Source organism: Phaseolus vulgaris, chromosome 10, assembly GCF_051622355.1.
Source record: "Phaseolus vulgaris cultivar YP4 chromosome 10, ASM5162235v1, whole genome shotgun sequence".
Lineage (NCBI taxonomy): Eukaryota > Viridiplantae > Streptophyta > Magnoliopsida > Fabales > Fabaceae > Phaseolus > Phaseolus vulgaris.
The window spans coordinates 33,993,853-34,065,941 of record NC_143507.1 but is presented as its reverse complement, the minus strand read 5'-3'; the positions used below and the strand labels follow the sequence as shown (position 1 = coordinate 34,065,941).

General features: G+C 37.3%; 2 protein-coding genes and 2 pseudogenes across 2 annotated transcripts; 3 read left to right on the top strand and 1 right to left on the bottom strand.

The window, feature by feature from the left end:
- Positions 1 to 36,023: 36,023 nt before the first annotated feature.
- Positions 36,024 to 38,934, bottom strand: LOC137819066 (4-hydroxy-tetrahydrodipicolinate synthase, chloroplastic). The gene is made up of 3 exons (XM_068622797.2): positions 38,612 to 38,934; positions 37,609 to 37,701; positions 36,024 to 37,100 (listed from the first exon to the last, which is right to left on the bottom strand). Exons 1-3 carry the CDS (start codon positions 38,698 to 38,700, stop codon positions 36,173 to 36,175), a joined length of 1,110 nt encoding a protein of 369 aa, XP_068478898.1. The 5' UTR covers positions 38,701 to 38,934; the 3' UTR covers positions 36,024 to 36,172.
- Positions 38,935 to 46,362: 7,428 nt separating this feature from the next.
- On the top strand, positions 46,363 to 49,011 carry LOC150024746 (uncharacterized; annotated as a pseudogene).
- Positions 49,012 to 51,958: 2,947 nt separating this feature from the next.
- Positions 51,959 to 54,353, top strand: LOC150024745 (uncharacterized; annotated as a pseudogene).
- LOC137817248 (uncharacterized) lies at positions 54,288 to 55,129 on the top strand. The gene is made up of 2 exons (XM_090296748.1): positions 54,288 to 54,670; positions 54,749 to 55,129. The coding sequence occupies exons 1-2, from the start codon at positions 54,419 to 54,421 to the stop codon at positions 55,127 to 55,129; spliced, it is 633 nt and encodes a 210-aa protein (XP_090152874.1). The 5' UTR covers positions 54,288 to 54,418.
- Positions 55,130 to 72,089: the final 16,960 nt, after the last annotated feature.

The following is a 72,089-nucleotide window of genomic DNA, read 5'->3' as shown; positions in this document are numbered from 1 at the left end:
TATTTCGGTATGTTTGCCTGTAGCTTCCATGTACCAATCCAAATAGATCGAGTTGTTTTTCCAAAGCATACAAATCCCTTACGCCATGAAGTCTAATAAACCTAAAACGTTTTTTTTTCTGGCATTTAGCTTTCTAGATATGAAGACATCTAGAACCCTTCCCCAACGCTGAAATACTCTCCATAAATCATTCTCTTGAAACTCATTTGGAAAATTAGTAAAAAAGAAAGAAGCATTTGTCATATGCGAATTGCAAAACTGCTGCACCCTACTCCAAACACTCCTTCATGAACAATCTTTAATCACCTTCGAAAACCCTTTGTAAAAGCTGAAATCACTATCGTTCACTTTCCATAATTTCTACCTTAATGCTTTGACATTGTTTCTATATGTCAAACTCGTAGTACATGATTAAAAAAGTTGAGTGAAAAAAGAAGGTGCTTGGTGTGGTGGTGGTAGTGTAGTGCTTCTTGAGGTGGTGTGTTGTGGTGGTAGTGGCGGTGGTAACGATCGTGCTGGTGCCGACAGTGTCACAATTGGTTGGCTCGTCATTCTCATTCTCTGATAAGTTCTTGTGCCGTAAATACTCATTTCTCAATTAGTTAATCAGCTAGATCAACAAATCTCACGATCCGGTGCCTTACACAGGAAACTTAAGTGTTCTGGATTAGATAATCTGTGTGTATATCGGATCTGGAACGTTCCAAACTCACACTTCTGGATTGTGTATTACGGTACTAATTAAATAAACTATGGATTACGCAATCCGGAAGTCATTTTAGAACTTCAAATATTTTTTACGGATTACACAATCCAGAATTCATTTTTTTGTTAAAATTTGACTTCCGGATTACGCAATTTGGAAGTAATTTTAGAACTTCAAATATGACTTACGGATTACATAATCCATAATTCATTTTGCTGTTAAAATTTCACTTACGGATTACGTGATTTGGAAGTCATTTTAGAACTTCAAATATGACTTACAGATTACACAATCTAGAATTCATTTTGCTGTTAAAATTTGACTTACGGATTACGAAATCCGGAAGTCATTTTTAAGTTGTCAAATGCTTTATGGATTACCCAATCCAAAAGGGATTTTTGTAGTTACTAAATGAGTTATGGATTACACAATCCGGAATGGAAACTAAATGCAGATTTTATTTTGCATACTTGTGTGAATATATGAAAATTAGAATAAAATGAAAATTTATGTTTTATGAATGAAGGTGTAAGTATGAACGTGGAGGTTGGATTGATTACAAAAAGATCCAATGAAGTAGAAATGATATGTAGTATGGAAGACTTAATGAATTTTATGCATCAACATGAATTGGTTGAAGGGGACTAAGGTACCCATTTTAAAACAGATGGGATGAATAAAATTTCATTTCGTTCCTGTTTATTGCATTATAATTTGAAGAAGTTATTTTGTAATATTGTTAGAATAACTTTGTGTAGGTGTTTCCTTCGCGAGAAGACTTACTTAAATGGGTCCATAGGGTTGGTTATGGACTTGGTTTTGTTATTGTCATTATTAGGTGTGACTTAGCAAATGGAAAGCGAAGGAGAAAGACATATGTCTTGTTAGGCTATGAAAGGGGGGTAGTTACAAAAAGTACAAGGATTGTTTGGAGGCTAGTTAACTGGTATTGAAAAATGTCAATGTCCCTTTAAATTGCGAGGTAAACCTGTTGGAAAGGGTCAAGGTTGGGTACTTAAGGAAATATGTGGTACTCATAATCATGATTTGTATGATATACTAGTTGGTCATCCATATGCAAGCAGATTAAAAGAGAATGAACATTGAATGCTTGTTGATATAACTAAAAGCATGGTACGTACTTTGAAGGAGAATAATAAGGATAAGATGACAACAATAAAGCAAGTATACAATGCAAGATACTCGTACACAAGATCAGTTAGAGGATCAAGAACTGAACTAGTGTCGCATAACTACCTAACTGCTTTGTGTTAAAATAGGATGCATCCCCCAACTTCTCATATAGATGTGTATGTGTTGTTGCTCCTGGTGCGTATCCACGATACATCTCAGAGCCAACTCAATCATACGTGGACGCCTCGACAGTGCCTCATCTCAACCTTCCCATGAGCCTCACCCACCCCTAGTAACTCAGCTAAAGTTGTCACAACTCCGTTGTACTCTAAGGGCATATATGTAGGGAATTGGCCCAAAATGGGGAGGTGTAAAAGAGATGACACATCATCAAGTGTGATGATCATCTCACTTACGGGAAGGTGGAAGGAGTTCGTCTCCCCATGCCACCTTTTGAAAAAGGCTGAAATCTACCACTTGTCCCCAACCTCATAACTTATATTGCACAAACTAAACAATTCAGAATTTTTTACAAGAAGCTCAATATTAGCATGAGGCATCCCAAAATTTACGTAATTTCCTACTGTGGGATACCAATTTAAGTTTTCCCCGATCCTAATATAAAATTTGTATATCTTTAATATAATTAAGTAAATTTAAACAATAATTAACAAAGACAATTTAGTTGAAGGTTTTTTCATTCTTACCTCACCCTCCCAAAGCTTAACAACAACATGGTCAATAAAATTTACCATTAAAGACATATAAGAAGGTCCTCTAGGAAACCCTTTTCCCTAGTCTACTTGGTCATCATCCCGTAATCCTTGTTTATTGTCATTATCAATATGAACACCATCACCAATCTTTTCCTCGACATCACCTCGGTCTCTTCTACGGACGGATGTCGTCGGTCTTCTGTGATCATGACCTTGAGATCCAACACCTCTTGTTTTAGCCATATCTGTCCACAACACAATGTGAATTTCAATTATTTACAAAAAATTAATAATATAATCATCAAATTGTGTATATAATATAAAATATAAAAAATGTTTTACCGAAGTGGGTTGGAACCTCAAACACAAATGTCAACGCTACGGATTACATAATCCATAACACAAAAATTGCAACTTTTGGATTACGTAATCCAGAACCTAATTGGACAAACTTATCGGATTACATAATCCAGAACCCTAACTAAACAATTGCCAATATCGGATTATGTAATCCAAAACTTATTGCAACCCTAAACCATACCAAATTACGTAATCTAGAACTTCTTGAAACCCTAAACCCTATCGGATTATGTAATCCAGAACCCAACTAAAAACCCACCGGATTATGTAATCTTGTACCTATTTGTGCGAAGAAACCTTACAGACTACCCTATGCCCTTTCAAATACTTCCACTAGATTACACTTAAATATGAAAACCAGTGAAATTACTAACCTGTGACTGAAGAGGACAGTGGTGAATGATGGAAAAGGAGAGGTTTATGAGGGATGAGAGATTTGAGAGAAGGAGAGGGGAGAAAGCTTTGAGAGAAGGAGAGGGGAGAAAGCTTTGAAGGAGGTGGGAGAGGGATGGGAGCTACACGGTGCTGGGAGAGTGAAAGGCAACGTGAGAAAGAGAAAGTAGAAGTAGGTTAAAGTTATATTTTATTTTTTTTAATATTTTTTACTGAAGGGTATAATAGTAAATGCGCTTTTAGTATGAGGGTGACGGAAGAAGTCATGGAGGTGTAGGAAGAAGCTGTCTTTCCATTATCTTCTTTAACAAAATACTACGAGTGGTAAGTCTGGTCCATTTAGGTTCAATCTGCTGCTGGAGCGGGCTGGATTAACCTGTATAAGTTATATGGGTTAAAATTGACAATTCCTTCTATGGATTGACAGGTTAGCAGACTGACTTGTCATTTTGATATATTTTGTTTTATATTTTTTTTTGTCTTGAATCTATTTATTTTGTTATAGTCATTGATATCATTTTTTGGACAATAAAGATGTAAATGAGAGCAATCAAAGTGAATCAAACCTTAATATTCTAATAAACAGTGCTTAATGTCTAACAAAATAAAGTAAATATAAACATTACTAGAATGAATAAAATGATTTATAAAGATATTGACAATCACCAATTTTGATAACAAATTCTCCCTTCACCTCCATACCTTATGCTTACACCTCCATATTAATTATGAAAACTCGGTTTTAACCTTTTTACATTTTTTAAATAATCCTAAATGAAACATAAACTCACATTTTTAAATAACCTCAAGCACCCCCGCACCTCCATACCTCCCTTCCAGAAGCATCATTTCCATTCTTCTCCAATCGCAACGTTTGAGAGAGTAGTTCCATCATTGACATATTTTAATTTATCCCATAAGATAAACCCACACTTAACTGGGGACTTTAGTCTCTTGTAGTTATAAGTTTTTCCTCAAGCAACATTGCATAAATTTTATCAAGAAAATAACTATTGTTGCACTTGCAATTGTTCCATGAAGTGGATTGTTATTGGAACCTGAAGCAAATTGTGAACCCTCGGAACCAAAATTTTCTTTTAGAGTCTGAAGATAATTTTTTTTAGTTTTGTACTCCATTTTTGCATCTCACTAGTTTTTTTTTTCTAGGTTTTGTGGCTTTCGGATTGTACAATAAGGGAATGAAACCATAACTACCACCATTAAAAACACCACAAACTTACCTCAATCACCAACATTCACCACCAACAACCACAAACAACCACCACCAATTAAAACGAAGAAGAAGGCCTCACACTAAGAAGTGTATTGTTGAAATAAAAAAATATGAAGATGTAGGGGAAGGTGTGGAGGTGCAAAGAGAATTAACCATTTTGATTCTAAAGGCATTATATTCATATTTAATAGTACCAAAAAATAAGGAGGGAACGTTGGTGGACTAACTCGTCTCGCATGTAGTCTCATGAGTTGGTGAATTAGGTGTATCAGTGAGAAGAATATTGACCCACCTTAATGATAACAGGTTGATAGACTATCCCACAAATACCTAGTTTGTCGCTCCAAAAAAAAAAAGACCTTTATCATATATCCTATTATTTATTCATAAAATTTAAGTTATATACAAATGAAATTATTAAATTAATAGTTAGTTAATTAAAAAATAATCAGTAACATTACACTTGAATGATCGATACTACCTATACACATATTATAATTATGTAATATTAAAAAATATTTAATCACAATTAATAATAAACATTTAATTAAAAGTATGAAAAAAAAAGTAAACAATATTGTTCAATGGACTTATATTTGTCAAGCCTAAAAACTTGCGTAGATTAAAACATGTTTATAGTTAGAATGAGAAACAAAAGAAGAAGAAAAAACAGTGGTGTATATATATATTTCCTAAAAAAGAAAAAAAAAAGAGAAACAGTATCCACCATATGCAGATATGCAATAAGTTAGGGAATAGTTATACAAATCAATGTACGGACATATAGTCACAAGTTTGGACTTTGATTAATTGTCAAAAACATGTGATGTCAACACAGTGGAATATCTTTTTTTTCAACATATTTTGCATCAATACGTGAACTTCTTGAATCCTATCAAATGATTTAGTTTACTATTTATTATTTAATTAAACTTATAAGAAAATTATGCAATTGTTACCAACGTTCTTTAATCGACAAATAAACATTTGCATGCTCAACTAACGGCTATACCTATTTTATATGTATAAAAAATTTAATGTTTAAACATGTAAATATATTTTAATATAAATTAATTTTAAAAATAAAATATTATTAGTTATTATATTTACTAAATTAGATATTATTTTAAAAAATAAAAAAAATATTAGTATTTAAATTAGTTTCTATTATTGATAAATAATTTTTAAATTGATATCTAATTTTGTTGGAGATCCCACATCGACTAATGATAAGAATATTTCATTGTATATAAGTGAGTGCAAACCTTACCTCATAAGTTGGTTTTATGGGTTGAGTTAGGCCTAAAGTCCACTCTGTAATAAATTCTCTATATCATTTCTATTTAATAATTTTTTGTGTTTACACTTTTTCAAAACTTGGATTTTATTTTTACAATGTAGTTTTAATTGAATGAAGAAAAGGAATAATCCAAAGTAGTTTATACAATCTGAAAATGAGGTATATATTTTTTACAAATATAAAATTTTGAATTTGTGTGAATGACTAAAGGCTTACTCCTATAAATTTAACCATGGATAATTTTCTTTTTAAAAAAAGTTAATTTGTTTAAATTGCATTTCAACCATGTTGACGTTTCAAAAAGAGTTAGGTACAATATTTCACCAAATCAAGTATTGCCTCTTATAAATATAATAATTTGACGATTTATATGTACACTAAAATAACATTACGGATATAATAATATGGGAGAAGGAAGTCAAAGAAGAAGGAGTATGAATTTGTGATAAGAAGAACAAAAATTTGAATGCAGATGGTTATAATTTCGAGTTTATCAAATATTTATGGGAAGATATAAAAAGAGGAAGTGGTCAAAACTCTTGAATTCTTTTTTACATGTGGTAAGTGGACAAAGGGAACAAATGTCTCTTTTATAACTCATTAAAAAAAATAGAGAATTCTCAATAGTTGGTCCAATATAAACTCATTTGGATGCATCTATAAGATTATGGTCAAAATATTATCATTAAGACTAAAAAAATTGTTAAATAAAATTTTTCATAATAGGAAATAAACTTTTATGGAGGGAAGAGGTTAGATTATGAAAAGGCATATAGTTTCATAAGATGAGATTTATTTACTACATTAGGTTTTTGTGAAAAATGAATTGTGTGGATAAAAGAATGCCTAAACTCCTCAACTATATTCGTTCTAGTTAATTGTGCACATTGGAGTTCAAACTTGAAAGAGAATTAAGGCAGGGTGATCCTCTAACTCCTTTTTTGTATTTAATAGTTGTTGAAGGTTTGGTTAGGGTGGTGAGATAGGTAGTGGATAAAAATTTGTTAGAAAGTGTTCATATTCGCTATAATAATGTTAAAATAAATATGATGGAGTATGCTGATTAGGACAACCTATTTTTTCTGTAAATACATTGTCAATAATGTTTTAGTTCTAAAATCTATTTTGATTGGTTTTGAACTCACATCAGGGTTGAAAAGTGAATTATAACAAGTCTTCAATTGGAGGTAAATGATATTACTATGAAAAGATTTGCATCAATTTTAAATGGTAATATTATGAATACTCCTTTTAAATATTTGAGTTTGTATAAGGGTGGAGATGATAGGAAAGTATGGTTTTGGAAAGAAATAGTCGAGAAAATTAGGAAAAGTTCACGGGATGGAAATGGAGATACTTATATTTTTCATGTAGAATATCCCTTTTCGAAATATTTCATTACATTATTGCTTCTGTTTTACATGTCTTTTTTTCAAAATGCCAAAGGCAATGAGAAAATTAATCAAGAGGATACAAATACAATTTCATTGGGGATGGGGATGGGGAGGGGATGGTAGGAAATAACATGTGTTTGAGATAGGTATGTAAACCAAGAAATAAAGGAGGGTTGAGAGTAATAAATATTAGATCTTTCAACTTTGCACTTTTAAGTAAATGGATATGGAGGTTAGGAGTGGAAAGATGGGGATTATGAAAAGAAATTCAGGAATCTAAGTATGAGGGGTGAAGAAATTTATTAAATTTAGAAGCTAAATCAACAAATTCAATTTGGTGGAGAGATATGAAAATAATTACATAAAAGGAGGAATGAGGTAAGTGTTTTGAGGATAATATACAATGTATTGTAAGAGATGGGAAAAGAATAACATTGTGGGATGATAACTAGTAAAATTAGTTTAAAAGAAACTTTCCCTAGATTATATACCTTATCAAAATGTAAGGAGACAACCATAACTGAGGCCGAAAGTTTGCAAAATAATGTATGGAATTGGGAACTTGAATGGAGGAGAACCCCATTTCAATGGGAATTAGAGCAGATACAAATGTTAGTGGATAATTTAAGTACCAATATACTTAGAATAGATAAGGAAGATAAATTGAAGGAAAGGAAAAATTTCTCAGATATTCATAGTTAAATCTACGTATAGTGTATTAGAAAGGGACGAGGATGTAGAGAACAATAATATTTTGGATAATTTTTTTAGTACAAAGGCACTACCTTCTGCAAGTGATGGAAGAGGGCCAAGCTCAACACCCCAAAAAAGACAAGAGCCAAATCAAGAGCGTCTAGAGCCAAGTGAAGAGCGTCTAGCGCAAGGTGGAGAGCGTCTAGAGGGAGAGCATCTAGAAGGAAGGGGAGAGCGTCTAGGACCTATTACTAGGTCCATGACCAAGCTTATCCATGAAGACTTGGGCCAAGCTACGGATGGGAGAGAAAGCAACTTGTATATGCTACATGAAGGCCCATTAAGGGTAGCTTAGTATTAAGTGTAGTGTAAATAGCATAAACTTGATTCCATGAGACTTGACCTAGATTTGCTAAAGATTTGGTCACATTCTAGAAGGATTCTCCACTAGGCTGACCATGTGCCATGTGATGTAATTTGCATTTCATTTTGTTTAGCATTAGAGTTGCATTATGGTCCTCCTTAGCCTATAAAAAGAGGAGCCAACACCTTGTATTTTCAAGACTATTTTGAGTAATGAAATGCTGCCCAAGTGCCATTCAAATTACTCTTTTGCCAAATTCTCTCTAGAATTAGGTTTTTAGTCTTCAATCTTCACCCTCAAATGGAGATGGCCGAACCACTCCAACCCTCACTACTCCTCATGCACCTTCAAGGCACCCACACTTCCTAAGAAGGCCTTGTTCCACTCTCCTCCACTAAGCTTCCGCAACCATCATCATCAAAATCAAAGAAGAGCTCATAGGAATGCCATCAGCAAGTGTGTTTACTTGGAAAGTTTTATTAGATAAAGTAGCAAGAAAAGATAATTTAGACATAAGAGGTATAAATCTAGATAACTATATGTGTGCTTTGTGCAAAAGGGATGTGGAAATAGCAAACCATTTATTTTTTAGGTGCCTCATTTCATGGGTTGTTTGGAATCTATATTATAAATGGATTGGTGAAATCACAGTTCCACATATCTCCCCTCAATTCTCACAATTTAAATCATTAAGAATATCTAAATCTGAAAACATAGCGTGGGATTGAATGTGGATGAGTCTAGTGAGTGCAATGTGGAGACAAAAAAATAATTTGGTGTTCAAGAAGGCTTCTTAAGACCCAATTGAGATTTTTGCCATGTGTAGCAAAATGTATTACTATCAAATCCTAGAGGAGTAGCAACAAAGCACCTATTGGTTGCACTGATTTGGACTGTAAACACAAAATGCTAAGGACACCTTGCAACTGTATTGGTATTTTTTTTTTACTAGTTGGGCGATTCTCAATGTATTGAGGAGATATGCTACATAGTTTAAAATAACATCTTTTTGTTGCTTTTGTCTATTTATTTTAAAAGGGTTGGAGTAGCCTAGTACTCCCATTAATATTATTCTTTATTACTAATAAAATAAAATAATATGATAATTCTAAAAAGGAAGAATGAGTAGAATAATATATATATATATATATATATATATATATTAAATTTCACAAAACTAATTGAAAATAGATATGGGTAGATGGTCGATCAAATATATACTAGTTAAAAAAATTTAAAGAATGTTTTTGTAAATCTTATAAAAGGATATATAGGATGGATAGTATAAGCATGCAATAAAAATTATAATGATGACATGTTTTATATTGGTTCACTCAATTTAAGTATAAAAAACTATTCTCACTATCTTTTTTTATATTTTCTTGAGATAAACAAAAACACAAGTATTGTTTAATATTAAGTCACTTCTAATTTTCATGAGTATTCTAAAATTGTCACTCGTAACTTACAAATAAAGGTAGGTCCTTGACATAAATAAACTTTATGGTCTTACAAGAGATTATAAAATTTAGGTTCTTCTAAGTTGAGTTAACTTCACCAAGTAAAAAAATTAGAAATATATATCATCCACTAAAGATTGGTGTCTATTAAACAATCTAGTGTAATTTCAAAGAAAGATTGAGAGAATGTTCACTTAAAGTACTTACGTGTAAACTTGATGTATATTTTATTCATTTAACTTTTTTTTCATGGATCACTACAAGTGTTTATATAGGCCTTTAAAAGATGGCTCAATTAAATACCAAAACAATTTTTTCAGCTATCTTATTTCTATTATATGCAGAAGGTAATTTTCTAGCAACATTTTTGTCTTGATACAACATTGAGGATAACAAATGTTACCATATACAATATAAAGAATAATAAGCATTACAATACACACTATCATAAACATAGTGGAGGGGAGGAGAACAAGAGGGGTAAACTGTAAAATCAACATATGGGAGTTTGAATCATGATGAGGAAGAAAATTGTAGTTGCTACCATAGCCTCTGGAATATAGATGTATCTTCGGCAGCTACACACGTGGAATGGAGGTTGCTTAAGAGTACCAATGAAGATAAATTTGGTAAGAAGGGGGGTTCAATTACAACATACACTATCACTACAAAAAAAAAATTGATTTACCTACAGACCAAATCCGTATGTAACAGCAGAAATCCATAGGTAAATCAACATTACCCACAGATTTTTCATGGAAAAAAAATTGTATGTAATGTTGACGCAGGTAATTTACCTACGAAATATAAGTCTGTGGGTAACAACAGTTCGTAGGTAATACCCACGAACACCAGTCCATAGGTAAAATCTATACAAACATTACCCACAAACTGTATTCCATGGGTTAATTCGTAGGTAATGTCTATTCATGAATTTAAATGAATTCTTTTTTTAACACGTGTATAATTAACATATCGAACACATATCCAAGATATACTAATTGAATAATGTATTACCAAACTTCATCCATAATTTAAACACACATTTAATTTCGAATTCAAACATAACATAATTGAAGTCTGATCATATGAAAGATAACATAATACAAAAATTCAAGTTAACTTGAAATATCTATAAAAATCCAAACAAACTTGAAATATAATTAAAGATCCATAATTTAAAAGTCAAGTGAGCTTGTAATATAATATGCAATTTAAAAAACTACAAACATAATCCTATTTGTTAGAATTAAAGGCTTTAAACAAGAGGGAGTGAATTGTTTAATGAAAGATTTTCGAAAATACTGGACAATAATGAAGATTAATGCAGAATCATAGAAGAAGCAATCAGATTAGCCAAGAAACAAAACTATTTTAAATTGATTCCAAAAAATCAATTGATTGTTTGTGCAAATCAACCGATTATTTTTATCAGCACTTTAGAAAAACACAAATCAAACAGTTTTTAACTAGTAAGGGATAAAGAGATTCACACACAATGTTTATACTGTTTCACTCTTAACCTGAGCTACATCCAGTCCTCAGAAATCCCTGGTTTTTTTCACTAGGTAATCAATAACATATTACACAACATAAACACCAAAGAGGTGATCTTGATTCCTTCAAGAACACTCACCTTCGAAACACAAACACTATAAGTCAGAACACCCTCTGACAGTAGACACCAGTACCTTACAGTTTTATAAATATGGATTGAAACACAAGTAAGAACAGGAAAGATCACACCTGATACAAGAAGGATTACGGCAATTCCTATTCCACTCTTAACCATGCAAATCCTAAAGCAATCTTGCAAATCTTTTAATATTTTTGGTAATCTGGTCACTCTCTATTTCAGAGATGTAAAACCAGTTATATAGCCTCAAAAGAAGCCGTTTTAGACTTTCAATCAGGGGCCAAAACATATTTGAATAATGAAAAACAGATTTAACAAACTTAACCAATTCTGTTAAGATTTTTAAAAAATAATCAATTGAAAGCTCGATTCAACCGATTGAATTGGCCTTGACTGTGAGGTCAGCCTATTTCAGCTTTTTCAAATCCTTTCCAAAACCACCAAGTGTAAAAGAACCGATTGAAACGACAAATCAACAGGTTGTTTTTCACTACTTTGAAAAACACTTTTCTTTTGAAAGAACTTGATTGATTCAGGTTTGGATTAAGTAAGAGTGGATTGACAAATTCTAATCTACCCAGAACCCATGCCCACAAGCAACAACCTAGTCTTCAAGCAATCTTCATGGATTTTGAGACATCAAAGCTTCAAGTTGAACACTAATAGTCTGCATAATCAGTATCGTCATCTTGTTGTTGCCTGGGTGGTTCCTTTTGCCTTGGTTGTTCTTGTTGCGACAATACTTGTTCAAGTTATTATTCAAAGGCACTTCGTGCATCAGGAGGAAGGAAAGGAAGAACGATACTAACCAATGATTTCACTTGCTCAATTAGTCTATCATTATGTTGCTTATAATTCGGGACTTTTTCCTCTAACAACAAAAAACATGGTGAATCCTTAGAGGAACTCAAAGGTTCATGATAGTTGAGAGTATGAATAAATTTAAAGTTAGGAGTCAGGTCTCCAACCCCGTAGATTCGACCTTTCTTCTTGCCACTTACAGCAAGAAGCCAACTTCCAGTTCTTATTTTATCTTCCTCTACATAATCTATGGGGGATGTTTTAGATTGTGATCTACAAGATGCAACCTCTGATCTAACTTGAGTAAATCTACTTTGAAATTCTTCTTATTATTCATACATAAAAATAATGTCATATGTACAATATATAACTAAAATAAAGAAAAATAACAACAAAATGTAACTCACGTGTGTTCGTCTCTATATTTCATCAACAAATTCACCATTACTCTTCCATACATGAGTATGCATAAATATCTCATCAATATGTGCAGGATGGCCCAACTCTTTTGTCTATAAACAACAAACATAAATAATATTATTGTTATGCAAAACAATATCATCCAACTTCTTAAATTGGATATAATCCAATGCAATATTATCAAATATGTAACCTTCAAACATTGTAAATTTTTATAAGGAGATACACTTAAAAGATTAAATACTGTAAAGGATTAAATATACTAATAAGAGTAACGAACAACTCGTAAATATTATGTCTTCCTGCTATGGAGATGGGACTTAGAGAACTATTGAGTAGCCTTGTCTTCCTCCTTCCTATCGATCGGTCAGCTTGCACTTCAGTTCACCCCTTTAGTCTTTCTAGAGTAAAGTAATCAATGACGTACCTGGTTTCTTGACAGATGTGTTATTTATATATCTACCATGGGCCTTACCTTATTGGTCCTGGTTAAGGAGTTGGGTCGTGATTAGGGTTGCATTACCTAGCAACTAAAATTGGGTTAACCTTGCTGATCTTACTTGAGCGAAAATGGATTCCTGAGACAGGTTTGGGTCGTAGGGACTCGGTCGACCCTATGATGGGGTCCGAGACGTGTTATCAGTCGTGCAGACCGTACCGGTACACTTGCCCCCCAAGCTCGGGGATGAATAATATGAAGAGTTTGATGACTCGATCGGTTGCCTTGGGGTTTGCGGTGGCGGTTGGATCTTTTGGTTGCATCTGACATGATGGTTGTATTTCCCGATGTTGGTGTGACATTTAAGCAGCGCCAGCGCGCATGACATGACCCTTATTAATGAGGGGTGTTTTTGTTGAACCAGGTGTGTTCAAGCTTTGAAGAATCCAAACCTTTTGAAGGATGATGAAAGGCTGGTTGTGCTTGTTGTTGCTGAGCTGTCCTTTTAGATAGGATCTAGGGTAGATTTAATATGTAATCCACTCTTGATTGAATCCAAAGCATAGGCATTCTCAATCTTTTTAAAAGAAAAGTGTTTTTCAAACTAAGTGAAAAAAAACCTGTTGTTTTGTCGAAACAACCGATTGTTTTATACTTAGGTGTTTTTAGAAAAGGTTGAAAACTGTTTTTATGGTTGACTTGCTGTCAAAACCAAAACAACTGATTGATTCGTGGAAACAACCGATTGTTTGTTTTGGTACCATAACAGAAAACTTTTTGTGTTTTGACTGAGCATTAAATGATTTTCTAACTGTTTACGCTTCAGTTTTAAATGCTTTGACCAATCATTAAATGCAATGAATAGTTTGTTGAGATTATGCAACAAAAAACTTTGTTTTAAATACAGTAAAACAGATTTGGGTTTTACAACAAGTTTTGAGTTTTTGGAAAAGTTAAGATTGCTTAGAGATTGAGTTTGATCAAAGAAGTGTGAGATAGGATTTTCTCTTGTATTGATTTCAGATTCGTTCTGTAACAAGTGGATTTCCTCAGTGGTTTCTGAGAAGACTGGATGTAGCTTTGGGTTTAGAGTGAACCAGTATAAACCTCTGTGTGCATTCTCTCTATCCTTAATCTCTTTAAATTCAGTTTTGATATTTGCAAACTGGTATAAACAACCGATTGTTTCTGCGAAACAACCGATTGTTTTTCTGGTGCTGTGCTTTTTGCTTTGTGTATAGAAAAACTGATTTCTTAATTAAGACATTCTCGAAGTAATTTCATTCAAGGCTTAAAAGTTTTTGAAAACACTCTTTAAACCATTCACCCCCCCCCTCTAGTTTAAAGCCATATATTCTTACATTTGGCATCAAGAGCTTGGTTCTTGAAATTTATTCAAGTGTGATCCTAAAACTGTTTTTTAATGGCTGATAGACTACCTTTTGGGGAAGGTGCTTCAATCAACAGACCACCTTTGTTTTGTGGTTTGAACTACCAATTTTGGAAAGTGAGAATGAAAATCTTTGTGGAATCTCTTGACAAAGGTATTTGGGATGCAATTGAAAATGGTCCTTTTGTCTCAAAGTTTGAAAAAGATGGATCTTCCATTGAAAAGCCTTGGTCTCAATGGACTGATTCTGAAAGCAAGAAGGCCAAATTCGATTGCATTGCTAAAAACATAATAACCTCTGGTTTAAATTCTGATGAGTTTTTCAGGGTCTCTCAATGCAAATCAGCAAAAGAAATGTGGGACACCTTAGAGGTAACTCACGAAGGTACAAATGAGGTAAAGAGAGCTAGGAAGCATACTCTAATCCAAGAGTATGAGATGTTCAGAATGCTCAAAGGTGAAACAATCACTTAAGTGCAAAAAAGATTCACGCACATCATCAATCATCTCATGAGCCTTGACAAGACCTTTGAAAAGGAAGAGCTAAACATCAAGATTTTCAAATGTCTTGATAGAGCATGGCAACCTAAGGTAACTGCTATATCCGAATCTAAAGATCTAACATCCTTGAGTATGGCACATGAGTTAGAGATGAATCGACTCAATGTTCAAGAAAGTGAAGACAAGCACGTAAGGAGTATAACCTTAAAAGCTGTCAAACACAAAGGCAAACAAGAATCCAGCGATGATAGTGATGAACAAAACCTTAGCCTGCTATCCAGAAAGTTTAGCAAATTCTTGAAGAGGAACCGCAACAAGGACAACAACAAAGATAGGTATGGAAACAAGAAATCCAATGATTTTAATTCCAATAACTATACTTGTTTTGGTTGTGGTGAGCAAGGTCACATAAAGGCAGATTGCCCAAACAAAAGCAAGGAGAAAAAGCCTAGCTACAAGGAAAAGAAGGGCAAGACAAAGAGAGCCTACATAGCTTGGGATGAGAATGAGGTATCATCGTCAAGCTCTTCACCAAGTGAAGAAGAGAGAGCAAACATTTGTTTGATTGCTGAAGATGATGATGAATCTTGCAGCTCAAGTGAAGAAATCTAAAGAAATGTGAGGGACTGAGTCAACTGATCAAGTTCTTGGAAGAAAAAGACCAACATTGAAGCTGAATCAGTTTTCTGTATCTGTCCAAAGGATCTCAATAGTTAGATGAGGTTTCTTGATCACAAAGAACATGGCTCATTGAAAGAACATCATAAAGGATAAGACATTCCTTCTCTTTGTTCTTAATTCCCGTTTTAAAAGTTCATTTTCATGTTTGTATAACCTATTTAAAATGTTCAATTTCATCTGCTTTGAATTCTTTATGCTCATGATTAAAAATTCAAAATCAGTTTTGTTGCTGCAGAAAAACAACCGATTGTTTCCTCGAAACAACCGATTGTTTTGTGTCTGACAGCACTGTAAAGAAATCAATTTAATTTCTTTTTTGAATTTCTATCCGTTGCAGATCAAATTAAAGAAAGAATCCTTGGTTAATGAACCTGTGTTGAAAGCTGATCACACTCAGAAAGAAGTTACAACAGTCATAAAGGAATGTACCGACCCATCCTCGGGCGCTGACCAAAGTCAAACATACGATGGGACCCACCAAGGGGCTCCATGGAGGAAAGTTAGTGTGTTGACCGCCTTGGGCGTTGCCAGGTATGGGCGTCGCCAGAGCGTGCTTTGGCGCAGATGGTGCCACCCCCTGATACCCACGGGTAGGGAAGACCGTGGAGGGGGCGGCTGATGGAAGAGGCCCAAGCACAAGCCCACATGCAAGCCCACCAAAGGGTAGATTTGGGCCAACCATAGAGTTATGGCCAAGAGAATCCAAGAAGACGTTCTTTTACATGTTCAAATGCCATAAACTCTAGTGTAGAGTAGACTTTAATTTCTTGTCAAAATTAGCATAGGAACTTTATTTGTAACTTTCTTAGAATTAATTTTGGCACATAAAACACCAACCTAGGTAAACTTAGAGTTTCTAAAAAAACCTCTAAATTTACCAAGGCCGGTCTAGAAAGCCCATGGAGGGGGTGAGCATAAAAACTAGACACACCCCTCCCCATGTGCTCATTTGTGCACCCATGTGCACCCATGTGCTTCACATTTACATTTCATTTGGCTAGCATTAGGGTTGCATTATGGTCCTCCTTAGCCTATAAAAGGAGAAGCCTACACCTTGTATTTTCAAGTTTATTGTGAGTAAAGTTATGCTGCCAATTTGTGCTCAACTTTGCTTCTCCCTAGAATCCTAGGCTCTAAACTTCAATTCCTTCATCTTTTCCCTTGAGCTGGCCGAACCACTCAATACCCATACTTATCATGCACCTACAAGATCAACACCACTCTTAGGAGGATCTTGCTCACTCTCATTCATTGCTTCCGCCCCATACTCTACATTGATTCAAGAAGAACTTCATGAAAATGCCATCATTTGGTATCATGAGCTTTGGTTCTTCAAGATGAGTAGCTCCTTGTCTTTTAAATTTTAGTTCTTCTTTATTTCATATTGTCATTTACTTTCCTTACTTGTCTTGCTGTTTTTTACATTTTAATTTGTTCTTGGTGTGATTTGTGGAAGATCCAACCGAAGCACTCTTGTTCATTTGATCTTGAACAAGTTCTTGTGCAATTTGTGATAGGATTCCATACACCTTTGTGTTGCTATTTTCTTTTAGGCTTTGAGTCTTTATTGCTTTCATTATTTTGGTTCATATTATGCTTTGAGTCTTTAATTTTCTGAATCTATACATGTTTTGTCAAGTCATGTTCATCCATATTGTCAACAATTCATAGTAGTCCTTTTATTTGGCTTAATTGTTTCTTGATTTTGGGTCTCTTTATTTGCTTGAATCTGCTGTTCTTTGCTCCTTTGGTGCCTTTTTAATTTTTAGTTTGAGTTCATATTGTGTTTAGATCATACACAATTCTATTTCACAAATTTCCATTGTGTCTAAACTTTGGTATCTTGCTGTTTTTGTTTCCAGTTTTCAGATTCCCCTGTTTTCACCTTCTCTGTTTTGGCTGTTTTAACCCAGAAAATATTTCCACCCATAGGAAAATTTTGATTCTCTGGAAAATGCAAGTTTAAAGTGTTATAGAAAGGAAAAAAAAAGAATTAGGTCAAAAGAAGCAACAGAAAAAAAATGATAAATCTTTTAAGATCATAGTGCAAATCTGAAGCGCTCCAGCTGGCCTAACCGAACACCAATTTTGCAAAATTTATTAAAAAAAAATGGTGCATCCGTTTTGAGTGAATCCAAAGCCAGATTTTAGATAAGATCCTGAATATCTTGCATAACAAATTTCAGAGCCAAATTCCAAAAATACAGATCAGCATAAATCGGGGAACAAACACGTTTTCTGGCCCACAACATTTTCGAGTGGTGCTGTTTTTTTATTTGGTCATCTAATCTAGTGCTTTTCTTTAGGAATTCTTTTGTGTGCCAACCTTTAATTGAGTACCTTTATTTGTTTGCTTTACTTAATTGACTCTCTTTCTAGTTGTCACAATCTAAATCCTTTTGGTGGTACTGTTTTATTCAATTAAATTTGTTTCTTGCTTTTGTTCTTTGACCTCTAATTTGGGTGCTGGAATTTAATTCTTCTTTGGTGCTTATGTGAATGGGAACTTGATTTGGTTAAGGTTTAGCCCTTTGCTAGGTGCTGGAAATTGGAGGATTAAAGGCCATCATTCTAAGGAGAAGACAAGGCCAAAGCCGAAACAAGCATTCTTGAGAAAACACTACAAACACTTGGAAGATCAACAAGCAAAGACAACAAGGAAGTGCACTAACCAAAAGAGGATCAACAAAGGGAGTTCTCTTATTTCCTTTGCAACTTGGTTTATTGTTAATTACCTTGTTAATTACGTTTAGACGGTGAGTGTGTCTTCAAGGGCTCAAAGTGTCCAAGAAGCCTCACCTAGGGCCGAATAGTATAGCATTCTTGATTAGTAATTGTTACTTGTTTGTAATTGCATTTTCTTTTGCTTAGTTAGTGACGCTTTGCATGGTTATTTTGTTAAGTTTGTGTTAAACCGACTAGCTTTGTTGATTAGTAGCTTGCATTGTTTTCTTTCATTGAAAATTTGATTTCTCAACTTAATTGTGTTCTAAGTGGTTTACTAAGAGAAAGTTTTGTGTGAAGACATTGAGGGATAGTTTTTGGCTAAGGCAAAGGCTTGGTATTTAAGTAGTCCTTTGTGACTCACCTCCCTTACCTGGAAAACTACCTTCTTTGACTTTCCTAAGTTTTCTCAAGGTAAAATACTTGTATACACAAAGCTTTAGCCATGTCTTATTCTTCTCATTCTACAAAGTCTATTGGAAGTGAATTAAAATCTTTAAAAACTCTTTTGAAAGAAGTTTCACAAATTGTGCAATCAATTGCTTATAGACAATTGGAGAGTGAGACTAAACTTAATGTTTTGACTAAAGCAAAGGATGAGAAGTCTCACATTCTAAAAAAATTACCTTCTCATGCATATATCTCTAAAGATCATGATTCTTTTGGGGAGGGAAGCATTAGAGTAAATGATTATTATCAAGCACCCCCTAGAAGACATAGAAGAGATAGAAAAGAACAAGAAAACCCAAGAGGGGTTAGGGTAGACCAACCCCATTTCCATGGAAAAGAAAATATAGAAGCATGCGTAGATTGGGAAATGAGGGTAGAGAAATTGTTTGCTTCCCATAAAGAAAGAAAGGAAAGAAAAACACAAAAGAAGAGAGGGGAAGTCGAAAGGGAAGCTAAAGAAAAAGAAGAAAAAGAAAAGCATGAGAAGACCCTTGAAGAACAAAATGCGTGGGAGAAGAGTGTTCCTTCCCACAAGGTCATTCCACAAGACCAAAGATTTAAAAATACCTTTGAAAATATGTGTCTTGTTGAACAACCTCAAAGCCTTACCTTTTGTAAAGGAACACTTGCAAGCCTAAGTGAAAAAGAAGAGTCTTTAAAAGAAGCTTGCATAGATAAAAATGAAATAGATTATTTCTCATATGTGCTAGGATATCACCAAGTGAATGTCAAGTTTTTTATAAGCATCTACAAAAACAATTTTTTATGTGAAGTAGTGCCTAAAGAAACTTGTCATGTCTTATTGAGACAACCATTGCAAAGTGTACAAATCCTTATAAACAATGGTTGTCACAACGAGACTATCCTTACACATAAGAGAAAAAGTCTTCATGAAGGAGAACTCATGGGACAAATTAGAGTTGATAAAACTCTAGAGCTTTTAAAAGGAAAACTTTTGTCCCCCATGAGAAAAGAAGTTCAAAGACATTACCTTAGGTACAATTCTTGTTTTCAAACTACGCCCAAGGCAATGTCTCATAAACTCTATACTCCTTCACCTTTTGCAAATGATCCTTGGGAAGATATAAATTTCATATTAAAACTCCCTAGGACAACAAAAGGTTGTGATTCAATCTTCATGGTTATGGATAAACTCTTCTCTAGAGAAGTGATACATCTTCATGGTTTATCTTCAAGCATAGTGTTGAATAGAGTTCCAAATTACGCAAACCATGATTTGAGGATTTCCTTTGGAAAACTTGCAACTAAATTGCACACTTTAAATTCTTATCATCCTCAAACGCATGGTAAAAATATATTTGAAAATCTAGCTCTTTCTACTATGCCTAGAATAAACATGAAGTGCACACACAACTCTAGAGGTGAGCAAACATACCATAAAGTAGTTCACAAAACTACTTATATTTCTACTTTTAAAGTTATGTGTGGGTTCAATCATCTTTCTCCTTTTAAGTTGTTACCATCTTCTATAGGATTTATGCCTAAAGAGAAAGTAACCACAAATGAACATTTTAAAATACATAAGATGATTAGAGACCACACACAACCATTAAAAGAGAAACTTTGTCCAAGGTTGCCAAAACCAAAACAAAAACAAAAATGGCAACCTAGTAAAATTAATTTGCAAACTAACACCTATGCCTTATTTGATTATTTCTATAGGTGGACGTTTGATCCAGGAGGACAAGCTTTGGCGAAGCAAAAGGTTGCTATTCGAGATCAAGTCTGTAGATCTGAGGATAGATCTTCTCAAGAAGGAGGAGATGATGGACACCATCCAGCCACATCCATTCCCCTAGCCATGAAGAAGAAGAAGCAATGGATTTGAGGACAAATCCTTTTCAAGAGGGAGGGGATGATGGAAGAGGCCCAAGCACAAGCCCACATGCAAGCCCACCAAAGGGTAGATTTGGGCCAACCATAGAGTTATGGCCAAGAGAATCCAAGAAGACGTTCTTTTACATGTTCAAATGCCATAAACTCTAGTGTAGAGTAGACTTTAATTTCTTGTCAAAATTAGCATAGGAACTTTATTTGTAACTTTCTTAGAATTAATTTTGGCACCTAAAACACCAACCTAGGTAAACTTAGAGTTTCTAAAAAAACCTCTAAATTTACCAAGGCCGGTCTAGAAAGCCCATGGAGGGGGTGAGCATAAAAACTAGACACACCCCTCCCCATGTGCTCATTTGTGCACCCATGTGCCATGTGCACCCATGTGCTTCACATTTACATTTCATTTGGCTAGCATTAGGGTTGCATTATGGTCCTCCTTAGCCTATAAAAGGAGGAGCCTACACCTTGTATTTTCAAGTTTATTGTGAGTAAAGTTATGCTGCCAATTTGTGCTCAACTTTGCTTCTCCCTAGAATCCTAGGCTCTAAACTTCAATTCCTTCATCTTTTCCCTTGAGCTGGCCGAACCACTCAATACCCATACTTATCATGCACCTACAAGATCAACACCACTCTTAGGAGGATCTTGCTCACTCTCATTCATTGCTTCCGCCCCATACTCTACATTGATTCAAGAAGAACTTCATGAAAATGCCATCATTGGCACAGTAAGAGGCCACGGTACGGGCGTGGAGGCCTCAGGCCTCGGTACCTCAGAACAGTAATAAAGAGAAGAGAAAGGTGGCTTCAAGGTCATATTCCCAGTACCAGTAGGGAGTGACCTGACTCGTGAAGTACCCATGCATGAGGTGTAGGGACGTGGCAATCCACGCCACCTTTGGAGAATCACTGGGACAGACACGACCCGAGAGAGGGCCACGTCCCAGGGGTAATCTACGTGCATGGTGCGGGAGGAAGACTGAGATACTCCCAGGGCGAGTGACTAGAAGCTGGGGCGCAAGAGTTGGCACCCAGGTAGTCATCCCCTGTGCCGGATACACTTCGAGGAGGGAAGACTTACGCACTGGGATTTCCCAAAGTTGGGTTACAGCATCGTAAGCCCTTCCACGTGGAGTTGCGCTTAAGTCATAAGTGACACGTGGTAGTAGCACTGAAACCCAAGGTATATAAGCTTTTCTGAAAGCTTAGTGAGGTACGTTCATACGTTTTTTACGCTTTACACACGCTCAAATCATTTGCCAGCTTACACATTGTACGCACGAGTGATTTGAGCACCAGAGAGAAGTTAGTTAGAAAACAGTTACGCACCTTCAGAACACCTGAGTCACGGTGTTCCGATACGGAGGTGCACGGTATTTACTGCCTTACTGACTTGAGCGTCAGAGTGCAAACGGCCGCGAGGGCGCCCTTTGTTCTCTCTGTTTCAGGTACTCACGGCGGCGAAGGGTGGTGATCTGGAACAAAGACGAAGGAGTCCTTGATACGCGAGTCTTAGCTGCGCACGAAGCACGATTTGGTCAACCGGCAGGAACATTTGGCGCCCACCGTGGGGCCCGTTTTAAAACGTTTGTCCCACCGCAGTTTGTTGGAGGTTCAGTAGCGAGTTCTGTAGAGGTTTTTCAAGAATCTCGCAAGATTCACCATTCATCTTAAAGTTTCACGCAGTTTCACCGATTGTTTTCGGTTTCGTTCAGTCTTCACGGTTCATCTGTGAAGTCTTTGTTCAGTTCCACCGTTTGTTCGTGGTTTTGCTCAGTTTCACCGATTGTTTTCATGTTTTGCTCAGTTTCTACCTATGATCTTCGGTCTTGCTCGGTTCTAACCGTTCGTTTCCCAATTTTCCTAAGTTTCTACTGTTCGTTTGCGTTCCCGCTCGGTTTTCACCGAAAGATTTTCCAAGAATCACAGTTACAGTTCGAAGTTCTCCAAGAAATCACGAAGAATGAGGACAACAAGGCAAAGTTCGATGCGCGCTGAGAGTGACGACATGACCATGCAGCAGGTCATGGAGATGATACAAGGCCTACAAGAGGCGATGGCGGCATCAAAGGCTGAGCAAGAGCACATACAAGTGGATCTGGCGGCGTCGCAGGCGAGGAATGAAGAGTTATGTCGTGCGAACGAGGAGTTGCGCCGCGGGTTGCGCAGTCACCCGGGGAGTCATGAAGCAGAAGACCGCGAGTGTTTCACGCCACCTAGGGAGTTTCCCATGCCGTTCTCGCAGTCGATCATGGAGGCGGTAATTCCTCACACGTTCGTAGGTCCGAAGGTGACGTTCACAGGGATGGAAGACCCCGAGGCACACCTCACTGCGTTCCACACACAGATGATGTTAGTTGGCGGCTCTGACGCCGTGAGATGCAAGCTCTTCATGAGCACGTTAACAGGAATGGCAATGGATTGGTTTATCAGCCTTCCAAATGACCACATAACCTCTTTCGCACAGCTTTCACAGCTGTTGCGGGAGCAGTACATAGCGAACCGAGCTCCGCCACCGATGTTGTATGATCTCTTTGATGTGAAGCAGTATCAAGGAGAGACGCTGAAAGAGTATATCAACCGGTTCGAGGCACAGGTGGTGAAGGTTGGCACCACAGAGGAACCGATGATTGTCTATGCGTTCAGGAAAGGGATGTGCCCTGGGCCATTCTACGAATCAATCATCAGAAGCCGCCCGTGAACCTTTGTAGAGATTAGGCGTCGCGCGGTGGAGTACATCGCAACCGAGGGCGAGGTGTGCGAGAAGCGTACGAGTGTTGAACCAACACGCCCAAGAGCGCAGTCGCGTGCCCAGCCCGCCAGGGTGAACGAGGCCACAACTGGGAATAGGGGTTAGAACAGGAGGCGCCCTTACGAGGCGAGGAAGCCCCAGGCGAGGGGGCACGCAGAGGGAAACAAGCCGGTGAGGCATAATTTCGTGGTAGAACTGAAGGATTTAATCGCCGTGCCTAACATTGCATACAGGCTGAGGACCCCAGTATGAACCTCTGTGTGCATTCTCTCTATCCTTAATCTCTTTAAATTCAGTTTTGATATTTGCAAACTGGTATAAACAACCGATTCTTTTTTTGGTGCTGTGCTTTTTGCTTTGTGTTTTGAAAAACTGATTTCTTAATCACGACATTCTCGAAGTAATTTCATTCAAGACTTAAAAGTTTTTGAAAACCCTTTTTAAACCATACATTCTAGTTTAAAGCCATACATTCTAACATTTTTTGGCGCCAATCAACATGGACCGTTAGATCTATTGGTTGTGGTGAATGTGACGCTTCGTATTCTGAGACCCTTAGGGTTATAAATAGGGGTTTGAATGGTGTCAAGTTACTGTTTTTGTGTTTTCTTGCTCCAAAACCCGAGTGATCTCTTTTGTTTTTGACCGCTCTTCCAATCTTCTTCACCGACCGTGATGGCATTTCATGTGTTCTTCTTGAATCAAAGTAGTAAAAGGGATGCGGAAGCAATGGGTGAGTGAAACAAAGCCCTCCTAGGAGTTGTGTTGGCTTTGAAGGTGCATGAGGAGTGTGATGTTTGAGTGGTTCGGCCAGCTCAAGGGGGAAAGGTGAAAGGATTGAAGTTTATAGCCTAGATTTCTAGGAGAAGTAAAGCTAGTGCACAAAATGGGCAGCATAACAATACTCAATTAAACTTGAAAATACAAGGTGTAGGCTCCTCCTTTTATAGGCTAAGGAGGACCATAATGCAACCCTAATGCTAGCCAAATGAAATGTAAATGTGAAGCACATGGGTGCACATGGCACATGGGTGCACATGGGGAGGGGTGTGTCTAGTTTTTATGCTCACCCCCTCCATGGTCTTTCTAGAATGTTTCACACAAATATGCTTTCTACACTACTCTAATTACTAAGCACCCCTAATGGGCCTTTATGTAACAATTACAAAGGTCTTCTCTTCCCAAAACCGTAGCTTTGACCCATGTGTATGTGAAGCTAGACGGTCTAGAAGGAATCCTCATCATGGCCTAGACGCTCCTTATGTAGCCGCTCCTCATCATGGCCTAGACGCTCCTTATGTAGTCGCTCCTCATCATGGCCTAGACGCTCCTCTTCATGGGCTAGACGCTCCTTTTTGAGTCTAGACGCTCCTCATTATAGGCTAGACCGTCTAGTCTTGGAGGCTTGGCTTTCATCGTGTGGTGAGCTTGGACCCTCCTCCATCAGACCGCCCTTTGAGTCATCTAAGAGGTTAGTTATGTTTCTTTGTCTCGTCCCACGTCTTCCTCTTCAACTCCCCCTTCTCCTCTTCCATCTCCTCCGTCTTCGTCGTCTTCTACTTCGTCCAACTCTTCCACGACCAAAGTTTTGTCAGTCGGGGTGATTCAAACATTGCCCCCTGTGGAAGTGGTGGTAAGGGGGGATGACCCAGCTGGTGCTTTTGATCGGTTGGGTTCTCCTGGGCAATCGCCCCGCAGGGGATTGATTGGGTGGATCCAAAGGTAACCTGAATCACCTCCGCCTATGCGAAATGGGATCTGGTTGCTAATTTTTTTGACAAAATTGGTGCTTTGAAACCTGACGTTAGTGTAGACCACCGGTATCGAGCCATGTGAAATAATCGACGTGAAGTGCTTCGCTCGGTCTCCTATCGAGTCTTTCTTTTACATGTATTCTTGTTTGTTCTCTGACCTTCACATCTCTCTCCCTTTCGATAATTTCATTTCATGGTAGGTGTCCTTCGGGCGCTTAACGTGGCCCCACCCAACTGCATCCAAATACCTAGGCGTCCATCTAGGCTTTTCGCCTGGTTTTGTAGCATTCGCTCGTCAGTCAGCCTGGGAACGTGCTTTTTGGTTCCTTATCCTCCTCTTACAAAAATTTTAAGGATAAATTCTTTAGGGTCTTCATTCGTTCGAAGGGGATGAAGTATTTTTTTGATGACGCTGGTCAGTCCAAGTTTCCTTTGTTTTGGACCAGCAAGCCCACTCAATTCAAGGAATGGCCTCGTCCGACCCTAAGTGCTGAGGAGCAAGTGATATACTCTCTTTGATGGGCTCCCTCGAAAACTCCCGACACGGAAGCTGGTGGTTCTGTATACATCAGCCCTATGCTGGGATGCCTTTGAGGGTATGACAGTGTTGCTTGTCTCGGTCGGTCGAGGTATTTCTTGTGTTGTGATGATTTAGGTGAAAGGGTCCTAATATTTTTCTTGTCTTTTTGCAGAAACCATGAGCCTGAGGTGCCTCGGACCAGGAGTCTCGTGAATGCTTTTCGGGAGAAGGCTAGGGGGTAATATCGCAACCACCCTTCGGTCCCCTGGCTCTATGCCAACACCTCCACCCTCATGCCGATCTCCTATCCAAGTGGACTCATCTCCGACCGACATTGTGGAACCCGCCCCACCTGTCGAGCCTTCTTTGGAGGTAGTTGTGGCGGCGCCGAAGTCACCCAGGACCATGCTCGGGGCGGACATACGCTTCTCTAAAGGAGGGAAGGTTGGTGTTGGCTCCTCGACGCGTGCCATGGTGCAGGTTGTCCCGGAGGCGGATCTGCTCGACAATGGCTTAGAGTTGTTTTGCCGAGGTTTCATTCTCAAGCGTCTAGGTGCTGATGCCTATGGTCATCATGTAGAGAAGTTCGCGTGGCTAAAACAGGAGTTGGTTGATGCTTCATATAACTTGAAGTAGGCCAACGATGCCAACTCCTCTTATGGTGATAGGCTGGCTTGGTCGAAGACGAATCGGGAGATTGTTGAGGCCAAGGTGGTCGAACTGAAGAGGAAGGACCAGGAAAGGGCGGCGGAGAACGCCAAGCTGAAGGAGACCCTGGAGAGGTATATCAATCGGGTCTCCATGTTAGAGAAGGAGAACCTAGACCTGTAGTTGAGGAAGGCGGCAATCGAGGTGGAGCTCGACAAGAATATAGATGAGACTTTGGTCATGCTAGGCCAGAGTTTTAATCAGGTCGTCCAACAGGCTTACCTTCTCTATGGCGACCTTCTCCCATCTGGCCGCTTCGACGCTGATATGGATGTGTATAAGGGTCGAATGTCGCCTTCCGAGGAGGCCGTTGTCACTGCTACCGAGGGGGCTGGAGGTGAAGATCTTTAGGCTTTTTAGCTTTACTTTTTTTTTGTAGCCTCAGTCAGGTTGTGGCCTTTTGTCGTTTTTCCTCCGAGGTCGAGGTGTGGCCTCCCCCTTCATCCTATATTAATGAATCAATTTCTTTCCTTAAGTGTTGTAAGTGCTCGGTCGAGCAAGTAATTAATTAAAGAAAAATTAACAAGTTAGATTATCGGTCGGTAACTTATAAGAGCCTTCGAATTAACAAGTTAAATAGGCAGTCGACCTTTGTTCGTAGTTCCTTTAGAGTTTAGGTTTGGTTTTGGTGCAACCGAGGTTATAAAGTGTTGACAAGGTATGTCGGTTAAGGCTTCTTCCAGGCCGAACCGTGTGAGGTATTGGCAGGGTATGCCTGTTAAGGCTTCATCCAAACCAAACCAAGTTGTGCGGTGTCGACAGGGTATGCCGATTAAGGATTTGTCCATACCGACCTGAGCGTATGAGGTATTGGTAGGGTATGCCTGTTAAGGCTTCATCTAGACCAAACCAAGTTGTGCGGTATCGGCAGGGTATACCGATTAAGGCTTCGTCCGGACCGACCCGAGCGTATGAGGTATGGGCAGGGTATGCCTGCTAGGGCTTCATCCAAAGCAAACCAAGTTGTGCGATATTAGCAAGGTATGCCAATTAAGGTTTCGTCCAGACCGAACCAATGTTTGAGATGTGCAAACAAATTACCATTGAAGAGAACCGCTTCATTAAAACCTTCCCGACCGATAACCCTCCTTAGGTAAAAATGGTCAGACGAGGAAAGAGTGCGTAAAACTTTTCTCCTTAGTTGTAGTAAAATTTGAGATGCATGGCATTCAACGTTCTCGGTACAATTTTGCCTGAAAGCCACTCTAAGTGGTATGCCCCCCCAACTGCGACTTCTTGAACTCAAAAGGGTCCTTTCCTGTTGGACGAGAACTTCCATTCACTTCCATTCACTTCCTCTCGCGTCACTTCGCATCCTCCAAACAAGGTCTCCTTTCTGGAAGCTCCTCGGTCGGACCTTGGTGTTGTAGCGTTTTGTCGCCCGAAGCTTGTTGCTGCCTCCCGGATTTTGTTCTTGTCACGAAGTTCGTTTACCAAATCGAGGTTGACCGAGAGGCTTTCCTCATTAAGGGTAAGGTCGAACATCTGTCTTCAGACGGTAGGCTCGCCTACCTCGACCGGGATCATTGCCTCAGTTCCATACGTCATATTGTATGGTGTTTCTTGCATGGTTGTTTGGGGGGTGCATCTGTATACCTATAGTACTTCTATCAACTCTTTTGTCCACCAACCCTTTTCCTTGTCGAGACATTTCTTCAACTCGTTCAGGATGACCTTATTAGCGGCCTCGGCTTGCCCATTGGTCTGGGGGTGTTCGACCGAAGCTATTATAGACTTGATGTTGAGGTCGACATAAAAGAATTGGAGTCCCTGTTAAATGAATTTTCGTCTGTTATCCGTTATTATTGTGTTCGGTATACCGAACCGACACACAATACTTCTCCATACAAAATTTTGCACATTTTTGGCGGAGATGGATGGGAGTGGCTCGGCCTCTATCCGTTTTGTGAAGTAGTCAATCCAACAAGGAGGAACTTTGTTTGTCCCTTTCCTGGTGCGAAGGGGTCGATGATGTCCATTCCCCATATGGAAAATGGTCATGGGGGCGTGAGGCTATGCAGCACTTCTAGCTTGGTATGGTGCAGGGGGCCGAACTCTTGGCATTTGGTGCATTTCTTCACATATTCAGCGCAGTCTCCTTGGACAGTCGGCCAATAGTAGTCGCCTCTGAGGACCTTAGCAGCCATCGTTCGGGCTCCCGAATGGTTGTCGCATACCCCCTCTTGTATCTCCGTGAGGACATACTCGGCCCGTTCTCGAATGATGCACTTGAGTAGGGGGGCCGAGTAGCCTCTTCGGTATAGGTCTTCGTTTAGCATAGTGTATCGAGCACACTATTGCTTCATCATTTTCTCTTCCTCTAGCTTGCACGTGCCGTGCTTAAGGTACTGGATGATAGGGGTCATCCAACTGTCGGTTTCGGCATCGGCAACTGCCAGGCATTCTATTTCTGAGACACTGTGATGTCTTAGCCATATTTGCATGACTGATCTCTGGTGGCTCTTCTTCTTGGTGACCGAGAGCCGAAATAGGGCGTCAGTCCTCTTGTTCTCATGCCTTGAGATGTGTTCCACTAGTGCTTTGTGGAAACGGACAATGTTGTTTCGGGCGACATGGTAGTACCGCAGTAGCAGGGATTCTTTCACCTCAAATTTCCCCTTGATTTGGCCGACCATAACCTGGGAATCGCTTTTGCATTTTACCTCTCGAGCTCCTATGTCATAGGCTAAGTTTAACCCAACAAGTAAGGCCTCTTACTCGGCCTGATTGTTGGTCGCCTTGAATCCAAACTATAGTGCTTGTTCCAGGAGGAGGTCGCCCGGTCCCTCCGGGACAACTCCTGTTCCACATGCTGTCTTGTTGGAAGAGTCATCAACATAGAGCGTTCACCCTGCCGAGAGGTTTGACAATGGTGTGAGCTCGACCGAGAAGTCGGCCAGACATTGGGACTTGATGGCGCCTCTCGATTGGTACCGAATGTCAAATTTCAGAAAGCTCGACCAACCATCCTATCATTCGCCCTGCAAGGTCGGGTTTAGATAAAATTTTAAAGATGGGATAGTCGGTCCTTACTGTGATGGAGTGGTTCTGGAAGTAAGGACGCATTCGTCTTGCTATTAAGACGAGGGCGAGGGTCACCTTCTCGATCATCTGGTATCTCGTCTCGACCGCATGGAGCGTTCGACTGACGAAATATACTGGTCGTTCTTCTCCCTCCACTTCCTGCACTAGTGTGTCACTGACCGCCTTCTTCGAGACCGCTAGGTACACCAAGATAGAGGCTTTTATTAATGGAGGAAGAGGACATCCACCCTCACATTTGAAGTTCTTCCTTCTAGTCTTCTCAAAATTAAAAGAAGAAATAAAATAAAGATGAGGCCCAAGCCCAAAGCCCAAGCCCAAGCCCAAGAAGGCCAAAGCCCAAAGAGCCCAAGTCCATCCCATGAGGGGCAAGGCCAAGCTTTGAAATACTCTTGTATAGTTTTAGGAGGTTTGGTTATTAAATAAAGGTGTGTGAAAATGTAAAATAAAGTCACATTGTCCATGTGACTTAGGAGAGTGGTGTAGGTGTAGTTTTTGGGAGGTGTCATAGTAGAAAAAGGTCACACCTCCCATGTGACTTGTTTTTGGTGGGAATTTCAAATGAGTTTATTTGAAATTTCCCACCTATTTTTCAGCACCTTAGGCTATAAATAGAGGTGCTTCCTTTGTAAAATTCAGATTTGAATTTTATCTAAAGAAACTATACTCAAAATTGGAGTGAGCATTTGGAGAGCTTTGAGCTTCTTCTCTAGTCTTATCTTGAAGGACCATGGTTTCCTCAAGTGGCGGCTTCCACACTCATCTAGGAGCATCCATTCTTCTAGTGGCGTGATCATCCAACCATTCCTCCATCTTCATGAGCATTCTCTTCTCCTTCCTTTCTTCTTCTTCAATTTGTTCTTATTGCCTTGAGTTTTGAGTTGTTTTTGTTTCGGTTCCTTTAATTTTCCAGCACCTATTTTCTGTTTAGTTTTTAAATTCTGTTCGGTTCTTTTGTTTTGAAGTTCAATTCTGTTCGGTTTGTTCTTTTCCTTCTCCTTTGTTGATTCAATTTGACAATATTTGGTTCATCCAAATGAGTTTGGGATTTGGTACTTGTTTTGGTGAGTTCTTGATCTTAGAACTATGATCCAACTTCTAAGAAAGTGCCTCTACATTTTCCAGCTCAAGGTGATTCCTCAAAGTGTCAAGAATCTTGTTCTATGTGGCTATTGGAATCACATCATGTGGTATCATGAGTCTTAGGTTCTTCTTGTTTAATTGTTGAGTTGTGTGCACTTTTATTTCAAGAGCTCTTTAATTTTCTTGCAATTTAAGTTTCTGTTTTAGAATTTTAATTGAGTATTCTTGCTGTTTTTCTTTTGCTCCAAGTGTTTGTGGAAAGGTTTATGGCACTCATAATTCTTATGAGTATGGTTGCTCTTTTGGAATGGCATTATCCTTCCTAGAGTTTACCTTAAGCTTCCTTCCACTTGTTACAATTTGTGTTGTGTCTTTTAATTTTTGAATCTTGTTAAGTTTTGTCTTAGTCATGTTATTCCATATATGTCATTACTTCTAGTAGTACTTTTATTGTTTTGATTGTTTCTTGCTTTGGTGTCATATATTTTTCTGAATTGATGTTGATCCTTTGAGCATTTTCTTTTTAGCATTGAGTTCATACTTGTATTCTAGACCTATACAAGTTCCAATACATCATTTTCTATTATGTCTTTGCTAGTTCATCATCCTGTTTTTTTTATTCCTATTAGGATTCCTCTGTTTCTGAAAAAAGTGCTTACTGTTTTTCCTTATTGCAACTGATTTACGTACTGTAAAATTCTGAAATTCTGGATTTGAGATATTCAAAGTGTTAGAAAAGAATAGAAAAAAGAATCATTCAAAAATATGAAGTACACAAAAAATGATAAATAAAATAAAAAAAGTGTACATTTCTGCCGAAAAAAATACGGTAATCTGGCAGCGATTTTGAAAAATTTATTTCTCTCAATTGGCTTACTGTTTTTAATTGATTCCAGTGCCATTTTTGAGTTAACATCTTGAAGTTTCTGTGGTATAAATTTCATAATCCAGTTCGCTCTACAACGTTCCAGTTAAATCAGTGAATATCAAACACAGTTTGCATTAAAAAAAAATTTCCAGTAGCTAAATTTTTTTGTTTTCTTCATCTACTCTAGTGCTTTTCCTTAGGTATTCTTTTGTGTGCCTACTTTTCTCATTGAGTTCTTTATTTTCTTGATTGTCTTTCATTCTTACTCTTTGAGTTTGTCTTACATATAGTATTCCTTTTGCAATTACCTTTTCCTTGCTTATACCTTTTCTTGTTTGTCTTTATTGTTTCTTTGGTTTTGTGGTGGTTTGCTCTTAAGATTGGTGTGCTTGCTTTGACATATTTCATTTGAGGATTCCAAGGCCTCAAGATCAGATTGGTGCAAGAACATTATTTCTTTGAGAGTGATCTCTTTTTTCAGCCTCATTTCACTTCGGCAGTTTCATTGCCAAGCTCACTGTTTTTGCTAATTTTGTTTCTTAACTTGTTTGCTGTTTTTGTGTGTTTGCTGTTTTTTATTTGCAAAATGGCTGGCTATTCAAGTGGTGCATCTTACAAACAGCATTCTCCTTCCAAAGCTTCAGTCCTTGGTGAAGAAGAACATAGAAGAAGGAGGCATCACCATCATTCTCATGAAGAGAGCTATAACCGTGACCAAAGATATCACCAAGTGTTCAACATTGCTTGTAAAAAAGTCCCTAGTTTTAATGGTGATAGTGATCCTAATGTGTATTTAGAATGGGAGACTAAGGTTGACCATTATTTTCATGTGTATAAGGTCCAAGATGACCAAAAACTTAGAATAGTTTCTTTATCCTTTTTGGGCTATGCCAAAGAATGGTGGCATAAAATTGTAATGGACATTATATATCGCAAGAAACCTCCCGTGGTTTCTTGGAATGCTTTGAAAGAGTGTATGCGCGCGAGGTTTGTTCCTCCTTCTAGGAAGGAACACTTGTTGAAGTTCCAAAGGCTTCCTCAAGGACATAGGATGGTAGAAGAATACATTAAAGATTTTGAAACAACTTTGACTAAAATGAATATGCATGCTAATGAAGAGTCAAAGCTAAAATGGTTTGTACGTGGTTTGAGAAGAGATATTAGAGAAATTGTAGAATTAAATGAGTACTCTTCTTTAAAGAAAGTGTTTCGCCAAGCCATCAAGGTAGAATCCTATCTTTTGAAAACAACTTTCAAAAATACTCATGATTATAATTTCTACAACTCTTCTAGGAAGGATGCCAACAAAATGTCTACTCAAAATTGTCCTTCCAATTTTTCCAAACAAACCATGTTTCCAAACAAAGTTTCTACTACAAATCTTTCTACTCCTAAGTCACCTACCAAAACTTCAAATATCAAATGTTTTAAATGTTTAGGTTTTGGGCACATAGCTCTTCATTGTCCACAAAAGCAAATCTTAAAGATAAACAAGGTAACACAAGACCTAACTCACCCACTTCCCACAAGTCAAAATAAAAAAGACAAAGAAGAACAAGTTGACATGAGTCTTCTCCTTTCACCTCCAAGGTGTTTTCCTTCCTTATCTTTTTCATTACCCAAGGTTTCTATTTCAACACCATCTTGGTTAAAAAGTGTTAGGGATGATTTCATACCTCCTAATGGTTTTCACCATTTAAGATGCCTTTTCCCAAAAGATATCATCATTCCCAAACAAATTTTTCCAACTTGGTCGATTTATAGAACCTCCTTTTCTGAAATCCCATTGTTTACAAAAGATAAGTCATGTTTACATTTTTCTTCCACTTTTAATTGTAAAACTAAACTGACTTTGTTATATGCAGGGATTCAGAATTCGTGGACGAATTCTCTCCAACTCGAGGAGTATGATGAGAATCAAATAAAGGAGGCTTTTATTAATGGAGGAAGAGGACATCCACCCTCACATTTGAAGTTCTTCCTTCTAGTCTTCTCAAAATTAAAAGAAGAAATAAAATAAAGATGAGGCCCAAGCCCAAAGCCCAAGCCCAAGCCCAAGAAGGCCAAAGCCCAAAGAGCCCAAGTCCATCCCATGAGGGGCAAGGCCAAGCTTTGAAATACTCTTGTATAGTTTTAGGAGGTTTGGTTATTAAATAAAGGTGTGTGAAAATGTAAAATAAAGTCACATTGTCCATGTGACTTAGGAGAGTGGTGTAGGTGTAGTTTTTGGGAGGTGTCATAGTAGAAAAAGGTCACACCTCCCATGTGACTTGTTTTTGGTGGGAATTTCAAATGAGTTTATTTGAAATTTCCCACCTATTTTTCAGCACCTTAGGCTATAAATAGAGGTGCTTCCTTTGTAAAATTCAGATTTGAATTTTATCTAAAGAAACTATACTCAAAATTGGAGTGAGCATTTGGAGAGCTTTGAGCTTCTTCTCTAGTCTTATCTTGAAGGACCATGGTTTCCTCAAGTGGCGGCTTCCACACTCATCTAGGAGCATCCATTCTTCTAGTGGCGTGATCATCCAACCATTCCTCCATCTTCATGAGCATTCTCTTCTCCTTCCTTTCTTCTTCTTCAATTTGTTCTTATTGCCTTGAGTTTTGAGTTGTTTTTGTTTCGGTTCCTTTAATTTTCCAGCACCTATTTTCTGTTTAGTTTTTAAATTCTGTTCGGTTCTTTTGTTTTGAAGTTCAATTCTGTTCGGTTTGTTCTTTTCCTTCTCCTTTGTTGATTCAATTTGACAATATTTGGTTCATCCAAATGAGTTTGGGATTTGGTACTTGTTTTGGTGAGTTCTTGATCTTAGAACTATGATCCAACTTCTAAGAAAGTGCCTCTACATTTTCCAGCTCAAGGTGATTCCTCAAAGTGTCAAGAATCTTGTTCTATGTGGCTATTGGAATCACATCAATACACATTCTCCAATTACCGCTCGACTTGGTGACCATAACAACATTGGCCAATCAAGTTGATTACGAGTCTCTTTTACTTTTATATTAATCAATTTTTTTCATTTTTAATTAATGAGACTTTAAACTTATTTAAACTCTTAAAATGGTAGAGCTACTAAAAGGTTCTTACTAAACATGGTGAATAATGATTTATGATATAATTTTATTTGATATTTTCTGAATTAAATAATAAAAAAATTATTCTGAAATGAAATAATGCATATAGATTAGGAATTTTGTAAAATTTGATATAATTGAGTCCTACATGATAATAAGTATAATTTCAGTTTAATATTAAAATTAAAATCATACATGACAAATATAACTTTTTAATTTTAAAATAATTTTTCTTTTACTCATTTCAGAAAAATATCAAATAAAATTACACTATTTAAAAAAAAAGTCAAACAACTTTTCTTATGCATAACAGGTTTCGAGCTGCATGTTCTGGAATATCTTTCAGGCTACATTTGATCAATATCTACCTAAAGACAGATAGAATAATCAAATTAATATAATTATAATATTTGGAAGATTTAATTTGCGCAATTTAATTTTGATAAAACTAATATTAAATTATATTTATTTGAGAGATATGAATGAAGATTTTTTTTTAAAACTAGAAAATAAACATAATAACAAATAAAACTTTATTAAAAAAAATTATCTACCACATTTGTCTGAACGAAATTCTTTTCTAAACGAGATTCGACATGATGTGTTTATTAAATTGACTCCTTAATTTTTTTCAATTAGAAAATACTGAGAAAATAAATTATTTACCAAGTTGTATTAGTTAAAGTGACTCTTTGAAATTCTGTCTTAGCCAAATTCTAGACCTAAATAGAAAACAAACACAAAAGATATAAAAAAATGTCCCCACCAAGTGTTCGACCTATAAAGTGATTATTTTTAAAAGTAAAACATAACAAATTGTTTAATTTAAACCAAATTCCTTAATTTAAATTAGGAAACAAACAAAGTAAATAAAATTTAAAAACAGCCCACCAAATTGTCCCAATTAAAGTCAACATCTAAAAAAAGAAAAAAAAATGACAAATTGACCAAATTAATTTCCTAATCGGATTATAATGAGCATAAAATAAATAAAATTTTATTATAAAAGAAGCTAAATGATAAAAAAAAAAAATATACAATCTGTAAGATGTTCATGCATTATTGTAATAGATTGAAACAACAAGTATACTATGCAGTGGGTAATAAGATTCTTTCTTTAAGGCCACAAATTTCTTCACCATTTATTCATCTTTGCCTTCCAAAACTAATAGCATGGAATTCAACAAATTTTTATCTTATGAAAATATTAATTTCATTATTTGATTTTATTTTCTTTTTAGAAATGCTTAGAGAGAACTCTCTCCAAACAATTCTATAAACTTATTCAACATAAACAAAGCTACATATATATTAGCTTCTATTGTTTTACCACTAACTGATAATATAAATACACAGTTCTATATCTATAATTTTATTAGTTTTTCACTTTCCCATTATATCAAATCACTTTAACATGATAATTTGATTAAGTTAGCAAAATTGTTTTTCTTTTATTCTTAATTGTCATTATATCTTACTTTTAGTAATAAAAGTATAGAATAATTAAATTAAATTTTACTTTCCTATGTTCTGAATTAGATGTTCGTGTTTTAGAATCAAGTAACAATCTCAGTCAATAAATTGATCATTTTCTAATTTGAAGTTTGAAGTGACTCTATGGTACATGATATGGTTTTTGAACAAGACCAAACCTTTAAAAGAATAAGAAGGCCAAAAGTGTGAACTTATATACTAAGACTTGAATATGGTAATCTACATCAATATCGACCAACTATGATGAAGTCATCATCGTCAAGAACTTGAGCATCTTTTTCTCCAACAAAATGCTCTCGACCCATTTGCTTCACCAAATTCACAAACTCTACCCTTTTATCCACACGCAAGGGAACATGGGGTAGCCTGAAAACTGGTTTGATGACTCCAAGTTGAGCAAGAGCAGTGTTCAAAGCAATGGGGCCAGGCTCTTGAGAAAGCCAATCAAACAGAGGAATCAGCTTTGAATTCAGTGTATCATTCTTGTTTTCAAACATGAGTTCTCTCATCAAACCAGTAACAAGGTTGGCAGCAACAGATTGAACTCCAACAGCACCAAAATCCCATCTAGCATCATGGCTTATTTTATCAATTCCTGTCCATACAACAATCCCTTCATCTGTATACTGTTTGATCCTCTCAGTTCCCACACACTCCTTGACACCAACAAAATTAGGACTTTGTGCCAAGGTTTGAACTACACTAGGAGGAATATCTTGATTAGTCCTTGCTGGTATGTTATATATAATGATGGGGCCTATGGAAAGTACACTTGTATAGTGAGCAACCAAACCATCCAAAGAGGTTTTGCCATAGTAAGGGTTTATATGAAGTGCAGCATTCATTCCAACAGCAAAACCCCTCTCAGTGGCCTTAATTGCCTCTGATGTGCAGTTGCTTCCAGCATTACCGACAACCTTAACTTTGTCTCCAAAACAGTTAACTGTGTGTGCAATAAGCATTATTTGCTCACTCCAGGTCATTAGTTGTCCTTCACCAGTTGAGCCTGCAACAAGAATACCTTCACTGCCTTTTGCAATCTGCATATCCACCAAGTTATCATATGCATCAAGATCAATTTGGCCGTTTGGTAGGTATGGGGTTTTAACTGCAGTTATCAATCGCAGACTCCTAATGCCCTCAATCGATGTCCTGCACAAACAGTACATGCAAACTTTATTTCCATGAACAAGTAGTCGCAAAGCTTACTCTGTAAATCTTTAGATGTTTGTGAACATAATTGCAGAATTTGGTTAGCAAGTGTAGCTTTGTCAACAAAAACCAGCCAAGTCATGAAGCTAAAAATGCATAAGCATCTACGTTATTCATTAAAAGTTAAAATGTACATGCCAGTTGCAGATTTGTATCATATAAATTGTTATAAAACTGCGTTGCAGATCAAAGATACAGAACTTGATAGAACGAGCAAGACTTGTATATATATATATCCAAACTAAATCTCAAATCATTGAGTTAAAAAATCAATTCGTGAGGCCTCCAGAATTTGTACCCAGAGAAGAGATTTCAAATGTTCCAAGATAGTACTCATAATACAGAAAATAATTTCTTGTTGGAATACTAACAAATGGAATGTATTCAACAATTTAACAGAAGAAAAAACTCATCGAAGAGAATATATATTCATTATTAAAAAATCCACCTGTTTTTAACCACTGAAGTGCTTATTGGAAGGTGAAAATAATTTATTGCAGATGCTTGTGGAGGCTTCCAGTATGTATTCCTGGGATCTTTTCTGCACAAACACAAAATAGAGATTAAACTCACTAAATTTGGTATCTTGTCTGCATAGGTGGCACCAATAACTGATTTCAGTACATGTTAGAGAAAAGATTAACTTTTCAATACCTCTCATATATGGAACTGACTAAGATAAATGATCATTCTCCAAAATAAACTGAACAAGATATGCACTTCCTAACTTCTAAAGATAACTCCCACTAATCTCATCACTCTTCTACATAATTTCATAAAAAAACTACAAATTATATTATGAATGATAACTGCTCAAATACAGTGACAATTCGTGCGTGGGACAACATATTATGGATAATTCGATAACGACTCAATAGCGGGTGGCACGATAAGCCCAACAAACACTCGTTAGGATAGATTTTAAATGGCTCTGATACTATATTACGAAGTGGACTTTAAGCCTAACTCAACCCCATAAATCCGACTCATGAGATTGAGATTTGCACCTACTTATATACAATGAATTGTCCTCATATCTAGTCACTATGATAACTCCAACACAACCTCACCAACTATCATAATACTTACATTATTTTTAGTAACCTCGATTTCAGATACCAATGAACATAAACCAAAGTCAGAATTAACAAAGTTCAGAAACACATTATCACTGTAAATATTAAGAACTGAACTTTATGGGTGGTCCATAATGGATAGGTGATAAGCCCAAAACACTCTCCATATTATATACTCTAAAGATCTCTCATACCATATTAAATTTAACTTAAATTTGCAAAATCGGAAGTTTGCATCCCTCATATTGCTATACTATAAAATCTCTTTATCTCTTCTCATGTTTAATCTTAAAAAAAAAAAAAAACCATGACATACAAAGTAATCATGTATTTTGATTTAACAAATAATAATATAATACTAGAGTTTACGTTTACCTCTTGCTGCAAGTTCTGGCAACGGAGTGGAAAAACACTGAACCGGGTCCTGTGAACGACATGCTACAACTACAAAGGTTCTTCAACATGGTTACTTGACCCGAACTGAAACTGTACTAAGATCCGACCCGATTAAAGCTCTGAACAACGGTTGCGCTTCGACACAGTTGGAAAACATAAGACAATCGAAAGAGGTTGCAAGCGTTGACAAAGGAATCAGTGTTTACAACGCTTGCCTAAGCCCTCTTTGTGTGAAATGACTCCAACGATGGTTAGAAATCTACAGTGAAAGAAAAGATAAAAAAAAATGAAATTTATCCAACTATAAGAGTCAATTTAACTTGCTCTATTTAAGTGATGACTTTTTTACAACAACACAAACTAATTATTGTTCACACTTTTAAAGTTAGTTTCCTATTCATTCTTTTTCTTCAACACAAAATAGCAATTAATATATTTTTTTATGAACTTGTGTAAATTTTTCATCAATAATAAATTTTATTTGGTTGAAACCATATTTTTTTTTCATAAATAAACTTATTTCAAATTTTCATCCAAATTAGCAAATTAAAATCTCTTTGAACTAATATAAAATGATTTTGGTACAATTATAAGAAATGTGCTAGTAACACTCTTTAAAAATGCAATTGGTTCAAAAAACTGATTGAAAATTACCAAAAAGCATAGGCACTTCTTATTAATCATCTCAAATTTTAATTATTAAAAGTGAATAAGAACTTGTTAGAAAGTATTTGCCCAATACTTCTAATAAATGATTTAGTGTAACCTTTTTTTCCCAGCATTAAAAAATATTTAAGAAAATTTATCTACCTTCATTTTCTTTTTATTTATTTATTTAAACAATCACAAGAACAAAAAATATTAAATAAAAATTAATTTTAGACCAAAATATTTAGTTATTATATTGATTAATTTAGAAACTATTTTATAAATTAAAAAATTATTAGTATCCTAGGTTGCACTCTAATTCGTTGTACCAGGAGCTGCTGATGGTGTGCGAGGTACACTACAAGAAAAGAAGCAATTAGCTTCCAAATTCTTGCGTGGGCCACTTACGGATGTTACTATTGTCGGTCAAAATGGCGAAAATCTCACGCAACAATGGCATTCGACGCAAAACGGACGCACTTAATAATTTTTTTATTTTTAAAAACATCCAGTTTGCGTCGGTCCCGGCCCACACATATGTGTCGGCTTGAGTCGGCCAAGGCCCACGCATATGTGTCGGCTTGCGTTGGCCAAGGCCCACACATATTCGTCGGCACGGCCCACTAATTTTATATTTTAGGATTTTAAAAATATTTATTTAAATTTATTTAATGTATAACAAATATTTTTATATTTAATTCTTTATTGTATTTATTTTAAAATTATTTCTTTAATATTATAGTAAATTATTTAATTTATCAATTTTTAATATAAATTATTTCAATTAAATTTATTAAATTAATTAATTGTTTGATTTAAAATTAATTGAGTAAAAGAAAAGATGTATTTAAATTATTTAAATGTTATATAAAATATTTTATTATTTTAAAGATTATTTATTTTAAATTTATTTTATTTATATTGTCATAAATATTTTATTTTTGAAATTATGATTTAAATTAGTTAAATTAAATTTATTAAATTGATGAAGTGTTTAATTTTGAAATTATTTAAAAGAAGTTATCTTAAAAAGTTTATAAAGATTTGAAAACATGTAGAAAAATAATAATTAATTAAAAAATCGTAAAAAAATGCGTATTTAAATTTTGTAAATATTATATAAAATATACATAAATTTAAGAATATAAATTCAAGATGAAGTAATTAATTAATGCAAATGGTAATAGATGTATTTAAAAATAGAGAATAAATTTTATTTAAAAATGTTTTTTTTGGTTTAAGAAAAAAAAAGTTAGATAAAACTTTTGATTAGTAACTTAAATAAATTTAAATGTTATATGTGTGCAATGGATGAATGAACTAGGATTTTTGTTTTGATATCCATTATAATTTTAAAGATTTTATTTATCATAAATGAAGCATAATATTATCTTAAAGAATTAGCGAAAATATATATGATACAAACATATTAAGACTAAGTGTGAGTAAGTAACTTATTCTTAATTGTTAGATTGATACAATATCCAAAGTGTTCCAAAGTTGACTACATGCTCTATAAATGTCATTGTTATAGTTACTGAGTATGATCTCGAAAAGAAAGTAATGTTTTCCAACTGAAGCACATAATAATGTAGTAAGTTGTAAGTAACGAGATGACACATATGCAATATTCCTTATAAGTGTGTTAATATAGTTTCCCGATGTACTAAATAATAGGTCTTTGACAAAGTAATTTTAGTAGACTTAGTTCTTAATAAATGTAACATAAATAAGTAAGTTTCGACTGGGTGTGATATAAAATGAACTTAAAATCATGGAATACAGCTCATGATTACATTTTGGATTATAAGTTATGTATCGGTATGGGCGAGACCGACACATGGTCTCCCTGACCGAGACCCACCTGATTGTTCGAGACCTGGTGTACCTGACCGAGACCAAAGGGAACCTGGCCGAGACTTGAGAGACTTGACCGAGGCGACCGAGACCTGAGATACTTGGCCGAGACCATGGAAGCTTGTCCAAGACGAGTGGAATCATCACGGCCGACCCATACTACTGTTAATGCTCAAACCAAGGTCAGTGAAGCTAATCCGACATTAAGAATTAGGTAATACAACCCTAAGCGAGATCCACTCCGCTAATCAGGCCCAATAAGGTAAGCCCATTAAAATAATATAAATAGCACACATCCCAAGGAGAAAGGTACGTCATTTATTATTGTTCACCTACTAGAATACTGATCACCCGCTTCACTGACTTGAGCATCGAAGTGCCTTTGCAGGTACCCCCATTCGGTGTTCGCCCGAGATCGAGAGCCGATGGAGAAACACAAAGACGAGAAGGACCCCAGTCAACCACCGCAGTCCCATCTCCCTAACAGGAACAGGTTAATAACCCTAGTCCATTGTCAAGGTAAAAGTTGAACTAAGAAGTGCATTGTAATGGTTAAAAGAGAGTACCATAAGCAATTTGAGAAATATGAGTAATTTCGTGATAGTTATATAATTAACTTAAAATCATGGAATATAGTTGATTATTAGATTTTGGATTATAAGTTAGACGGGATGATGAAGGTATCATGAGTAATTTCAATAAAAGGGTTCATTGATATTTGTGGTAGTAGATGTTATGTCACATAAAAATTATACTTAATTTAGTTTTTGTATAAATTAAATTTGTTTACTGTTCTATAAATTAGATAAAGTTTTTTTTACAATTTAAATTAATTTTATGTTGTAAAAATTAAATTAAATTATTTTATATAAATTAAAGTAAATTTTTATTGTAATAATTAAATTAAATATTTTTGTATAAATGAAATATAAATTAGATAAAGTTTTTGTACAATTTAAATTAATTTTATGTTGTAAAAATTAAATTAAATTATTTTATATAAATTAAAGTAAATTTTTATTGTAATAATTAAATTAAATATTTTTGTATAAATTTAATTAATTTTTATATTGTATAAATTAAATTAAATTGTTTTTTATAAATTAATAAAAGTTTTTGTTATATAATGAAATTAATTTTTTTACATAAAATTAAATTTTTTTGTTATATAAAAAAAGTTTTAATTTATTTTTTAAATTTTGAATTTGATTTTAAATTAAAATAAAATTAAAAATTTTAAAGTATGTGTCGGATGTGGCCGATGCATACTGGGACTATATATTAAGTTATTTTGTCCCCGATTTTCCAACTTTAGAAAACTTAATTTTACTAATTCTTCAGTCCCCAATTTGCATGCAGCTCTCTTCAGTTCCCTCCTTTGCGTCTAGGTTTTCTTCGTGTGCAAATCTCTTTCGCGCGCAGCGCTACACCGCGTTCAATTGTGCCTTCGCGACCGTCATTGCATCTCCGCCTGCATAGCCTCCTCCGAAATAAAATTGAAAATTTCAAAGTATGCGTTGAATGTGGCCGACGTATACTGAAAACTTAATTTTACTAATTCTTCAGTTCCCTCCTCTGCGTGCAACTCTATTCAGTTTCCTTCTCTAGATGTAGCTCTCCCACGCGTTCGGCTCTGCCTCCGCGACCGTCACTATGCATTCGCTGAAGTCACTGCGCCTCTAGCTGCGTAGCCTCTTTCGCTTGCGTAGCATCCTCCACTTGCTTAGCCTTTTCTGCGCGCAGCTCCCTTCTAACTTTTGAACACTTAATTATACTAATTTTTTAGTTATCTCCTTTGCGTGCACCTCTCTTTAGTTCTCTCCTCTGCTTGAATCTCTACCCCACGTAAAGCTCTGCCTCCACGTCCAGCTCTGCCTTCGTGACCGTCGCTGCGCCTCTGCCTGCATAGCCTCTTCTGCCATAAAATTAAAAATTTTAAAGTATACATCGAATCTGGCCAACGTATTCTAGGATTATATATTAAATTTTTTTGTCCCCGGTTTTCCAACTTTTGAAAACTTATTTTTACTAATTCTTCAATTCCCCTCTAAGCGTGCAACTCTCTTCAGTCCCCCCTCTAGGTGTAGCTCTCCCCCGCGTCCAACTCTGCTTCCGCCTCCAGCTCTCCGTCCGCGTTCAACTCTGCCTCCGTGACCATCACTGCGCCTCCGCCTGCTTTGCAACCTCAACTCTCTTCCAATTTTTGAAAACTTAATTTTACTAAATATTCAGTTCCCTCCTCTACGTGCAACTCTCTTCAATTTACTCCACCGCGTGCTGCTCTCCCTCGCCTGTAGCAATGCCTCCGCGTCCAGCTCTGCCTCCGTGGATGTCGCTGCGTCTCTGAACTACATAGCCTTCTCCGCAATAAAATTAAAAATTTTAAAGTATGCGTTAGATGTGGCCGACGCATACTGAAACTTTATATTAATTTTTTTTGTCCCCGATTTTCCTACTTTTGAAAACTTAATTGTACTAATTCTTTAGTTTCCTCATATGCGTGCAACTATCTTCATTTTTATCCTCTGCGTGTAGCTCTCCCTCGTGTGTAGCTATCCTCCGCATCTAGCTCTGCATCCGCGTCCAGCTTTCCGTCCTCGTCCAGCTATGCCTTTGCTGCCATCACTGCGCCTCCGCCTACGTAGTATCCTCTGCTTGCTTAGCCTTTTCTGCGTGCAGCTCTCTTGTAAGTTTTGAAAATTAAATTTTACTAATTCTTCAGTTCCCTCCTCTGCGTGAAGCTCTTTTCAGTTTCATCCTCTGCGTGAACTTCTCCCCCGCGTGAAGTTCTGCCTCTGCGTCCAACTCAACCTCCGCGGTCGTCACTGTGCCTCCGCATGCATAGCCTCCTCCGCCATAAATTTAAAAATTTTAAAGTATGCGTCAGATGTGGCTGTTGCATACTGAGACTATATATTAAATTTTTTGTTCCCGGTTTTCCAACTTTTGAAAATTTAATTTTACTAATCCTTCAGTACTCTCATCTACGTGCAATCTTCTTCGGTTCCATCTTCTACGTGTAGCTCTTATCTGAGTGCAGCTCTCCTCTGTGTCTAGCTCTGCTTCCGCGTACAACTCTCCGTCCGCGTCCAGCTCTGCCTTCGAAGCTGTCACTGTGCTTTCGCCTGCGTACCCTCCTACGCCTGCTTAGCCTCCTCAACGATCAACTCTCTTCCAACTTTTGAAAACTTAAATTTACTAATTCTTCAGTTCCTCCTTCTCTGCTTCCGCGTCCGGTTCTGCCTCCGCATCCGTCACTGCGTCTCCGCCTACGTAGCCTCCTCTGCGCGCAACCCTCTTCTAACTTTTGAAAACTTAATTTTACTAATTCTTCAGTTCCCTCCTCTGTGTGCAGCTATCTTCAGTTCCCTTCTCTACATGTAACTCTCCCGTGCGTGCAACTCTGCTTCCGCGACCGTCACTGCGCCTCCGCTTGCATAGCCTCCTCTGCAATAAAATTAAAAGTTTTAAAGTATGCTTCGGATGCGGTCGACGCATACTAGGACTATATATTAAATTTTTGTTTCCCGATTTTCTAACTTTTGAAAACCTAATTTTATTAATTCTTCAGTTTTCTCCTCTGCGTGCAGCTCTCTTCAGTTCCCTCCTCTGCGTGTAGCTCACTCTCGCGTGTGGCTTTGTGCCGCGTGTAGGTCTGCTTCCGCGTCCTGCTCTGCCTCCGCGACCGTCACTGTGTCTCCGCCTGATTAGCCTCCTCTGCGTGCAACTCTCTTCTAACTTTTGAAAACTTAATTTTACTAATTCTTCAGTTCCCTCCCTCGCATGCAGCTCTACCCGACGTTAAGCTCTGCCTCCGGGGCTGTCACTGCGCCTCCGTCTGCATAACCTCCTTCGCAATAAAATTAAAATTTTTAAAGTATGTGGCCGACACATACTGAGACTATATTTTAAATGTTTTTGTCCCTTGTTTTCCAACTTTTGAAAACTTAATTTTACTAATTCTTTACTTTACTTCTCTGCGTGTAGCTCTCTTCAGTTCCCTTCTCTGTGTGTTGCTCTCCCTCGCCTGCAGCTTTGCTTACGCGTCCAACTCTGCCTCCGCGGCTGTCACTGTGCCTCCGCCTGCTTAGCCTCCTCTGCGTGCAACTCTCTTCCAACTTTTAAAAATTTAAATTTACTAAATCTTCAGTTCCCTCCTCTGCGTGCAACTCTCTTCAGTTCTCTCCTTTGCGTGTAATTCTCCCCCGCGTGCAGGTCTACCACGCTTGCAACTCTGCCTTAGCATCCAGCTCTGCCTCTGCGGCCGTCACTGCCTCCGCCTACATTGCCTCCTCCTCATTAAAATTAAAAATTTTAAAGTATGCGTTGGATGTGGCCGACACATATTGGTACTATATATTAAATTTTTTTGTGTCCGATTTTCCAACTTTTGAAAACTTAATTTTACTAATTTTTCAGTTCCCTCCTCTGCGTGCAACCCTCCCCCGTGTCCAGCTCTCCGTCCGCGTCCAACTCTGCCTCCGCGGCCGTCACTGCGCCTCTGCCTTCTTAGCCTCCTCTACGTGCCGCTTTCTTCCAACTTTTGAAAACTTAATTTTACTAATTCTTCAGTTCCCTCCTCTGCGTGAAACTCTACCCCTCGTTCAGCTCTGCCTCCGCGACCGTCATTGCGCCTCTGCCTGCATAGCCTCCTTCTTAATAAAATTAAAATTTTTAAAGTATGCGTCGGATGTGGCCTAGAAAATTGGGCCAGAAAATTAGAAAAAGTGAGGTGCGGTGTGTAAATTAAATAAGGGTTGCAGAAAGTAAAAAATTTGGTAAGGATATTGGGCCAGAAAATAAGAAAAAGTGAGGTGGGGTGTGTAAATTAAATAAGGGCTGCAGAGAGTAAAAAAATTGGGCAACATTAAATGAAATTACAATTTATGAATTATGATGTTTATATGTATGCATTAAATGAAATTACGATGTATGTATTACGATGTATGAATGAGGACGTATGAATTATTGTTTTATATTTAGCTTGAACATTATTGTATCCTATTCTTCTAGTATTTATACTAAGTATATTCTTATACTAACACGATAATTAGTTACATAAATTAGTATAAATTAAATATTTAACATACTAAGTTTAAATAATAAAGTTCATATGTGAGATATGCAGTGCATTGGACACTGATATCCACATGATTCATGTATTAGATCGTGTGTAGGGTAAAAGTGTAGGATTAGGTGTTGATACTTCCTGATGAACGTGCAGAAAAATGGACCGAGATTGGATGTATGAAATGCTTGATTCTTTAAGAAGATTGAGACAACCCTTCATAAATGGCGTTCATCATTTTGTTTCTAAGGCAATGAATCAAGTTTCATACATACCAGATGGAGGGGTAAGGTGTCCGTGTGTGAAATGTTGCTGTGAGAAAATTCTCAAACCTTCTCATGTTAGGAGTCATCTCCTTCAACATGGATTTCAACCAAACTACAAGGTATGGATTTATCACAAGAAGTAAGGACAAATGAGATTAACTTAAACATTGCATCTACCATTTTTGATAACATTAGGCGTGATGATGACTTTGGGTCATTATCCAAAATGGTTAACAATGCATATATGCAAGAAAGTGACCTAAGAACTCGTTATGTCAATGTTATCGAGGATGTAGAAGAACAACCTAATGCTAAAGCACAAAAGTTTTATGATATGTTAGCATCTACTCATCAAGCCATTTATGATGGAGCAACTGAGTCTAAATTATCAATAGCCATAAGGCTTTTTGGCGCTAGAACCAATTGGCACACAAGTGAAAAATGTTTAGATTATTTCATTGAAATGTTACTTGATGTAGCTCCAATAGAGAATTGCATACCCAAGACTTATTATGAAGCAAAAAAGTTGTCTCTACTCTTGGCTTGAAGGCTATCAAGATTGATTGTTGTGAGGTTGGATGCATGTTGTATTACAAGGACGACTTCGAATTAAATGATTGCAAATTTTGTGGTCTTCCCAGGTACCTTCCTCCAAAGGGTCAGATCAAAACATACAAAAGAGTGCCGATAAAAAGAATGTTTTATTTGCCTATCATACCACCATTACAAAGACTATATACGTCAATGGAGTCAGCACGACAAATGTGATGGCATTATGAAAAATAACTAATGATGATGTTTTGCGACATCCATCTGATGGGAAAGCTTGGAAACACTTTGATAGTGTATATCTTGAATTTGTAGCTGAACCCCGTAATGTAAGGTTGTGTTGTGTTCGGATGGATTCACTCCTTATATCCAAGCTTCGACATCACCATATTCTTGTTGGCCGGTATTTGTCACTCCTTATGACCTACCTCCTGAAATGTGTATGACGAAGCCGTACATGTTTCTAAGTTGTCTTGTACCTGGTCCTACCAACCTAACAAAGAAAATAGATGTATACTTGCAACCATTAATTGATGACCTCCAAAAATTGTGGAGTGAGGGTGTTTTCATCAAAAGAAAATTTTGTCATGCGAGCTTGTTTGATGTGGACAATTAATGATTTTCCAGCATATGCAATGTTGTCTGGGTGGGGGACTAAAGGGAAATTAGCCTGTCCTTATTGTATGGAGGACACAAGAGCCTTCACTCTTAAGCATGGTGATAAAAGTTCTTGGTTTGATTGTCATTGACGGTTTTTGCCAACCAATCATCCTTTCAGGAGAAGTCAGAGGAGATTTCTTAAAAATCGAGTTGAAATAGATGGCCCACCTTATGCCTTAAACGGAAATGAATTATGGGAGATTCTTCGTGAGTTTCCAAAAGTGACAGATGGTCTATTTGAATCTTTGTCTGGGTATGGACAATATCATAATTGGAACAAAAGGGCAATATTTTGGAATTTGCCATATTGGAAGGAAAATTTGTTAAGGCACAACCTTGATGTTATGCACATAGAAAAAAACTTTTTTGATAATGTCTTCAACACTGTATTGGACGTTAAGAACAAAACAAAAGACAATCACAAGGCGAGAATGGATGTTGCTGAATTGTGTGTTCGTGGAGACTTGGAGTTGGTTCAATTACAAAATGGAAAGTTAGGAAAGCCAAAAGCCAACTACACATTCTCAAAGAAATATGCTAAGTCAATTTACAAAATGGATCACGGAGTTGAAGATGCCAGATGGTTATGCCTCCAACATTGCAAGGTGTGCAAACGAAGACAAGGGAAGTATGCATGGCATGAAAAGTCAGGACTGTTACGTTTTCATGGAGTGTTTACTCCCAATATGTTTTCGGTCATTGCCAGAGTTTGTGTGGAGTGCCCTTGCTGAATTAAGTCGATTCTTTAAAGATTTATGTTCTAATATATTGAGGATGAATGATCTTTTCAGAATGAAAGAAAACATACCAATCATCTTAAGTAAGTTAGAACGAATATTTCCACCAGCTTTCTTTGATTCAATGGAACACCTTCTCGTTCATCTTCCTATGCAAGCAATACTTGGTGGTTATGTTCAGTATCATTGGATGTATCCCTTTGAAAGGTAAACATTATGTTAATTATTTTAATGTTTAAGAACATGTGCAACTTATAATAATTACTACTTTGCTTTACGATGATAGGAGATGCAAAGAAATCGGTGGGTAATTTGGCACAAGTAGAAGGATCAATATGTGCATTCTACCTACATCGTGAGATAACATATTTTTGCTCTCATTATTTCAAATGTGTCAGCTTGTTAAATAGAAGTTTGAGAAATGATCCTCGAACATTTATAAATGAGGAAGACCCGCACACATTGTCGGTTTTGAATAAATGTGGACGCCCTAGTGGTTCTTGCCAGGACTATTGGTTAAGTGATAAACAACATCGTTCTGCCCATGTTCATGTCCTCGTCAATTGCGATGAGGTCAAACCATTTCTTGAGTAAGTTTAATTGTACATGATTTGAATTAAATTATTGTAGGTTGTGTAATTCGCTAATTAATTCTCATCAATATTTAAAGATTGTTCTTACAAGTGTACTCAATCAACGAGGAAGATGCTTCGACAGTCATACATGCTAATTTTCCCGAATGGTTCAAGAGCTACGTAAGTGTAACCTAAATCCAGATGTGCTTCTTATTAAATCACATTTTCATAAATAAATGTAATGTTTTCTTATCACTAAAATATAGGTTCACAATGAAAGGAATGTAATAAACCCAAACTTGAAGGGACTTTCTTGGGGACCTAATTCAAAGACAACATCATGGAACATCTACTTCGTTAATGGATATAAATTTCATACAAAGGCATGGGCTGATGGTAAGAAAACAACAAATAGTGGGTTGTATGTTAAAGGTGTCACTGACAGAGGAGAAGATGACTTTTATGGTACAATTCATCATATATATGAATTGGAGTATGTTGCTCTCAATAAGAAGATCCCACTTTTCTATTGTGAATGGTTTGATCCTACAATTAATGTTGGGACTAAATTTCATTTACAATATAATTTAGTTGAAATCAAGTTAAGTGGCAGATATGGACCCTATGATCCATTCATTCTTCCGCAGAAGGTCAAATAAGTTTATTATCTCACTTATCCAAACATATGTAAAAACCTTCGTGGGTGGTGTGTTCCAATTAAAACAAAACCTCGAAGATATGTGCAAGTTGACAACATCAACGATGAATTGCCGTATCAAGCTGAAGAGACGTCTAATGTGTTACCAGTTACAAGAATTGAAGATTTACAATGTTTAGCTGACACATCTAATGTTGAAGTAGTTGATGATGAATTGTCGTATCAAGCTGAAGAGACGTCTAATGTGTTACCAGTTACAAGAATTGAACATTTACAATGTTTAGCTGACACATCTAATGTCGAAGTAGTTGATGACGATGATAATATTGAAGCACGTAATGATGACGATGATGAAGATGTTGACCTCTTAAATGAAGATTATTCGGAACATGACATTCACAATGACGATTCAGATTTTGATAACAATGAAGACTAATGTATATTACTTGTAATCAATTATAAACAAAACATGTGATCATTACATATTTATACTAATATTATGAACGGATAATTTTTCAGGAAAAATGGTTTGGACTAGAGGGAGGGATGGTAGGATTGTTAGGCGTGGGCAGTCGAGACGTGGAGTTTCTACATCGATGCACGGTGAGCTAGCTATAGACCTGGGAAACATCCCTTATTCTGGTATTTTACCATCGTCTGATCCTGGTAGTCCACATATTTCATCCCATTCCTCGACACCATCTTCTAGCCCGTCTTCCTCCATCCCCTCGTCCTCTGGGCATGGAGAATTTCGGCATGCTTATCCACACCCCACTATATCACCTCATCACAAACATATTTCATCATCTTCACACCCTTTTAGTATTCCAGTACCACCAGGGCCATCATGCTTTGTTCTGACTTACCATCAGAGTGTCCCTACACCACTCCACCAGACTTGGAGTTTTCCACTCCAGCCTACCCGTGGTACATTTGTGCAGGCCACCCCTGGTACTTTTAACATTTTATATTTATATTTTAACTTTTAACTTTTTTTATATTTATATTTTAATTTTCTAACATTTTCATTTCATAATGATTTGCGTAGGAAAACTATCATGAGCGCTTGAAGGCCCTTCAAGCAAATAGTTCTCAGGACTCTAACACTGATGTCCACCAACTTGATCCTGCAACTAAGCTTCAAACATGGAAGGAAGCTGCCGGAGAAAAGAGTAGAGGTCGGGTGTATGGTACGAAAGACTTAGCTGCTAACTTCCGCAAAGGAGTTTCTTCTCTCAATCAAGCCTCCGCTTCCGGCACTTCACAATCTGGGCATGTGATTGAAAATGAAATGCTTCATGCTGAACTTAGTATGTGGAGTCAGAAGTATGCACACTTGGAGGATGAGCTGAAGGTTATAAAAGATAAACTTATCTTAATGGAACGTGACAAAATTGCTTCAAATAGCATAACACAATTTGATCATGAGTATGATCAGAGTAGGATGATCAACCTGTTCCTTAAAGTGTATCCTATATTGTAAGTTTAACTATTTGACATTTTTATTATATATATGTATTTTAATTATTTCATTTATTTATTTATATTTTTTTACAGGTTTATCACATCACTATGGGATTCATTTTGGTACTTTTAGTTAAATTTGTAAAGTACAATTTTAATTGTAATATTTATTTTAAATATTCATATCATTTTGAATATTTGAATTGATCAAAGATTTTGTTTAACTATTTGTACTTTGGATGTGTTTGTGGATTTGGATGTGTTTGTGTTTGTGGATTTGGATGTGTTTATGGATGTATTGTGAATGATAGTAATTTGTCTGAATGTGATTTGGTTGGTATTTATTCTTCACAGGTATTCTGGCTATTTACATGTAAATTGACTAGAAAACAAAATAAATTGTTTTTTTTTCTTCCCTTTATGCGTCGGTCACTAGCCCACGCTAGTTTTTTTTTTCAAAATTTGGGTCGGCTTTTGCGTGGGCCAAGCCCACGCAACATCTGATATATTTATATATATATTTTAAAACTTTCGTCGGCCAAGCCGACGCATAAGTGAAATTTAAATTATGCGTCGGTTTGGCCCACGCATAAGCCGCCGCATATGCGTCGCGTGTTGCGTCCGTTTTGGGTGGACTTGGCCCACGCAAGATGCGTCCATCTTTATGGCCCACGCTAGTTTCCATCTGCTTCCAAGTTTTTTTCGTCAGAAGTGGAGCGGACGATAATCCGACGCATAAGCGTCCGTTTTTTAACTTTTGCGTCCGTTTTTGGCCTACGCAAAATGGTTGTTTTCTTGTAGTGGTAGGAGAGTGGGTAGATTCAATTTGACAATGGCAGCTTAGATGGAGGAGAGCCATATTCGAGTGGAAATCCTTACAAGAAGAAGAAATGATAAAGCTTATCTCCAGATATGGGGAGGTGATGTCACTGGAGAATTCTCTGTGAAATCAACTTACAAATGCTTAGTACCTTGTGCCATAGGGGTTCAATCGAGCATTTTCTACCAGTTGTGGCAGGCTAAAGCATTTTCTAATGCTTTGGTAAGGATTTTGTTGGATAAAATACCAATAAGAACCAACTTAATCAAAAGAGGGGTGATAAAGGTTATCAAACTCTAGGGTTAACTCATAAACCCTTACGATTTTAAGAGTCAAGTGAAGGTTGGCGAGTCAACTCGGGAGCAAACTCGTTTTTGAGTAAACCCGAAGTTGACTCGGTCAAACTCGGCCAAACTCGCGAGTTTAGGGCCGAGTCACCGAGTTGCGTAAAATGGCCCAAAACTGTGCGTTTAGGTTAGATTTTTAGGGTTTTACTTACCTGGTTCACGATCTCATCCTCTTCACTGCCGTCATCGTCGTTCTTGTCGCGCCGCTCGTCTTCGTTCTCGTCGCGCCGCTAGTCATCGTTCTCGTTGCGCCGCTGAACGTCGCTCTGCACTGCATCGCGCCGCGTCACTCCTTGCACTGTCGCGATCCTCTTCCCATTGTGTTGTTCGTGAAGCAATTCGTAGGTAAGTCTTGTTGCTGCGGTGAGGACAAATTGGAGTAGGGTTTTTAAAATTAGGGTTGTTACTGCTCTGGACAGATTAGGTTTTTGTTTAATTAGGGTTTAAAATTAGGGTTTTTACTACAGATTGGCTAATTGATAGTAAGATGTCTGGAACTAGTTCAAATTCAACATTTTCGATGGCACCAAGAAGTAAGAATGCTGTAGGAAATAGAACAGATATTGGATGGAAGCATGGAACCGATGCATCAGGGAACGGAAAAAAAGTGAAATGTAATTACTGCTCAAAAATATTTAATGGAGGAATTTTCAGATTCAAACACCATCTTGCCGGAACAAGATATGACTCTGAACCTTGTGTATCAGTCCCAGAAGAAATCAAAGTTTAAATGTTGAAAGTTGTCTCAGAAGCTAAAGATGCCTCATTGAAGAAAAAAAGGTTGAATAGTTTTGGACAAACTGATGGTGAGGAGGAAGTTAGTGAAAGTATTTCTAGCAAGATGTTTAAAAGTAAATCTTCATCTTCTGATGGTGTTCAAGCTACTCTGAATAAAATGTACAAGAGAGGTGATAAATAAAAGGTTGATGCTCAAATTGCTGAATTTTTCTACACAAGTGCTATCCCATTCAATGTTATTAGAAATCCAGCTTTTGCAAAGATGTGTGACATGATTGGTAGATATGGTATTGGCTATAAACCTCCAACATATCATGATATTAGATAGAAGCTTCTAAAACAAGCCGTGGACAAAACTGATATAGAACTTGAAGAGTATAAGGATGAATGGAAGAGAACAGGTTGTACCATTATGTCTGATGGATGGACAAACAAAAAAAGACGTTCAATTTGTAATTTTTTGGTGAACAGTCCTAAAGGAATTGTGTTTCTATATTCATTAGATACCTCTGATATCTCAAAAACTGCAGAAAAAGTATTTAAAATGTTGGATGATGCGGTAGAATTTGTTGGTGAGAAAAATGTACTACAGGTAGTTACTGATAATGCTGCAAATTTCAAAGCTGGTGGAGAGCTGTTGATGCAAAAAAGGGAGCACTTATATTGGACTCCATGTGCTGCCCATTGTATTGATTTAATTTTTGAAGATTTTGAGAAGCAATTAAAGGTCCATGAAACTACTATCAAGAAGGGAAGAAGGATCACTACCTACATTTATGGTAGAGCAATGCTAATTACCATTTTGTAAAAGTTTACAAATGGAAGGGACTTGATAAGGCCTGGAATGACTAGATTTGCCACAACATACTTGAGTCTAGCTTGTTTGTATGAAATGAAAACATCATTGATGACCATGTTTAACTCTGAAGAATGGAAAACAAGCAAGTTTGGAACTTCTCAAGAAGGAAGAAAAGTTCAAAATGTGGTATTAGATAGTCGATTTTGGAAGAATGTAAGTATATGCTTAAAAGTTGTTGTCCCTCTTATCGTTGTCCTTCGATTGGTAGATTCAGATGTAACCGCAATGGGATTTATATATGAGGAGATGGATTGCGCCAAAGAGAAGATTAAAAGCAACTTTAATAATATCAAGAAAAGGTAACATTTCTAGGTTTCTTCCATTTTAAATTTAAATACTTATTTATTTGTGTAATTATTTCTAAGTTCTAACATAACATAATTGGTATGTAGTTATGAACCTGTTTGGAAAATCATTGATCAGAGGTAGAATAATCAGCTTCATAGGCCTTTGCATGCAGCTGCCTATTACCTAAACCCCCAATTACACTATCAACCAAACTTTAGAAATGATGATGCCGAGGTGAAGGAGGGGTTGTACATGTGCATGAGAAGATTGGTTAATGACGTTGCAAAAAGAACAAAAATCAATTTGCAACTTACTGATTTTCACCATGCAAGAGGAATATTTTCTTTGGAAGATGCAAAGATGGGTAGGAAAGGTATGTTACCTACAGATTGGTGGGAGATGTTTGAGGATAGAACTCCAGAACTAAAGAGGTTTGCTGTTCGAGTTTTGAGTTTAACTTGTAGTTCTTCAGGGTGTGAGCGTAATTGGAGCTCATTTGAAATGGTAATTAAAGTTCTTCAAGTTATTTAAGGTTTTTCTTGATTTGATTTATATATTGAAAGATTTCATATTTAATTATAGGTTCATACAAAAAGAAGAAATCGTTTGCACCAAAAGAAAATGAATGACTTAGTTTATGTAATGTATAACTCGAAGTTGAGAAACAAACAAATTAGAAGATCGGTTGCTCTTCCATTTGAAGACATTAATGAATGGATAACTGAAGAAGGAGATAATGTTGTTGAGGTTGAGCAAACTCAACTTGAAAATGATGGTGTGAATGTTGACTTAGCTGGAGGAACAAGTTTAAATGATTCAATTCTAGATGCAGCTGATTTTGATAATATAGTTTTTGATGATGATGTTGATGGTGATGAAGATGATGAACATGGTGATGATGAAGATGGAGATGATCATGAAGATCTTAGAGATGATTTCCTCCTTAGAGGATTAGATGAATGAGACTTTTGTGTTGTTTGATAACCTTGTTTTAAACTATAACATTTCCGTTGTTTTAGTTATTTTATTGGTGTATGAACTTGTTTATTTCAATATTATGGATTTGGTATCATGAATTATTATTATATTTTTTAATTTTTTATGTGAAGTAGACTCTTAAGAGTCTACGAGTCGGGTTTATGAGTCGAGTTTTCTGGACTCCCACGAGTCACAGTAGACTCTCGAGTTTGGTAACCTTGGAGGTGATGGTTAGTTCGCTGCCATGTGCTCCATGCCAAGCACTGGAAGAGGGTACTCAACACTTGTTCTTGAAATGTGGCGTAGCTCAACATATATGGACATTATGCTCCAAATGGATAGATATTCTGATCGTCTAATACAAGGACTTGAGGTGCCACTTTAAGAACTTTCACTTAGTATATTTGAGCTGTAAACAGAATTCGGTGTGAAAAGGCTTGTGGACGACTATAATAAAGAGTATTTGGAAATAAAGAAATAATGTTATCTTTTAAGTAAGAAATATCTTACGCGTAAGAAATCTTCCAAATGACATAACTTAGATCTCACTTTGGTTGAAACATAGGCTACGTTATTTCACATACTCTTTTTCGGATTGGATCCTTAATCCCAACCTATGCATCAAAAGCTATGTGTAAAGGGGGACGGGGATCTTTTTTGGTGGCTGTTTAGGCGTTATAGCTGTTGGACGAGTGTAGTAGCTGTTATCAGAAGAGAGCGATGGTGTCAATTTGTGAGGAACCTGAAGACGGGGCAGAAGTAGTGGGTTGAGCATTGGGTTTGAGAGGACTGATGTGCATTGCTGTCTTGGTTGGTGGTGTGTGTATATGTACAAGGTTTACCATTGCAATGCTGTGATGTTAGTTCTTAGAGGAAAGGTGTGGCAGAGGGCATAAGGGTGATCTATCCGAATGATGCAGCTGGTGATGCGTGGAGCTGTTATGTTATGATGCATATCTGCTTCTTATCTGAAGAATATGTGCTGTTATGAGTTGCTTTTCTCTGCCTATGGCAGATTAGCCCAGCTTCAAGCTCCTTTGATGGGTTCTGGAGTAAAACCACTTAGAAATTGTTGTATATCAAATTAACTCAACTAAAATAAATAAAAATATTTGAGAGAAGTTTCAAAACCTTATACTTAAAGAAAAAATGTGTTTGCTTGTCACCTTTAAGATATTTTCCCATTTTAGACAACTCATAAAGTTTAAAATTTAATATTTATTTCGAAAGACCAAGTTCAGTATTACTTTTATAATCAATTGTGCATATACAGTTAAGGAGCTTGGACAGGATTTTGGAAGTTGTTGGTGATGAAATACCAATCCAAGTAGCAAAGCAAAGTTGCTGCAACATTTGTAAAGGTTGCTGTGAGGATATAGGAGAAGTGTAGTGGGATTGAACTTACTCCATAAGCATATACCAGATGACTTGCAGATAAACAAAGGCTTTTCTTCACTTTCAAGTTTCAAATGCATGTATTTATGGCACCCTTTTGCAACCACCACACAACTATTAAGACGTGCAAGACCCCAACCTCAGAACAATGCCAGATGGATCAACTTACTGTTCATACTCTGAAAAATGTGAGAACTAGATTCCTTCAACTTCAGTTTTCCCCCCACTTTTTCTCATCTCCTTTCTCTTTCTGTCTCATGGGATCATATCATCATTTTAACTTTCTGCCTAGTTTTCCAATCTTCATCCTCACTACTTCTCTCTTTCATCTCTGGACTTTCTTCAACTCCTTCATTCCATCATAAAAAAATGTACTAACCCCTTACTTTTATGGTTAGTGCCGCCATCAAAGTTTAGCTTTAATTCACACTCTTTAAACAGTCTGATATGATACACTCTTTAATATTCTATTTCTAGCACACCCTTTTATTATTTGGATGAAATTCAAATTTTCACATACTATACTATTGCTCATATTCAAATTTTTCATGAAGTCTAACAAGATACACCTACACTCAGCAGACTGGGGTCAGATGGATAGATACAGGTTTTTTTAGTCTTAACTGGTGTTTATATCAAGTTTAAGGTAGAATTATTTTAGAACAGTTTAGATTTTAGGATTGATGGTTATTTGGATCATGTATATTTATATGGAAAGTTTATATGTGAGTTCAGATTTTGTTGGGTTACTATCTGTAATTTTTTTTTAGAAAGTTCGAACTATCTCTTAAATATTTTTATTTATTTATTTGTAATTGTTGATAAAAATAATTGATTCATAATAACCATATTTTTTAAAGTAAAATTAATATTTGATTCAATAATGGAGTGGAGAAAATTTCTCTCAAGACAAAAAAATTAAAGAAAAAATTCATACGGATATCAAACTATTGAGACTCTAACAAAATAATGCATGTCTTGAAAATAGAATATTAGATATGTTGAATCCAGTTTTAGATCCTCATACACTATATATACACTCCAACTTCTTTTATTTGGATTGTTAAGCTTCTAATTTCGTTGTCATGATCAGTGTTCAAAATTTTATATTTTAGTGTTTGACTATATATATATATATATATATATATATATTCTTATCATAAAGGTTTGGTTATTTATTTACAATAAACATATATAAAAGTAGTCCTTTTCATTGGACATCAAATTGAAATTTCATATGGTTTGGACTGAGTCATAAGGGTGCAAAAACAAGATGCCCATATCCAAAATCTGTAACCTTTTCCCAATATTAGTTTAAACTATGTTTCTGAACTTGTCTCTTTCCCTGTATTGGATAGAATCGCTTATTTATATATATATATATATATATATATATATATATATCATATTCGTTAATTTACTATTCAAGAGGAACTGATACAATGAACCTCGTATACCAAAACAAAGGATAAGGCTTGACATTTTCCACTTTCTTCAATTTTAAATAACAGTTTGGTAAGTTTCCAAGGCTTTTAAGGTTTTTAAAAAACTTGCAATTGTATTTAATAAGAATATTATCATTTTTAAAAACCAAATGGTTTAACAGTATTGAATTTTTTTACCTTTTCAAAGATTTTTTTCTACAGATTTTCCTTAAAAATTGCAAGAAATGAGTTTCTCACAAATTTTCATGTGAATTTTGTAAATACGAAATCTTCGTAAGAAAAAACGCTATCAAATATGAAATATTTGATGGTTTTAGTAATGTAAGTTTTAGAAGTTTGCATTTAAGTTTATTTGTTGGACTACAAGGTGTTACATATAGTCACTTACTTTTTTTAAAGATAAAAAAAGTAGTGAATTTGTTTCATATATCATAATAAAAATATAAATTTAGAGGAATGAAAGTGTTCCCGTCGGTTGAATAAAGCGTCTTCGTGCGTCTACAACAATCACGCGTCCAAGAATCCCTCCTCCTTACGTGCCTTTCCAATGACGGAATCACCTGAAAACAAAGAGACAAAGGGCGCCCTCGCGGTCATTTGCACTCTGACGCTCAAGTCAAACATCGGGCAATGAAACACCAAAAAAACTCTTAAACTCAAAGATCTCTGTGTGTGTTTTCGCATTAGAATTGCGTACCTTATTATGTTGGTTGTTACCATTTATATACTCTTTAGTGTTTCTTCTTCCTTCACTAATTGTGACTTAGGCTTACTGTAGGTGCGTCTTAGCATCTCTATCACCCACTCTTAGGGCCATTTATTGTGCAAGACCCCCTTAGTGGAGTGCAACCTCCGCGGGATGACCACTTGTGTGCCAACTCATGCACCCAATCTCTGGATCATCCACCATGGGAGTGCCCTATCTTATTCACGTGCCATGCTTGCAGATCACCCCTGGGACGTGACTCTTACCAGTCGTCTCTTTCCCAGGGGCTCTTTGATTGTGGCACACCCTACCGCCTCGTCCACACCCCCATGCTCGGACCCTCTGTGACCTTGACCTCTCCCTTACTAAGCGCTGGATTGTGGCTTGCAAACCACCTTTTTTGGCTCATCTTTATTGTTTGGGTTACCGAGGTCCGAGGCCTCCATGCCCCGCGCCTTGATGCCGCCCCCTCCTCGGCTACCCTCACCAGCGAGCTCCCCGAGACTCTGGCCCATCCTCCCAGCCTCCCAGTGGACCCAGCCTTCGGGGCCACACCATGACTTTGGTCAACGCCCAAGTCCGAGGAATAGTCGGTACAGAAAGTCAATAAAAAGATTTTCAAAATATAAAATCAAAATTAGAGAGAGAGGAGGGAGAGAGAGAGATTACTTTCTTCTTCTCTAATTTCTCATACGGTTATAACTATCACAAAATGTTTAAATTTTTTCAAAAATGGGGGAGAGTTTTTGAGGTGTTCATATTAAGGAGATTGAATGCATGGGAGAAGCGTTTTGGATTTGTAAGGTTCATTGATGTACGAAACGCTCATCGTCTGGCAAAGGAGATGGACGAGCTAAGAATAGGAAGCCTTGTCCTACATGTTAATATACCCATGTATAGGAGAGTGGAACATCAAGGTGAAGGAAGGGAAGAGTATGTGTCAAGAAACCGAGTTCTTCATCTGAAAGCTCAAGGAAAGAAGAAGGTATGTAGGGAAAAAAGAACAAAGGAAGTCCTAACTTCAAGCTGCCAAATCGGTAGAATAGAGAAAACCCTATTTTCAAGGCACTAAGGGCAGGAAGGCGAAAAACTCTTTACAAGATAACTGGTCAGGACCATCAATACAAGTGAAAGTCGGAGCTCGGCACTGGGTAGAAAATAACTGCATTGGGTTCCTCCATCAAGTAGTTTTGTGGGAGGACTTTCAAGAAGAGCTGTTTTCAAGGGGACTCTCAGGGAATAAAGGAAAATACAGGGTGATGATTGTGTTCTTCTTACCTCGAAAATGAAGATGGTAGAAAAATGGTGGAGGAAAATAGAGAAGGATAGGAGAACTTGTTTCATGACATTGTTGAATGGTCTTACTCGATTATTCCTGGGGGTTGCCTCTCTCTCTCTGGAACAAAGAAACATTTAGAAATGTGGTAGCAACACAAGCTACAGAGGTTGTTGACATTGATGAAGCTACACTGACCTTGGAAAATGTTGAATTTTCCATATTCAAATCTAGGATATCAACAAAAGAATCAAAATTAATGGAAGCCTGCATTCAATGGTTGTGAGAGGATGATGCACACCAAGCCAACAAGGAGATGACCAAGGATGCACACTATGAGAAGTCATCTCAACAATCAAGTGAAGATGATGGAAGAGGGCCAAGCACAACTTCACAAGAAAGACAAAAGCCAAGACATGAGCATCCAAAGCCAAACCAAGAGCGTCTAGGGCTAAGGGAGGAGCGTCTAGGCCAAAGGGGAGGAGCGTCTAGCTCAAGGTGGAGAGCGTCTAGGACCAAATTGCTAAGCCCATGGCCAAGCGAATCCATGCAGATTTGTTTATGCTACATGAAGGCCCATTAGGGGTAGCTTAATATTAGTTGTGGTGTAAATAGCATAAACTTGATTCCATGAGACTTGACCTAGATTTGCTAAAGATTTGGTCACTTTCTAGAAGGATTCTCCACATGGCCATGTGCTTCATGTGATGTAAATTTGCATTTCATTTTGATTAGCATTAGGGTTGCATTATGGTCCTCTTTAGCCTATAAAAAGAGGAGCCCACACCTTGTATTTTAAAGTTTATTGTGAGTAAAGTTATGCTGCCATTTTGTGCCAAGCTTTGCTTCTCCCTAGAATTCTAGGATCTAAACTTCACTTCCTTCACATCTCCTTGGGCTAGCCGAACCTCCCTATAACCATACCTATCATGCACCTTCAAGATCAACACCACTCTTAGGAGGATCTTGCACACATACCTTCATAGCTTCCGCACCACTTTCTTACATGATTCAAGAAGACCTTCATGAAATACCATCATTTGGTATCATGAGCTTGGGTTCTTCAAGATGAGTTGCTTTTGGTCTTTTCATTTCTAGTTCTTCTTTTATTTCATGTTGTTTATCTTTTCCATAATTGTCTTGCTATTTTTTGCATTTTAATTTTGTTTTGGTGTGCTTTGTGGAAGATCCAACCGAAGCACTTTTGTTCAATTGATCTTGAACAAGTTCTTGTGCAATTTGTGATAGGATTCCATACACCTTTGAGTTGCTATTTTTCTTTTAGGAATTTGAGTCTTTATTGCTTTCTTATTTGGTTCATATTATGCTTTTGAGTCTTTAATTTCTGAATCCATATATGTTTTGTCAAGTCATGTTCATCCACAATGTCAACAATTCTTAGTAGTCCTTTATTTGGCTTGATTGTTTCTTGATTTTGGGTATCTTTAATTGCTTTGAATCTGCTGTTCTTTGATCTTTTGGTGCCTTTTTAATTTTAGTTTGAGTTCATATTGTGTTTATATCCTACACAATTCTTTTTCACAAATTTCCATTGTGTTTAAATTTTGGTATCTTGTTGTTTTTGTTTCCAGTTTCCAGAATCCCCTGTTTCAAATTTTCTGTGCTGGCTGTTTTGTTCCAGAAAAATATTTTCACTCATAGGAAAATTTGATTCTCTGGAATATGCAAGTTTGAAGTGTTATAGAAAGGACAAAAAAAGAATTAGTCCAAAAGAATCAACAGAAAAAAAAATGATAAATCTTTTAAAATCAGTGTGCAAATCTGAGGCGCTACAGCTGGCGTAACTGAACACCAAAATTGCAAAATTTATTAAAACAAATTGGTGCATGCGTTTTGAGTGATTCCAAAGCCAGATTTTAGCTAAGATCTTGAATATCTTGCATATCAAATTTCAGAATCATATATTAAAAATACAGCTCAGCATAAATTGGGGAAAAACACGTTTCTGGCCCACAACATTTTCCAATGGTGCTGTTTGTTTTTATTTGGTCATCTAATTCTAGTGCTATTCTTAGGATTCTTTTGTGTGCCTACCTTTATTTTGGTACCTTTTATTTGCTTGCTTAATATTTCTTGGACCTCTTTCTAGTTGTCGTAATCTAACTCCTTTTGGTGGTACTATTTTATTCAATTAAAATTGTTTCTTGCTTTTGTTCTTTGACCTCTAATTTGGTGCTGGAATTTATTTCTCCTTTGGTGCTTAATTGAATGGAAACTTGACTTGGGTAAGGTCTAGTCTTTTGATAGGTGCTGGAATTGGAGAATTAAAACCTTCATTCTAAGAGGAAACAAAGCCAAGGCCGAAACAAGCATTCTTGAAAAACACTACAAACACTTGGAGGATCAACAAGCAAAGACAACAAGGAAGTGCACTTAGCAAAAAGAGGATCAACAAAGGGAGTTTTTCTTAATTTCCTTACAACTTAATTTGTGTTAATTACCTCTTAATTATGTTTTAGATGGTGAGTGTGTCTCCAAGGGCTCAAAGTGTCCAAGAAGCCTCACCTAGGGCCGACTAGTATAGAATTCTTAATTAGCAATTGTTAATTGTTTGTAATTGCCTTTTCTTTTGCTTAGTAGTGACGCTTTGCATGCTTATTTTGTGTTAAACCGACTAGCTTTGTTAAATTAGTTAGCATACATTGTTTTCTTGCATTGAAAAAAAAAAGTTTTGATTTCTCAACTTAATTGTGTTCTAAGTAGTTTACTAAGAGGAAGTTTTGTGTGGAGACATTGAGGGATAGTTTTTGGCTAAGGCAAAGGCTTGGTACTTAAGTAGTCCTTTGTGACTCACCTCCCTTACCTAGAAAACTACCTTCTTTTACTTTCCTAAATTTCCTCAAGGTAAAACACTTATATACACAAAAACTTTAGCCATGTCTTCTACTCCTCACTCTCCAAAGTCTATTGAAAGTGAAGTCAAATCTATAAAATCTCTTTTAAAAGAAGTTTCACAAGCTGTACAAATGATTTCCTTTAGACAATTGGAGAATGAGAATAAAATCAATGAATTGGCTAAAGCCCAAGAGGAGAAATCCCAAAAATCACAAAAATAAAAAAAAACTCATACTCATGCATCTAGGAGTAATGAGTCTCTAGGGGAGGGAAGCCTTAGAATTAATGACTACTACCAACCACCCCCTAGAAGGAATAGGCAAAGGGAGCAAGAGGTGCCAAGGGAAACTAGAGTAGACCTACCTCATTTTCATGGAAAGGAAAATGTAGAAATCTATCTAGATTGGGAGATGAAGGTAGAACAACTCTTTGCTTGCCATAGGGTAAGTGAGGAACGTAAAGTACCCTTAGCCGCCCTTAGCTTCCAAGGGAACGCCATGTATGTTGAAGCTGGAGGAAGCTTCTTCCCTACCAAGGCTTGATGTGTGTTTGATGAAGAAAATGGCTTGAGTGCTTTGAAGATTGTAATAGGTTTTTAGATTCATTTGCAATTAGGCTTGTAAGTGTGTATGATTGCCTTTTGCTGTGTAACCTATCCTAGATGCCTAACCAAGTCTAGATCAAGCACATGATGTGATCAAATAGGTTTTGAAAAGCTTTTGAAATGTTTTTAACAGTTTTAAAACAGTACACAAATAAATCTGTTTTATGGAGAAAGAATCTGTTTATTTCTTCTCTGTTAAAAAGGCTTTCGTTTAATGGTTTTGAAAAGCTTTTTAAAATGGTTTTAACAGTTTTAAAACAGTACACAAATAAATCTGTTTTATAGAGAAAGAATCTGTTTATTTCTTCTCTGTTAAAAGGCTTTTCTAAATTTCTGTTAAGGCACCAAGGGAAAGCTCAGTTCGTTATTTCAGTTAAGCTGAGCTGGCCTGTGTGTGATACTTCAATCTGTTTTACTGTGAAAGAACAGGTTTATTCCTTGGTGAGTTGAAAGGTTTTTCACAAGTTAGTTAGGGCTCCAAAGGTACCACTCAGACAGTTATTTCTGTTAAGCTGAGTTGGCAGATTTCACAAAATAAATCTGTTATGTTCAAAACTGAATCTGTTGTTTTCTTAACTGCTTTTCAACTGTTTTTTGAAAAGAAGTTAGAAACTGTTTTCTATATAAAGAAAAGTCTCTCTCACATGAAAAAGGGCTGAGGAATTACGCTTTTAACAGAGATTAAACAATTTCCATGTGAGAAGAAGGATTGAAAAGAGTTTGTGAAAGGTTTCCAAAGAGATTTTCAAGTGTGCTTGTTCTAGGAAACCTTGAATCTTGGTGAAGGTGCTGGTGCAGTTTCTGCAGCAAATTGAACTACTGGTTTTGAGTTCTTGCATCTTCTTTTCAGGTGTAATCTTTCCTTTATTCTGTTTTGTAAAGGTGTAAGTGTTAGTCACTCCTTGATAGGGTTTCTTGGAGTGCAAGGTGTGCTGAAATAGGGTTTTTCAGCATTGTATGTGGTGTTCTTGTAGGGTTCAAGAACTGCTGGTTTTGTAAGTAATTGGCACTGTTTTTTAGTGAATTCCACCTTGGGGTAAGGTGAGACTGGATGTAGCTCTATATGAGTGAACCAGTATAAAAACGTGTGTATCTTGCATTCTCATCCCTGCACTCTCTTCTGTCTTTGCTTAATCCTGTCAAGAACTAAATCTGTTCTTTTTAAATTGAATTTGTTAATTCTGGGTTAAGTGAAAATTGTTCTTCCTGTTTTGTTAAAGGTTTCTGATCATAAACAAGGTTGCTGCATATAATGGCTTAAGTGAATTGTGAACAAACTGACCATTCATTAAAACCTGTGAAAGGAACATTTTTCTTGAGATCTTGTGTTGTGTAATTTTGGTTGATCTCTAAGCATAGCTATATCCTTTATCCTCACAATAATAAGCTGATCTGGTTCTGTTCTGATTCTCTGTTGATCACAATTTTACAGTGAACAAAATTCAGATTGTGCCAATACTGCTCTGAAAAATCAATCTGTTTCGTGTAAAATCAATCTGTTCTTTTTGCCTCTGGAATACTGAAAAATTGTGTGTTCTTGCGAAAATTTTATAAGCTCAATTCACCCCTCCCCTCTTGAACTTAGACACTAATAGACCCAACAATGTATTGGTGGACCTCTCTCGAAAGAGAAAGGCGTCTTCATAGGGAACCTCCCATTACATATTGGAATGACCTTAGGGGAGCCCTAAGACGCCGACACATACCTTCCTACTACCATAGGGAGTTGATGGACAAGCTCCAAAGACTCGAACAAAAAAACATGAGTGTGGAAGAGTATAGACAAAAAATGGAGCTCTACATGATGAGAGCCTCCATTAGAGAAGAGGAGGATACCACAATAGCTAGGTTCCTTAGTGGCCTATCACTTGAGATAAGAGATAGAGTGGAGCTCTTACCTTACCAAGACTTGAATGATTTGGTTCAACTTTGCATTAAAGTTGAGCAACAAATTTTACGCAAAACATCAAGTCAAAAGGTGAGCCCTTACTCTAACTTTTATCCCAAGAAAGAGTTTAGAAGGGAGGGTAGTACATCAAAAGAAAAACCAAAAGAACCTACCAAACCTTTTACCAGAGAAACCTCCACCCCACCCATCCGAGCTAGAGATGTCAAGTGTTTCAAGTGCTATGGTAGAGGGCATGTGCAAGCACAATGTCCAAACCAAAGGACTTTGTTTCTTAAGGGTGTAGACGAGTACACTAGTGGCGAGGATGAGCCTAGTGAGAGAGAGGAGGGGGGAGAGGATGAGAGGGTAGCTCCACTAAAGGGAGAATTGCTTATGATTAGGAGAACCCTCAACAATCACCCTAGCACATCCATTGAAACACAAAGAGAGAACATATTTCATACAAGATGCAATGTTTTAGAAAACATATGCACTCTCATTGTGGATAGTGGATCTAGTTGCAATTGTTGTAGTGCTAGGATGGTGGAGAAGTTTAAGTTACAAGTAGTTCCTCACCCAAAACCTTATAAACTTCAATGGCTTAATGAAAATGGGGAACTACATGTAGACAAGCAAGTGGAAATCAAGTTTTCCATAGGGAACTACAAAGATAAGGTTTTATGTGATGTAGTACCTATGGAAGCTTGTCATATTTTATTAGGGAGACCATGGCAATTTGATAAGAAAACCTTGCATGATGGTCTCACTAACGAAATTTCCTTCACCCACAAGTATAAAAAGTTTGTACTTAGTCCTTTACCACATTCTCAAGTGGTAAAAGACCAAATACAAATGAAGCAAAAGAGGGATGAGGAAAACAAAAAAAAAAGAGCGCTAGAAAAAGAGAAAATCCTTAGGGATAGGAAGGCGTGGAAGAAGAGTGTTCCTTCCCACAAGGTTAGTCAACAAGAAAAGCCTCTTGAAAACGTTTTTGAAAATTTGCTTCTTGTTGAACAACCAAGCCTTATCTTTTGTAAAGGAGCACTTACATGCACTGCCACAAGTAGTGAACTTATGAATTTACCTCCTCAAATAGAAAACCTTTTAAGTGAATTTGAAGATCTATTCTCCCATGAGGGGCCCATTGGGCTTCCTCCTCTTAGGGGGATAGAACATCAAATTGACTTCATTCCGGGGGCAAGCCTACCAAATAGGCCTGCTTATAGAACCAACCTCGAGGAAACAAAGGAGATAGAATCACAAGTTCAAGACTTGTTGGAGAAGGGTTGGGTTCAAAAGAGCCTAAGCCCTTGTGCTGTACCTGTCTTATTGGTGCCCAAAAAGGATGGAAAATGGCGCATGTGTTGTGATTGTCGAGCAATCAACAACATCACCATGAAGTATAGGCATTCAATCCCAAGGCTTGACAATATGCTTGATGAATTGCATGGGTCAACTCTATTCTCCAAAATTGACCTTAAAAGTGGATATCACCAAATTCGAATCAAGGAGGGTGATGAGTGGAAAACCGCTTTTAAGACCAAATTTGGATTATATGAGTGGTTGGTGATGCCCTTTGGGCTTACTAATGCCCCAAGTACATTCATGAGGCTTATGAATCACACCTTGAGGGATTGTATAGGTAAATATATAGTAGTTTATTTTGATGATATCTTAGTATATAGTAAAACCCTAGAAGACCATCTAAGTCACCTTAGGGAAGTTCTTCTAGTGCTTAGGAAAAATAGTCTTTTTGCAAATAGGGATAAATGTACCTTTTGTGTAGATAGTGTAGTTTTCTTAGGCTTCATAGTAAACAAAAAGGGGGTGCATGTAGATCCCGAGAAAATCAAAGCCATCCGCGAGTGGCCAACTTCACAAAATGTAAGTGATGTAAGAAGTTTTCATGGGTTAGCTAGCTTCTATAGAAGGTTTGTGCCTAATTTTTCTAGTCTAGCTTCTCCTTTGAATGAACTTGTTAAAAAAGATGTTGCATTTTGTTGGAATGAAAAGCACGAGCAAGCCTTTCAAAGGCTAAAAGCTCAACTCACCAATGCCCCCATTCTATCTCTCCCAAATTTTTCCAAAACTTTTGAGATAGAGTGTGATGCATCGGGGGTAGGCATAGATGCGGTTTTGTTGCAAGGTGGACACCCCATTGCTTATTTTAGTGAAAAACTCCATGGTGCCACCCTCAACTACCCCACCTATGACAAAGAGCTCTATGCTCTTGTGCGAGCCCTAAAGACTTGGGAACACTACCTTGTGTCCAAAGAATTTGTCATCCATAGTGACCACGATTCTTTAAAATATTTAAAGGGCCAACACAAGCTCAACAAGAGACATGCTAAATGGATGGAATTTCTTGAACAATTTCCTTATGTAATCAAATACAAGAAAGGAAGCACCAATATAGTGGCCGATGCTCTTTCAAGACGGCATACACTCTTTTCAAAATTGGGTGCCCAAATTCTTGGATTTGACCACATAAGAGAGCTTTACCAAGAAGATCAAGAACTTTCATCCATCTATGCCCAATGTCTACATAGAGCGCAAGGAGGTTACTATGAGTCCGAGGGATATCTTTTTAAAGAGGGAAAACTTTGCATTCCCCAAGGAACCCATAGGAAACTCCTTGTCAAAGAATCACATGAGGGGGGACTCATGGGCCATTTTGGAGTTGATAAGACTCTAGATCTTTTAAAAGCAAAATTTTGTTGGCCACACATGAGGAAAGATGTCCAACGACATTGTTCTAGATGCATCTCATGTTTAAAAGCAAAGTCTAGAACAATGCCGCATGGACTCTACACCCCTTTGCCGATTGCAAATGCTCCTTGGGAAGATACAAATTTCATATTAAAACTCCCTAGGACAACAAAAGGTTTTGATTCAATTTTCATGGTTATGGATAAACTCTTCTCTAGAGAAGTGATACATCTTCATGGTTTATCCTCAAGCATAGTGTTGAATAGAGCTTCAAATTTTGCAAACCATGATTTGAGGATTTCCTTTGGAAAACTTGCAACTAAGTTGCACACTTTAAATTATCATCCTCAAACGCATGGTCAAAATACAATTGAAAATTAGCTCTTTCTACTATGCCTAGAATAATCATAAAGGACAAACACAAGTCTAGAGATGAGCATACATACCATAAAGTAGTTCACAAAACTACTTGTATTTCTACTTTTGAGGTTATATGTGGGCTAAATCATCTTTCTCCTTTTAAGTTGTTACCATCTCCTATAGGATTTATGCCTAAAGAGAAAGTAACCACAAATGCACATTTCAAAATGCATAAGATGATTAGAGAACACATACAACAATCAAAAGAGAAACATTGTCCAAAGTTGCCAAAACCAAAAGAAAAACAAAAATGGCAACATAGTAAAATTGATTTTCAAACTAACACCTATGCTTTATTTGATGATTTATATAGGTGGACGTTTGATCCAGGAGGACAAGCTTTGGCGAAACAAGAGGTTGCTATCCGAGATCAAGTCTGTAGATCTGAGGATAGATCTTCTCAAGAAGGAGGAGATGATGGACACCATCCAGCCACACTCATCCCCCTAGTTGAAGAAAAAAACTTTGGATTTGAGGACAAATCCTTTTTCAAGAGGGAGGGGATGATGGAAGAGGGCCAAGCACAACTTCACAAGAAAGACAAAAGCCAAGACATGAGCATCCAAAGTCAAACCAAGAGCGTCAAGAGCGTCTAGGGATTCTCCACATGGCCATGTGCTCCATGTGATGTAAATTTGCATTTCATTTTGATTAGCATTAGGGTTGCATTATGGTCCTCTTTAGCCTATAAAAAGAGGAGCCTACCCCTTGTATTTTCAAGTTTATTGTGAGTAAAGTTATGCTGCCATTTTGTGCCAAGCTTTGCTTCTCCCTAGAATTCTAGGCTCTAAACTTCACTTCCTTCACATCTCCTTGGGCTAGCCGAACCTCCCTATAACCATACCTATCATGCACCTTCAAGATCAACACCACTCTTAGGAGGATCTTGCACACATACCTTCATAGCTTCCGCACCACTTTCTTACATGATTCAAGAAGACCTTCATGAAATTTGCCATCAGAAGACCTCACCAAAGATTTAGCAGATCTCACCAGAGGAACAAATGGACACAAACCAGAGCATCTAATGTTCTTCTTGTTGGTCTTCTTAAAGAATAAAACAACTTGTAAATAATTTGGGTTCACTTTAGGGCTCCAAATAGCAAAGATAGGCTAGAATAAGGTGCCTTTAGCGTAATAGGGGGTGTAAGTATCATTTTAGCTTGTTCCTAGCCCTTTAGGAAAGCAATTTGACCTAGTTTTTAAAAGGACAAGTCTAGGATGCGGGTTTGACTAAGGCTACCCATTTTTTTCCCTTTTCCCATCCTACCCCTCTTGCTTGTTTTCCAAGGTCCATTCACCTATAAATAGGAGGTCTACCCATTGTATTTGACATGTTGAAATTGAATAGAAAAGTTACTCTGCACAAATATTGTGAGAGCTTGAGTGAGTATTGTCTCCTCTTCCTTTTAGTCTTATCTTGAAGAGAATTAAACTCTAAAGTGGCGGCCTAGTGTGACCACACACCACCATCTCCATAAGTTTCTTCTTCCATTTACTTCATGTTTCCTTTCTGATTCTGCTGGTTGACTTAGCGCCAAAGCGTTGCCTCGTCACGAACCTCCTCACCAGCTTGACTCCACGTGCCCTTCAAGTCCACACCACAAGAGCTTCCTCAGAGAACCTGAAAACACAAGGTGGCGCCTCTGTGGCCAGTGGCGCTCTGACACTCAAGTCAGTAACAAGAACACCCAAAACTCAGAGAAAATATGCTCTGAAGAACCGTACTAAAGGCACACAACCCTAGCAGAATGAGCCGTAATGACAACGTACCTCTGCAAACTCTGTTAAGTTTACCTTTATAGCTAGGTTTCTTCTCTCTCCAGGCCGTTATGCTTTTGGACGCGTGGCTCGCATCCAGCCCTGCACGTGTTGCCATCTGGGCTGGGATAGCAGGTAGCGCCCACCCTACACGTGTCATCATCTGAGCTAGGGTAACTCGAGCGTCATTTCTTTATTGCACCCAGCCCTACACGTGTCGTCATCTGGGTTGGAGTAACAGATAGCATCCAACCCTACACGTGTCGTCATCTGGGTTGGGGCAACTTAAATGTTATTTCTGTGTAGTAACCAGCTGCGCAGCTAAGTCATCTACCCATGGAGCAAGCTAACACGCAATGTGCTTTAGAACACCACCTTACCAGGCAAGTATCGGGTGTAGCACAATGCACCATCTCTGTGATACCGCCTGTCGTTAATGGCACCCTCCTTAACACTGCGCCATGAGTGTTCTTGGGCTGAGGAGACCTTGTCACCAACGAATGTCCACTCTGGGAATCCTGTCGCTGGTAGGCAAGCTGTCCCCTTCAACCCACACGCCCTTCACACCCTATGCTGGCGCGACAATCGCCTCACTGGAGTTGTACACTTGAACTTACACTTCTGAGCCTTCATCAGCTTCAACTGAGCTTGTCGGGAAACCCGGCGACGTGCTTCCTGCGGCGATGTCGAGCTACCTGGTGGCCAATCGCCAAACACGTCGATGACAGATTAACGCCAGCTCCATGAACTGGCGACTACGCTCACCTCTGAACCATCCATCTTTCTCTTGCCCACGTGCTCCGCTGAGCACGCCCCACATAGTCACGTGCAAGCCACGTTATCATACCCGATGACCTAGTCGGTACACAAGCCCCCCAGTCTTGAGCTGCGACTTGTTCAGCGAGGAGACTAAAGAGGTTTAAATCCGGCGGCTTACATGGCTTTGCGCGTTGGCGCTAATACTGTTCACTGACTTGACATTTCACCAACTTCTTCGATTATTCGCCACGTGGACTCATCAACGGCCATTATTCACTGTCGTTTGCGCTTCCTGCAACGTTCGAAACCCTTCGAATCTCTTAAACACTTCGCGCCGTTTCACTGTTTCATTATCTTCTACCTTTCTTCGAACTCTCAAAACGCTCCAGCGAACGCCCCGATTCTCCCAACCTCCATCTTTCTGACTACTCTTTTGATCATCTAAAGGTAACTTTTTTATCACTTCTACTGATATTTGCTGCATTTTAAGCGGTTTGCATCATCCATTACCTGTCTGGAGCATACGTTGTGGGATGTTTCTCTACTTTGTTTTTCTCTTCTCTGCGTTTAGGGTTTCTGAACCTTTCTCTGCGAGCCCCTCTCGCTCTTCCCTCTTCTCTTCTTCTGTCGAGTCTTTCTGTTTACGAACACTCATACCTTTTCGTCTTCTTGCAGCTTCCTCGATGACTCGTTCAAAAATCACACCAAACCCTCCTCCATCTCCTCGCAACCCTCCGGCGAAAACCCGTAGGGCAAACCCCTCTTCTTTCCGCGACCCCCCAAGGGGTCCCAATGTCCCCTCCGACCGAGTCGCGAGACCCGCGTCCTCTCATCGTAGCCAACCACAACCAAACCCACCACAAACCAGCGCGATGGTAAAACCTCTTCCAGATTACAAACGGCTATACCCGTGGGCCTCCGCAACCTTGCTGGGTGAGACCTCATTCGTCAACTCCGATCTCGACATCTTTCGCCTCAAGAAAGGTGATAAGGAAAACCTCTCTTTCAGTAAAGAGCATGATGACAAAGTAGTCATGCGGCCTTGTCCTCCCGGTGAGCCAATCTGCACCGACGATCAGGGGAGCGACGACACCCCCTTCTGGTTCATATACACCACTATGTTCAA

What these genes read in the sequence shown, in the direction of transcription:
- LOC137817248 (XM_090296748.1), top strand. Translation starts at nt 54,419, where the DNA reads ATGTGCATGAGAAGATTGGTTAATGACGTTGCAAAAAGAACAAAAATC. An exon ending in ATTGGAGCTCATTTGAAATG is followed by an intron (nt 54,671 to 54,748) that starts GTAATTAAAGTT and finishes ATTTAATTATAG; the next exon opens with GTTCATACAAAAAGAAGAAA.
- LOC137819066 (XM_068622797.2), bottom strand. Translation starts at nt 38,700, where the DNA reads ATGTTGAAGAACCTTTGTAGTTGTAGCATGTCGTTCACAGGACCCGGT. An exon ending in GCCAGAACTTGCAGCAAGAG is followed by an intron (nt 37,702 to 38,611) that starts GTAAACGTAAAC and finishes GTGTTTGTGCAG; the next exon opens with AAAAGATCCCAGGAATACAT. An exon ending in ACTTCAGTGGTTAAAAACAG is followed by an intron (nt 37,101 to 37,608) that starts GTGGATTTTTTA and finishes CTGTTTGTGCAG; the next exon opens with GACATCGATTGAGGGCATTA.